The 60,948-nt window shown below is 42.8% G+C and overlaps 2 protein-coding genes across 2 annotated transcripts; one reads left to right on the top strand and one right to left on the bottom strand.

Moving 5' to 3' along the window:
• The first annotated feature begins 616 nt into the window (after nt 1-616).
• Nucleotides 617-20,046, top strand: guf1 (GTP binding elongation factor GUF1). Its single transcript, XM_014199345.2, has 17 exons — nt 617-1,101; nt 1,457-1,565; nt 4,829-4,977; nt 6,558-6,638; nt 6,755-6,832; nt 6,908-6,991; nt 7,077-7,141; nt 7,372-7,575; nt 7,822-7,961; nt 8,139-8,262; nt 8,538-8,670; nt 15,821-15,964; nt 16,118-16,251; nt 16,632-16,733; nt 17,021-17,140; nt 17,244-17,280; nt 19,674-20,046. Exons 1-17 carry the CDS (start codon nt 898-900, stop codon nt 19,806-19,808), a joined length of 2,043 nt encoding a protein of 680 aa, XP_014054820.1. The 5' UTR covers nt 617-897; the 3' UTR covers nt 19,809-20,046.
• A 1,014-nt stretch (nt 20,047-21,060) lies between these two features.
• On the bottom strand, nt 21,061-41,227 carry LOC106604573 (protocadherin-12). Its single transcript, XM_014199343.2, has 4 exons — nt 37,718-41,227; nt 35,252-35,343; nt 32,830-32,978; nt 21,061-23,084 (listed from the first exon to the last, which is right to left on the bottom strand). Exons 1-4 carry the CDS (start codon nt 40,631-40,633, stop codon nt 22,678-22,680), a joined length of 3,564 nt encoding a protein of 1,187 aa, XP_014054818.2. The 5' UTR covers nt 40,634-41,227; the 3' UTR covers nt 21,061-22,677.
• Nucleotides 41,228-60,948: the final 19,721 nt, after the last annotated feature.

Raw genomic sequence — 60,948 nt, 5'->3', positions numbered from 1 at the left:
CAACAAATACCCCAAAACATATTTTCAGCCTCACTTTTTATGGGTTGCATTTTGATTCCTAACGTTCTTCTAAGGCTTTGATTAGGTGTCAAACTCATCCCAAAGGAGAATTGGAACTGTCGGATGTGTGGGCCCAACACAAGAAAGGTACACTGTCAGTATTCACAAGATGTGTCAGTCGCCTATCTGGCTTTATGACCATGTTTGAAATGTTCCTGCTGCAATTTAGGCAGAGAGCTTTATCCAGGTCAGTGGAGACAACGAGGTTAGGAACTGCCACAAGGTATTCTTGCTCTTCAACCAGGATGCAGCTATCTTCCTGGAATGGTGGCACCTCTTATTCTGGCCCAAGCCCAGTTGGTTAATGAGTGGAACAGTATTTGTAGTTCATTTTTAGATGGCTCATCTGTTATAGTCAACGGATTCCTAAATTATTAGTTTGTATGATATTCCTGTAATATCCCTACTCACTCAACCTGAATCCATTCTTTGTAATTTCCCCCTAATATAAGCAAAAATCGGGTTTTTCGTAATTTTGAAAATCGACCTGTGGAACCAACAGAGGTGGCTTTTTAGAGCGCACGACGCCAAACTACATTTCCCAGGATGCATTGTTAGTAACCTTGCAACCCAACATGGCTGCGCCCTACCAAGCATGTTTTTTTATTTGATGAACTCTAGTTCTCCTTTAGACACAGGGATATTTATCTGCTTTGGGTTTTTCATCACACCTCTAAGAATTCATACATTGCGATTGAAATGTAAAGAAATGTAGCGTATGTTGACACGATTTAACAGGGTCTGCGGCGTTAAATTGGCTAGCTATCAGGGCTAATGTGAATGCCCTGTACAGAAGCTTTAGCTAGCTAACGAAATGATTAACTAACGAACGTTAACATGCAGCTGTCTTTAATAAAACATCAAGGGTGTGCAACACCTTTTTTAAGGCATCTTTTGGACTTCAGAGTTTATCAAACAAGACAAAGGAGCCAGTGCTGTAACATAGCTTGCACGGTCATTAGACACCGATGGATGAAGAGGGCACCGGTTTTCTGCACACACAATACAATCAACAAGATGATCAGTACACAGGCTGACAAAGTAATGAACTCTACATTGCAAACAGACAGCGTGCCGTGCAGTATTCATTATCTTACAAGTCATGGCCTTTATTGTAGCTAACTGCACTAACTTTGTTGCATAGTTACTTTACCCCTAACGTTACCTACATGTACAAATTACCTCGACTAACCTGTACCCCCTGTATATAGCCTCGTTATTGTTATTTTATTGTGTGACTTACATTTGACTTTAGTTTATTTAGTAAATATTTTCTTGAAACTGCATTGCTGGTTAAGACCTTGTAAGTAAACATTTCACGGTAAGGTCTACCTACACATGTTGTATTCGGCGCATGTGACGAAATTTGATTTGATTTTGTTATTTCTTGATGGAGAGCATAGATATGTCAAAGTTCCCAGTGGAGAGGATCAGAAACTTCAGCATCATTGCTCACATTGACCATGGGAAAAGCACCTTGGCTGACAGGCTTCTGGAACTAACAGGTAGCTATCACCTACATTACCATATTCTTCTTCATTGGTATCATGGTGTTCGTAACTTTTTGTGCAAGCTGGCACCAACTGCAGGAGTGTGTGATCGATCACATTACATTTTGTGATATAAAAGGGAAGGGAAGAAATGGCACCACCAACTAACCCTGCAGTTGAAGTCGGAAGTTTACATACACTTAGGTTGGAGTCATTAAAACTCGTTTTTCAACCACTCCACACATTTCTTGATAACAAACTATAGTTTTGGCAAGTCGGTTAGGACATCTACTTTATGCATGACACAAGTCATTTTTCCAACAATTGTTTACAGACAGATTATTTCACTTGTAATTCACTGTAGGTGACCCACAATTCCAGTGGGTCAGAAGTTTACATACACTAAGTTGACTGTGCCTTTAAGCAGCTTGGAAAATTCCAGAAAATGATGTCATGGCTTTCGAAGCTTCTGATAGGCTAATTGACATATTTAGAGTCAATTGGAGGGGTACCTGTGGATGTATTTCAAGGCCTACCTTCAAACTCAGTGCCTCTTTGATATCATGGGAAAATCCAAAGAAATCAGCCTCAGAAAAAAGTTGTAGACCTCCACAAGTCTGGTACATCCTTGTGAGCAATTTCCAAATGCCTGAAGGTACCACGTTCATCTGTACAAACAATAGTATGCAAGTATAAACACGGTGGGACCACACAGCCGTCATACCATTCAGGAAGGCGACGCGTTCTGTCTCCTAGAGGTGAATGTATTTTGGTGCGAAAAGTGCAAATCAACAGCAAAAGACCTTGTGAAGTTGCTGGAGGAAACAGTTACAAAAGTATCTATATCCACAGTAAAACGAGTCCTATATTGACGTAACCCGAAAGTCCGCTCAGCATGGAAGAAGCCACTGCTCCAAAACCGCCATAAAAAAGCCAGACTACGGTTTCCAACTGCACATGGGGACAAAGATTGTACTTTTTGGAGAAATGTCCTCTGGTCTGATGAAACAAAAATAGAACTGTTTGGCCATAATGACCATCGTTATGTTTGGAGGAAAAAGGGGGATGCTTGCAAGTCGAAGAACACCATCCCAACAGTGAAGCACGGGGGTGGCGGCATCATGTTGTGGGGGTGCTTTGCTGCAGGAGGGACTGGTGCACTTCACAAAATAGATGGCTTCATGAGGATGGAAAATTTGGTGGATATATTGAAGCAACTTCCTGACATCAGTCAGGAAGTTAAAGCTTGGTTGCAAATGGGTCTTCCAAATGAACAATGACCCCAAACATACTTCCAAAGTTGTGGCAAAATGGCTTAAGGACAACAAAGTCAAGGTATTGGAGTGGCCATCAAAGCCCTGACCTCAATCCTATAGAAAACTTGTGGGCAGAACTGAAAAAGCGTGTGCGAGCAAACCTGACTCAGTTACACCAGCTCTGTCAGGAGGAATGGGCCAAAATTCACCCAACTTATTGTGGGAAGCTTGATGAAGGTTACCTGAAACGTTTAACCCATGTTAAACAATTTAAAGGCAATGCTACCAAATACTAATTGAGTCTATGTAAACTTCTGACCCATTGGGAATGTGATGAAAGAAATTAAAGCTGAAATAAATCATTCTCTACTATTATTCTGACATTTCATATCCTTAAAATAAAGTGGTGATCCTAACTGACCTAAGACAGGGCATTTTTACTAGGATTAAGTGTCAGGAATTGTGAAAAACTGAGTTTAAATGTATTTGGTTAAGGTGTATGTAAACGTCCAAGTTCAACTGTATATACCACTATTTCATAAAAATAAAAGCTCAAATATATATATATTTTTTAAGTCCACTACTTTGACCCTAACTGATCCTACACCTGGAAGACAGGACTCTTTCATTCAACACACCGTCTAGATATTCTGCAGTAAAACCTCGTACACCCAAGTACTTCCCTGCAGTTTCCACAACAGCATTCATTTTCAGTGATTTAATGTCAATTTTTGTGGTACAGTTGATAACCATGGCAATGAATTCTAAGAAGCCAACCTTACTAAAACACATTTGTATTGGCCTAGTCTACTACTCACCCTTGACCCATGGTCCTATACTCCCCTCAAGCTCTGGATCTCGAAGCCAGTTCCACTACTTATTTTCATTGTTCCCCTCTAATCAGGGCCGATTTAGTCCTGGCACTCCAGGTGGGTGCAATTATCAGGTAGAACAGAAAACCAGCAGGCTCTGGATCTCGTAGTTTGAATACCCCTGTTCTACTCTCTTCACTGCCTCAGCATAAGACACTTTTTTTTCTACTCTGACCCTGGCAACCTCAACCTGTCTCTCTCGCACCGGGCACTTCTGATTCCCAACAACATGGGCACCCCCACAATTGACAGTTTTTTCCACCGATACTATGCATTACTTTGTCCCATGCCCTCCTGCACACTTCTCACATCTCAGAATCTCCCTCCTACACACTGCTGCAACATGACCATAAGCTTGGCATCTAAAACACCTTAGTGGGTTTGGCACAAAAGCTCTCATGGGATAGCTGACATATCCTAACATGACTTTGTCAAGTAAAGACTCTTCAAAACTCAAAAGGACAGCCCGTGTCTTCTCAGTTTCACCATGCTCGCCACTATATCGCGCCAAACGGCAGGCATCACAGAAAAGAGTAAAGGTCCACTTTGAAATCCATTTAACAGTACCCAAATTATTATCTACCTAGCCTGAGACTACATATGGGTCAGCCAAAAGGCAGGGATCCACTTTCTCCAAAAATGTCACTTCCGCTGGGCCAGAATGATCCTTTTCATGACCATCTGGGTGAGGCTCAGACTCAATTCTTCACCACACCTGCCACCGCAGGTAATTCATCACTCTCGTCAGGTTCAATTTCTGAGCCATCAGAGACAGCAGACTACGTTTTGTACTTGGTGCCATTCTTCCTCAACACACACCTTCCCTCTGCACATGGCTCTTCTCCTTCTTCCTGGCTGTCCATAATCACATCTATCCGTTCACCACACTCATGCCACGCCTTCATCCACCGTATTGTTTGCAGAACACGCACTAATGGCCTTTCTCCAATACCCAACTTCGGTTCCATAGCCCAATTTATTATTCCGGCTATCTCTGGCCTCTCCATTCTCGCAAAATGTGGGCTACTCTGCATCTTTGTCTAGGGTTCCATGCTGGTTCATTACCATATTCATACACATGGATCACACAAGTACTCATGCATTTCGTTTCTTGTATGATATGGCTCAGCTCATTGCTTGGTTTTCACAGGTGCCATAACCACGACAGATAAGAACAAACAGGTGTTGGACAAGCTGCAGGTGGAGCGAGAGCGAGGGATAACTGTGAAGGCCCAGACAGCCTCCTTGTTCTACAAGTACCAGGGACAGACCTACCTGCTCAACCTCATTGATACACCAGTAAGTACACTGAACATTTTTTTTAACATTGCAACAATTTCAAAGATTTTACTGAGTTACAGTTCATATAAGGAAATCAGTCCATTCAAATAAATTCATTCGGCCCCAATCTATTGATTTCACATGATTGGTAATACAGATATGCATCCGTTGGTCACAGATACCTTTAAAAAAAAAGGGGGGGGCATGGATCAGAAAACCAGTCAGTATCTGGTGTGACCACCATTTGCCTCATGCAGCGCAACAAATCTCCTCCGCATAGAGTTGATCAGGCTGTTGATTGTGGCCTGTGGAATGTTGTCCCACTCCTCTTCAATGGCCGTGAGAAGTTGCTGGATATTGGCGGGAACTGGAATTCACTGCCGTACATGTCGATCCAGAGCATCCCATACGTGCTCAATGGGTGACATGTCTGGTGAATATGCAGGCCATGGAAGAACTGGGACATTTTCAGCTTCCAGGAATTGTGTACAGATCCTTGCGACATGGGGCCGTGTATTATCATGCTGAAACATGAGGTGATGGCGGCGGATGAATGGCACGACAATGGGCCTCAGGATCTCGTCACGGTATCTCTGTGCATTCAAATTGACATCGATGAAATTGAATTGTGTTCGTTGTCCGTAGCTTATGCCTGCACATACCATAACCCCACCATGGGGCACTCTGTGCACAACGTTGACACCAGCAAATCGCTCGCCCACACAACGCCATACGCACTGTCTGCCATCTGCCCGGTACAGTTGAAGCCGGGATTCATCCGTGCAGAGCACACTTCTCCAGCGTGCCAGTGGCCATCAAATGTGAGAATTTGCCCACAAGTCTTTTACGACGCCGAACTGCAGTCAGGTCAAGACCCTGGTGAGGATGATGAGCTTTCTTGAGAATGTTTCTGACAGTTTGTGCAGAAATTCTTCGATTGTGCAAACCCACAGTCTCATCAGCTGTCCGGGTGGCTGGTCTGACGATCCGACTGGCGAAGAAGCTAGATGTGGAGGTCCTGGGCTGACGTGGTTACACGTGGTCTGTGGTTGTGAGGCCGGTTGGACATACTGCCAAATTCTCTAAAATGGCTTTGGAAGCGGCTTATAGTAGAGTAATTAACATTACATTCTCTAGCAACAGCTCTGGTGGACATTCCTGCAGTCAGCATGTCAATGGCACACTCCCTCAAAACTTGCGACATTAGTGGCATTGTGTTGTGTGACAAAACTGCACATTTTAGAGTAGCCTTTTATAGTCTCCAGCACAAGGTGCACCTGTGTAATGATCATGTTGTTTAGTCAGCTTTTTGATATGCCACACCTGTCAGATGGATGGACTATCTTGGCAAAGGAGAAATGTTCACTAACAGGGATGTAAACAAATTTGTGCACACAATTCGAGCGAAATAAGCTTTCTGTGCGAATTGAAACATTTCTGGAATCTTTTATTTCGGCTCATGAAACATGGGACCAACACTTTACATGTTGCGTTTTATATTTTTGTTCAGTGTAGATGGGACTAGATACCGTCAGTGACACAAGGGATTTGTTTGTATTAGTCTTAATTACAGCACTCCTAGTCTTCTCTGTTTTCAGGGTCATGTTGACTTCAGTTATGAAGTGTCTAGATCCATCTCAGCGTGCCAAGGTGTACTGTTGATCGTTGATGCCAATCAGGTAGGTTTTTCAGCAAGGTAAAACTTTATTTTCGGCATAATGTGCAGTTGACAGACACATTACCTGGAAAATGTATCCAAGGTAGAGTGTCATTGATGTGTTCTTGTGTGGATCAGGGGATTCAAGCACAGACTGTGGCTAACTTCTACTTGGCATTCGAAGCTCAGCTGACCATCATTCCTGTCATAAACAAGGTACATTTCCCGATTAATCTATGTTAGATAAGTGATTGACAAATATCATCATGTTCTAATGTGTTTCTTTTTCAGATTGATTTGAAAAATGCTGATCCAGAGAGGGTAGAAAAACAGATTGAGAAGGTGTTTGATATTCCAACTGAAGAATGTATTAGGGTGAGTTTATTGACTGAGATGTTGATAATTGCCAATATCTTAGTTTGGACAATTGTCTAAATATGATGATTCCACCTCTCTTTAGATTTCTGCCAAACTGGGCACCAATGTAGAACAAGTCCTTCAAGAGGTGGTGAAACGGTTACCACCGTAAGTTTTATTTGACTCCTTACTTCCTGTTGGAAAAACAGAAGAAAATGTCTTCCAATGTAATGCACTTCCTCATTGAATCAATGGGTGCCTCCCAAATGGCACCCTATTTCCTATAGTGCTCTACTTTTGACCAGGGCCTGTAGAGATCTGGTCAAAAGTATTGCCCTATATAGTGCACTAGAGTGCCGTTTTGAATGCACTCAACATAGTGATTTTTTTGTTCTCAGACCAACCTTTAAAAAAGAGGACCCATTCAAAGCCCTGGTGTTTGACTCCAACTTCGATCACTACAGAGGGGTGGTGGCGAACATTGCTCTGTTCGGAGGCTGTTTGTCTAAAGGAGACAGGATCATATCTGCGTATCTGGGGAAAAGCTACGAAGTCAACGAGCTAGGCCTCCTCAGGCCAGATGAGCATCCCACAGACAGATTGTGAGTGTCTTATCCTGCATAATATTCATCTTGTCTGATTCCACATCATTGGTGGTGACTGTTGTATTAAATGCACACTCCCTTCCTCGTGGTAGTAAGATACAATTATTAGCATCTTGTATCTGTTCTTCTTGTTTGGTACACTACTATATTGCTATATAGGCATATCATATTGGTCACATGGCTGTAAATGAACAATCACTCTTCTTTTCATTCCTGACACTGTGGCTGTGGTGTGATGTGCAGGTACGCTGGCCAGGTGGGCTATGTGATAGCAGGTATGAAGGAAGTGAAAGAGGCCCAGATCGGTGACACCCTCTACCATCAGAAACATCCGGTAGAAGCTCTGCCGGGGTTCAAGCCAGCCAAGGCCATGGTGTTTGCCGGTAAGCATTCCAAACTGGTCATGTGCTAGACAGACATATAAGTGAAAACACAATACAACTGGTCCCATAATGTTGCGTTTACACAGTGTCAATAGGAAATAGTTTATAACCAAACATTAGTAGTAGCAAATGTCACTGATTTCCATCCTGAGTGTGCATGTTGGCATCTCTCTCCAGGGATGTACCCTATGGACCAGTCAGACTACAGCGCCCTCCGCAGTGCCGTGGAGAAACTGACGCTCAACGACTCCAGTGTGACAGTCCAGAGAGACAGCAGTTTGGCACTGGGAGCAGGCTGGAGGTCAGATCATAACATGACCAACTAAACTACAATCATCTACTACTTAAAGCTGTACAAATGGGGATGACCTTGACAGGATACATAGCTTTGGGTCAATGCATTATAACCACCCTGGTCTGTGACTGCACTGCTATGCTTTATATTCTTAATTTGCTTTGAGGGATACCATTTTCAGCCGTGATCATGACCCCTGTGTGACCCTGACTCCTAAATTGTTCTGTCCCTCTCACTGACTGTTATTCTTTTCCTTTGTCTTTCTTTCCTTCATTTTGTAGACTAGGCTTCCTGGGCCTGCTCCACATGGAGGTGTTTAACCAGCGCTTGGAGCAGGAGTACAACGCCTCTGTCATAGTGACAGCCCCCACCGTGCCCTACAAGGCTATCCTGTCCTCCGCCAAGCTCATTAAGGTAATAGACAGCACCACCTCTAGGGGCTTCAACTCACATGTACAGTTGAAGTGGGAAGTTTACATACACTTAGGTTGGAGTCATTAAAACTCGTTTTTCAACCATTCCACAAATTTCTTTTTAACAAACTATAGTTTTGGCAAGTCGGTTGGGACATCTACTTTGTGCATGACACAAGTCATTTTTCCAACAATTGTTTACAGACAGATTATTTCACTTATAATTCACTATCACAATTCCAGTGGGTCAGAAGTTTACATACACTAAGTTGACTGTGACTTTGAACAGCTTGGAAAATTCCAGAAAATGTCATGGCTTTAGAAGCTTCTGATAGGCTAATTGACATAATTTGAGTAAATTGGAGGTGTACCTGTGGATGTATTTCAAGGCCTACCTTCAAACTCCGTGCCTCTTTGCTTGACATCCTGGGAAAATCAAAAGAAATCAGCCAAAACCTCTGGTTCATCCTTGGGAGGAAAGGAGGAAGGAGACGCGTTATGTCTCCTAGAGATGAACGTACTTTGGTGCGAAAAGTGCAAATCAATCCCAGAACAACAATAAAGGACCTTGTGAAAATGCTGGAGGAAACAGGTACAAAAGTATCTATATCCGTAGTAAAACGAGTCCTATGTCAACATAACCTGAAAGGCCGCTCAGCAAGGAAGAAGCCACTGCTCCAAAACTGCCATAAAAAAGCCAGACTACGGTTTGCAACTGCATATGGGGACAAAGATGGTACTTTTTGGAGAAATGTCCTCTGGTCTGATGAAACAAAAATATAACTGCTTGGCCGTAATGACCATTGTTATGTTTGGAGGAAAAAGAGGGAGGCTTGCAAGCCGAAGAACACCATCCCAACCGGGGTGGCAGCATCATGTTGTGGGGGTGCGTTGCTGCTGGATGGACTGGTGCACTTCACAAAACAGATGGCATCATGAGGAAGGAACACTACGTGGATATATTGAAGCAACATCTCAAGACATCAGGAAGTTAAAGCTTGGTCGCAAACCCACAGTCTCATCAGCTGTCCGGGTGGCTGGTCTGACGATCCGACTGGCGAAGAAGCTAGATGTGGAGGTCCTGGGCTGACGTGGTTACACGTGGTCTGTGGTTGTGAGGCCGGTTGGACATACTGCCAAATTCTCTAAAATGGCTTTGGAAGCGGCTTATAGTAGAGTAATTAACATTACATTCTCTAGCAACAGCTCTGGTGGACATTCCTGCAGTCAGCATGTCAATGGCACACTCCCTCAAAACTTGCGACATTAGTGGCATTGTGTTGTGTGACAAAACTGCACATTTTAGAGTAGCCTTTTATAGTCTCCAGCACAAGGTGCACCTGTGTAATGATCATGTTGTTTAGTCAGCTTTTTGATATGCCACACCTGTCAGATGGATGGACTATCTTGGCAAAGGAGAAATGTTCACTAACAGGGATGTAAACAAATTTGTGCACACAATTCGAGCGAAATAAGCTTTCTGTGCGAATTGAAACATTTCTGGAATCTTTTATTTCGGCGTTGCTGCTGGATGGACTGGTGCACTTCACAAAATAGATGGCATCATGAGGAAGGAACACTACGTGGATATATTGAAGCAACATCTCAAGACATCAGGAAGTTAAAGCTTGGTCGCGAATCGGTCTTCTAAATGGACAATGACCCCAAGCATACTTCCAAAGTTGTGGAAAAATGGCTGAAGGACAAGATAGTCAAGGTATTGGAGTGGCCATCACAAAGCCCTGACCTCAATCCCATGGAAAATTTGTGGGCAGAACTGAAAAAGCGTGTGCGAGCAAGGAGGCTCAGTTAGACCAGCTCTGTCAGGAGGAATGGGCCAAAATTCACCCAACTTATTGTGGGAAGCTTGATGAAGGCTACCTGAAACGTTTGACCCAAGTTAAATAATTTAAAGGCATTGCTACCAAATACTAAAAATAATAATTGAGTGCATGTAAACTTCTGACCCACTGGGAATGTGATGAAAGAAATGAAAGCTGAAATAAATATTTCTCTCTACTATTATTCTGACATTTCATATTCTTAAAATAAAGTGGCGATCCTAACTGACCTAAAACAGGGATTCTTTAATAGTATTAGATGTCAGGAATTGTGAAAAACTGAGTTTAAATATATTTTGCTAAGGTGTATGTAAACTTCTGACTTCAACTGTACATATTTTGCTGTCGAAAGTTGACATGATATCATAGCAAAATAAATGCACACGAGTACATATATTTGCAAATGTACTGTACCAGTCAAAAGTTTGGATACACCTACTTTTTCTTTCTTCACCATTTTCTACGTAGTAGCATAATAGTGAAGACATCAAAACAATGAAATAACACATACAATCATGTTGTAACCAAAAAAGTGTTAAACAAACCAAAATAGATTTTAGATTCTTCAAAGTAGCCACCCTTTTCCATGATGACAGCTTTACACACTCTTGTCATTCTCTCAACCAGCTTCACCTGGGATGCTTTTCCAACAGTCTTGAAGGAGTTCCCACATATGCTGAGTACTTGTTGGCTGCTTTTCCTTCACTCTGAGGTCCAACCCATCCCAAACCATCTCAGTTGGGTTGAGGTCGAGTGATTGTGGAGGCCAGGTCATCTGCTGCTACACACCATCACTATCCTTCTTGGTCAAATAGCCCTTACACAGCCAAGAGGTGTGTTTTGGGCCATTGTCCTGTTGGAAAAACAAATGATAGTCCCACTAAGCGCAAACCAGATGGGATGGCATATCGCTGCAGAATGCTGGGGTAGCCATGCTGGTTAAGTGTGCCTTGAATTCTTAATCACAGTGTCACCAGCAAAGCACCATCACACCACCTCCATGCATCACGGTGGGAACCACACACGCGGAGATCATCCGTTCACCTATTCTGCGTCTCAGAAAGCCATGGTGGTTGGAATTATAAAATGTAAAATTTGGACTCATCAGACCAAAGGACAGATTTCTACCGATCTAATTTCCATTGCTCGTGTTTCTTGGCTCAAATCAAATCACATTTTATTCGTCACATGCACATGGTTAGCAGATGTTAATGCGAGTGTAGCGAAATGCTTGTGCTTCTAGTTCCGACCATGCAGTAATATCTAACAAGTAATCTAACCTAACAATTTCACAACAACTACCTTATACACACAAGTGTAAAGGAATGAATAAGAATATGTACATAAAAATATGAATGAGTGATGGCTCAACGGCATAGGCAAGATGCAGTAGATATGAGATGAGTAATGTAGGGTATGTAAACATTATATAAAGTGGCATTGTTTAAAGTGGCTAGTGATACATTTATTACATCAATTTTTCCATTATTAAGTGGCTAGAGTTGAGTCAGTATGTTGGCAGCAGCCACTCAATGTTACTGATGGCTGTTTAACAGTCTGATGGCCTTGAGATAGAAGCTGTTTTTCAGTCTCTCGGTCCCCGCTTTGATGCACCTGTACTGACCTCGCCTTCTGGATGATAGCAGGGTGAACAGGCAGTGGCTCGGGTGGTTGTTGTCCTTGATGATCTTTTTGGCCTTCCTGTGACATCGGGTGGTGTAGGTGTCCTGGAGGGCAGGTAGTTTGCCCCCGGTGATCCGTTGTGCAGACCGCACTACCCTCTGGAGAGCCTTATGGTTGTGGGCGGAGCAGTTGCCATACCAGGCGGTGGGTGATACAGCCCGACAGGATGCTCTCGATTGTGCATCTGTAAAAGTTTGAGTGTTTTTGGTGACAAGCCAAATTTCTTCAGCCTCCTGAGGTTGAAGAGGTGCTGCTGTGCCTTCTCCACCACACTGGTCTGTGTGGGTGGACCATTTCAGGTTGTCTGTGATGTGTACGCCGAGGAACTTTAAACTTTCCACCCTCTCCACTACTGTCCCGTCGATGTGGATAGGGGGCTGCTCCCTCTGCTGTTTCCTGAAGTCCACGATCATCTCCTTTGTTTTGTTGACATTGAGTGTGAGGTTATTTTCCTGACACCACACTCCAAGGGCCCTCACCTCCTCCCTGTAGGCAGTCTCGTGGTTGTTCGTTATCAAGCCTACCACTGTAGTGTCGTCTGCAAACTTGATGATTGAGTTGGCGGCGTGCATGGCCATGCAGTCATGGGTGAACAGGGAGTACAGGAGAGGGCTGAGTGTTGAGGATCAGCGGGGTGGAGATGTTGTTACCTACCCTCACCACCTGAGGGCGGCCCGTCAGGAAGTCCAGGACCCAGTTGCACAGGGCGGGGTCGAGACCCAGGGTCTCGAGCTTAATGACGAGTTTGGAGGGTACTATGGGGTTAAATGCTGAGCTGTAGTCGATGAACAGCATTCTTACATAGGTATTCCTCTTGTCCAGATGGGTTAGGGTAGTGTGATTGCGATTGCGTCGTCTGTGGACCTATTGGGGCGGCAAGCAAATTGGAGTGGGTCTAGGGTGTCAGGTAGGGTGGAGGTGATATGGTCCTTGACTAGTCTCAAAGCACTTCATGATGACGGAAGTGAGTGCTACGGGGCGGTAGTCATTTAGCTCAGTTACCTTAGCTTTCTTGGGAAAAGGAACAATGGTGGCCCTCTTGAAGCATGTGGGAACAGCCGACTGGGATAAGGATTGATTGAATATGTCCGTAAACACACCAGCCAGCTGGTCTGCGCATGCTCTGAGGACGCGGCTGGGGATGCCGTCTGGGCCTGCAGCCTTGCGAGGGTTAACACGTTTAAATGTTTTAGGTTTTGGTAGCGGGCCGTGTCAGTGGCACTGTATTGTCCTCAAAGCGAGCAAAGTAGTTGTTTACTTTGTCTGGGAGCAAGACATCGTGGTCCTCGACGGGGCTGGTTTTTCTTTTGTAGTCTGTGATTGACTGTAGACCCTGCCGCATACCTCTCGTGTCAGAGCTGTTGAATTGCGACTCTACTTTGTCTCTATACTGACGCTTAGCTTGTTTGATTGCCTTGCAGAGGGAATAGCTACACTGTTGGTATTCGGTCATGTTTCCGGTCACCTTGCCCTGATTAAAAGTAGATGTTCATTACCATTCGTCCATCAGATTTGCCACCAATGCTCCTTATAGGACACATCACTGCACTCTATACAGTGGCTTGTGAAAGTATTCACCCCCCCCCCCCCTTGGCATTTTTCCATAATTCCTGTCATTTGAGTTACACAACCCCCCCTTCCCAAAGTCAATAGAGCAATTACAGCTGGAAGTCTCTTTGGGTATGTCTCTATAAGCTTGGCACATATAGGCACTGGGATTTTTGCCCATTCCTCAAGGCAAAACTGCTCCAGCTCCTTCAACTTGGATGGGTTCTGCTGGTGTACAGCAATCTTTAAGTCATACCACAGATTCTCAATTGGATTGAGGTCTGGGCTTTGACTAGGCCATTCCAAGACATTTAAATGTTTCCCCTTAATCCACTCGAGTGTTGCTTTAGCGTTATGCTTAGGGTCATTGTCCTGCTGGAAGGTGAACCTCCGTCCTAGTCTCAAATCTCTGGAAGACTGAAACAGGTTTCCTTCAAGAATTTCCCTGTATTTAGCACCATCCATCATTCCTTCAATTCTGACCAGTTTCCCAGTACCTGCCTCTGAAAAACATCCCCACAGCATGATGCTGCCACCACCATGCTTCACTGTGGGGATGGTGTTCTTGGGGTGATGAGAGGTGTTGGGTTTGCGCCAGACATAGCGTTTTCCTTGATGGCCAAAAAGCTAAATTTTTGTCTCATCTGACCAAAGTACCTTCTTCCATATGTTTGGGGAGTCTCCCACATGCCTTTTGGCGAGCACCAAACTTGTTTGCTTATTTTTTTCTTTAAGCAATGGCTTTTTTCTGGCCACTCTTCCCTAAAGCCCAGCTCTGTGGAGTGTACGGCTTGAAGTGGTCCTATGGACAGATACTACAATCTCCGCTGTGGAGCTTTGCAGCTCCTTCAGGGTTATCTTTGGTCTTTGTTGCCTCTCTGATTAATGCCCTCCTTGCCTGGTCCATGATTTTTGGTGGGCGCCCCTCTCTTGGCAGGTTTGTTGTGGTGCCATATTCTTAAAACATTTTAATAATGGATTTAATGGTGCTCCGTGGGATGTTCAAAGTTTCGAATATTATTTTATAACCGAATCCTGATCTGTACTTCTCCACAACTTTGTCCCTGACCTGTTTGGAGAGCTCCTTGGTTTTCATGGTGCTGCTTGCTTGGTGGTGCCCTTTGCTTAGTGGTGTTGCAGACTCTGGGGCTTTTCAGAACAAGTGTGTGTGTTTTGCCCTATATTTTTAATCCCAGCCCCCGTCCCCGCAGGAGGCCTTTTTGGTAGGCCGTCATTGTAAATAAGAATTTGTTCTTAACTGACTTCCCTAGTTATATAAAGGTTAAATAAATAAAAACAGTTGATGTTGAGATGTCTGTTACTTGAACTCTGCGAGGTGCAGTTAATTGCTGATTTCTGAGGCTGGTATCTCTAATCAACTTATCCTCTGCAGCGGAGGTAACTCTGGGTCTTCCTTTCCTGTGGCGGTCCTCATGAGAGCCAGTTTCATCATAGCGCTTGATGGTTTTTGCGACTGCACATGAAGAAACTTTCAAAGTTCTTGAAATGTTCCGGATTGACTGACCTTCATTTCTCTTTGCTTATTTGAATTGTTCTTGCCATAATATGGACTTGGTCTTTTACCAAATAGAGTTATCTTCTGTATATTCCCCCTACCTTGTTACAACACAACTGATTGGCTCAAACGCATTAAGAAGGAATTAACTTTAGACAAGGCACATCTGTTAATTGAAATGCATTCCAGGTAACTACCTCATGAAGCTGTTTGAGAGTGCCAAGAGTGGGCAAAGCTGTCATCAAGGCAAAGGGTGGCTACTTTGAAGAATCTCAAATATAAAATGCATTTTGATTTATTTAAAACTTTTTTGGGAGGGTTACTACATGATTCCATATGTGTTATTTCATAGTTTTGATGTCTTCACTATTATTCTACAGTAAAAACAAAGAAAACCTGTTGAATGAGTAGGTGTGTCCAAACTTTTAACTGGTACTGTACGTCAACTATTATTGTCAAACAGTGAAAAAAAAAATGTAGAACCCGTTTCATACACTGTCATGTGAAAAAAATATATATATGGTAGCCGTTGTTTGGTAAAGGTTCTAACTGTTGTGTTGTAGGAGCATGGGAAGGAGGAGATCACCATAGTGAACCCAGCCCAGTTCCCAGACAGGTCTGTAGTGAAAGAGTACCTGGAGCCCATGGTTATGGGGACCATCATCACCCCTGATGACTACATTGGGAAAATCATGAGTATCTGTTTGGTAAGCCAGCCTGGCTTTCAGGTGTTGCTTATTATTGGTTTTTAGGATCTCTGTGTAACAGAGACATTTAAGAAAATGTGTTTTGATTACTTTCACTTTGCAAAACAAAAATCATCTTTTTTTTTACATTTCCTAATTGGACCGTTCGTGTAGAATCGCCGAGCTGTCCAGAAGAACATGGTGTACATTGACGACCACCGAGTGATGATGAAATATCTCTTCCCTCTGAATGAAATTGTCGTGGACTTCTATGACCTCCTCAAATCCATGTCTTCAGGATATGCCAGGTAATTCTATGTTGCATAGGGAACCTTCTCAGTGGGGCCGGGACGATACCAGTATCGCAATATTTTTTCCATGGCAAAAATGAAAACACAAAGCAGACCAAACTCTTTGGTCCTTTAAAAACCTGCTGGATATAAAATATTGTGTGCTGTAGTTCTTGGAAAAGAAATACATGTGACTCTGGATGACAACATAATGTTTGTTTCCAACATTATGCCTGTTTTCCTGAAGAAATGAAATCCGCTTTGTGTTTTGTTTCCTTGCCAGCATACGAACGAGTATCGCGATACTGGTATTGTTCCGGCCCAACTTTTCAGATTGATTTGGAAACCTGAATGATTAGAACAACATGAGACATTGTATGTTGTAATATGTTCATCAGTTTTGACTATGAGGATGCAGGGTACCAGGCTGCCCATGTGATCAAGATGGATATTCTGCTGAACGGGAAACCTGTGGAGGAACTCACCACTATTGTTCACAAGTAAGTCTTTGATACTTAGTGCTTAGACCTATATCAGCTAATCTTTGGGCTCAGACCCCTACGGTTGAAAAACAAATGTTGACTGAATCCTAACTCAAACTTTTGTGAATCTCTCCCGTTGATATTACTGTGTGATTCAACTCTTGAGTAAAAAAGCAGTATCTTCTTCACAAATTATTATTTGGCTCAATGTATCGATCTTTCAAGGGCTACTAATACTATGATGTATTTGAGTACCGTAATGATGTGAGCCTTGGGTGTCTTCTGTTCTGTTCTCCTATGTACAGAGATCGGGCATACAGTGCAGGCAAAGCCATGTGTGAGCGCCTGCAAGATGCCATACCCAGACAGATGTTTGAGATCGCAGTACAAGCAGCCATCGGCAGCAAAGTCATCGCCAGGGAGACGTAAGTGTAGTGGCCAAACATGGAAGAATACACACAAGACCAAGTCATTTGGAAAGTTGGTAGCTTTTCAGATTGCATGACACCCACTCTCTCTCTCTTGCAGAATAAAGGCTTACAAGAAAAATGTGCTCGCAAAATGTGTAAGTAAATGTGTTCTTTTAATTAAAATGTTGGTTTGTACCAATGATTTAGATATACACTATGCCTCAATCTTGGCACTCCCCCACCATTGTAAAAACTAGAAATGCATTTATTAATGTTTACATTAATTTTTTGCCACATTTATTATATTACAGACACCTTAATGCATACTTTTCAATTATATTATGTGAGCTAAACATCAAATAAAAAATTACAAAATATATTTAAAAAAACATTTGCCTTTAAAGTATAATATAAGATTAATAATATTACTGTCCCCACTACAACAACAAAAATACTTAAATGCATGTAATTTTGTCCTTGAAAGATTTAATTGAAATAATGTAGAATTCCTATGAAGGACTGCTCCCACTGGGGAATGCCAATATGGCCGACCGGTGTCTTCAAGGCCTCTCAATGGACAATACATACCGTCAGCAATCCAGTACCAGTCAAACGTTTGGACACACCTGCTCATTCTGGGATTTTTCTTTATTTGTACTATTTTCCACATTGTAGAATAATAGTGAAGACATCAGAACTATGATATAACACATATGGAATCATGTAGTAACCAAATAAGTGTTAAACAAATCAAAATATATTTTATGTTGGAGATTCTTCAAAGTAGCCACCCTTTGCCTTGATGACAGCTTTGCAAACTCTTGGCATTCTCTCAGCCAGGTTCATGAGGTAGTCACCTGGAATTCATTACAATTAACAGGTGTGCCTTGCTAAAAGTGAATTTGTGGCTTTTCTTTCCTTCTTAATGCGTTTGAGCCAATCAGTTGTGTTGTGACAAGGTAGGGGTGATATACAGAAGATAGCCCTATTTGGTAAAAGACCAAGTCCATATTATGGCAAGAACAGCTCAAATAAGCAGAGAGAAATGACAGTCCATCATTACTTTAAGACATGAAGGTCAGTCAATCCGGAACATTTCAACAACTTTAAAAGTTTCTTCAAGTGCTGTCGCAAAAACCATCAAGCTCTATGATGAAACTGGATCTCATGAGGACCTTCACAGGAAAGGAAGACCCAGAGTTACCTCTGCTGCAGAGGATAAGTTCATTAGAGTTACCAGCCTCAGAAATCGGCAATTAACTATACCTCAGATTGCACCTCACAGAGTTCAAGTAACAGACACATCTCAACATCAGCTGTTCAGAGGAGACTGTGTGAATCAGGTCTTCATGGTCGAATTGCTGCAAAGAAGCCACTACTAAAGGACACCAATAATAAGAAGAGACTTGCTTGGGCCAAGAAACACGAGCAATGGACATTAGACCGGTGGAAATCTGTCCTTTTGGTCTGAGTCCAAATTTGAGATTTTTGGTTCCAGCCGCCGTGTCTCTGCATGTGTGTTTCCCAACGTGAAGCTAGGAGGTGGTGTGGGGGTGCTTTGCTGGTGACACTGTCAGTGATTTATTTTGAATTCAAGGCACACTTAACCAGCATGGCTACCACAGATTTCTGCAGTAATATGCCATCCCATCAGGTTTGTGCTTAGTGGGACTATCATTTGTTTTTCAACAGGACAATGGCCCAAAAAACACCTCCAGGCTGTGTAAGGGCTATTTGACCAAGAAGGAGAGTGATGGAGTGCTGCATCAGATGACCCGGCCTCCACTCATCAACCCAATTGAGATGGTTTGGGATGAGTTAGACCGCAAAGTGAAGGAAAAGCAGCCAACAAGTGCTCAGCATATGTGGGAACTCCTTCAAGACTGTTGGAAAAGCATTCCAGGTGGCTACCTCCATGAAGCAGGTTGAGAGAATGCCAAGCTGTCATAAAGGGTGGCTACTTTGAAGAATCTATAATTGAACAATTGTTTTGGTTGCTATGTGTTATTTCATAGTTTTGATGCCTTCACTATTGTTCCACATTGTATTGTTTTAGTATGTTAGCTGATCCTTGAGTCTCTATAGCCCCATTTTATAACTGGTGCTAACATGGGTCCTTTGTCCTGATCTTGTTTACATTCTGATTGTGCCCATATTTACAGATGTCTACACATGGTATTAAAATATGTCTGTTATCCGTCCACTGTGTTTACATTGTGACTAGATTTCCTGGTCCCTCAATTTATGCAAATTATTTGACAGACAATCTTTCAAAATACTATTTCTTTTTTACAAGACACATATTTATGCCATGTGTCAATGGTTTTAGGTGGATAATAGTAAGTTAAATGGTTTCACTGTCCAGATCCGGCTACACTTCTAAGATATCCAGACACAATATGTGTCTGACTACCTCTGGAGGTGGGCAGGAAGTCCTGATCACAATGTGTCTTTTTGTTTATCTACACCTGTCTGGAAATGTGGGCACAATCTGAATGTGGACAGGATCAGGACAACCAGGTGTAAACAGGGCTTTTCTCTCTTTTAGTACGGAGGTGATATAACAAGAAAGATGAAGCTCCTGAAGAAACAAGCGGAAGGTAAAAAGAAGATGCGGTATGTTGGAACCGTGCAAGTCCCCAAGGATGCCTTCATCAATGTTCTGAAGAGGAAAGACAAATAGAATATCAGTATCCTTAGTCATTGTAGGTATTTTTTGTTCAACAAATTAACAAACAATATTGTTAACATCAAAATAACTTCATGTCCCATACATAAAGATGTCACATTTTAACATTGTTTATTCTTATAATGTAGATCCCGTTGCCTATGAAAACATGTAACGATTACTCAGTGAAATACTGTAAGTGCAAGGTGCAAATACATCAATGATGTAAATAATAAAACAAGATCAAATGTTATGTAATTTCTCTTTGCCATGGATCCAGTGTGCTGGGGTTGTAACATTTTGGCTTAATCTTAATTGTACTTGTATTTCCTTGATTCCTCGCATCCTCTCTACTTGCCTCCTAAAAAACACATTGAGGGAGAAGATCTGGGGGGGTCTAATTAGTTATACCGTTTAAGTTGGAAAAGAAAGACAGTGGTTTGATTCGAACCAGGGAACCATTTGAACCGCATACCTCCCTGATGGTGTTTGTTGTATTTTACTCTCACCTGTCACTGCAATCTCTGCCCATTTAGGTTTCAATCAACCATTCACATTTTGTCCCGCCCTCAAAACACAGCTGGGTCCTGTTCGACTGATTAGACCATTTGGACAGAGCTTTCAAAGGCTGCCCAATTATTATTTTATTTTTGCCATTAATTGGTCTTTTGACTAATCACATCAGATATTTTCAAATCGGCTCTTTTTCAGAGCTGATCTGATTGGTCAAATCCCAGACTATTAATGACTGGACAGACGAGAAGCATCTGGTACTGGCACACTTGCGTTCACCTGTCCAGTCATGTCTAGTCTGAGGGCTCTATTCAATCCGTATTGCGCAAATGTAAAGAGTGTTCCCGCGTTGGTGGAGACAGTACCCACTGCTTATGTCGGCTCAATCTGAAATTACTTTTACATTTCAATCGCGCTGTAACGCAGAACTTCCGCAATACGGATTGAATCGAGCCCATTATTTGTTCAAGGAAGGGAGGAATGAAGGATGCACTTTGAAAGAATTCCAATAAGGCCTAGGTATCTGAAGAATGAATAAGGACAACTCCAGCTACTGGCTCATCACGAGTCAATATACAAAAATGACATGGTAAAAGCACCAGAGGTCGTTGTCTTACAAAGATTTTTCCTAGAGATGTTCCTTTGCAGTGAGTCTCCATGTTCTCACCCAAAGAAAATCTAATTTCGCAAACATTCAAAATAAAAGTCAAAATCCTCAACGTTGTGGAATTTGTAGGATGAAATGAGCATGATGCTGTTTTCAAATAATTTTATTTAAATGTTTTAGAAAATATTATGTACAAAGTGCTGCTGGTTTGATTTATGGCACAAAAAAATCCATATTTTCCCGAGCAAAGTTACAAATTACACCTTTAGTCAAAAAAGTTCATTTATAACACTTTTTACAGCCATTCAAATATCTGAAGCCAAATCCTGTGTATGTTTTCTTACACAGACCTCAATAAACAACATTTTTACCTCTGTAAATATGACATTTTTCAGTAGCTAAGGAATTTACTTGAGTAAATACAAAAAGTAATCAACAATGGAGACATTTCTCAAAATGGTGTTGAAGGAAATGGCGGCAGACATCCTCAGGAACAGGACTTAGTTTTGCTAGTGTTTTCTCTTAAGAAAAGACAAAGAGCCGTTTCCTTCTTGGACTCTGCTTGGGTTGCCAAACTCAGCCATTCATACCATGAACAACGCTAACAAAGAATAGCACCGTGTTGTTGCTCCCACTGATAAACACTTCTGACCAGAGAGAGAGAGAGAGTTAATCAGAGTGATACAGAGGAGAATGTGCCACATGAGGAAAACGGTTTACTTGTGTAACATTTATCTCAAGCTAAATGTACACTGTGCTATGTAGGGAGTACTGTATAGTACGTTGACCGTGTTCCAGCACTGAACAAAGGCCTTAGGTTAACTCCTCTCCCTTTTCTGGCCTTGGCCTGTTCCAGACAGGGAAGCAGTCTGACTGGGGGCTTATAGTGTAATTGACGTCTCCTAATGGGGATATGTTAGGAGAAGAGGTTGCTGTTGTAAGCTTGAGCAGTTCAGTCATTTCTGCAACCACAGCAAAAAGGAAAACACAGTCACCAGTTTGGGGGGATTGTAAGAACATACTGGAAATTCTAAATAGCCCAAACACACAGGAACCAATCAAATGAAGTTGAGGCAATTTTTCTCAGACCAGGAGTTTGGCCTAAAATAGCCTCCACGAATCCAAGAGTGGACGACTCTCTCGTCTCTAACATGTAGGCTCACTTTTTGTGAACAGTCACGTCACAAGTCAGACTGTTGAATAAACTTCATTTTAATGTAATTTACCTGTTGTCTGCTGATTTTGTCCTGATGTAGGAGGTAATCTGAGACAAAATATCCACAGAGTAGTGTTATTAACCCAACTTTCAGTACGTTGGTCTGTGTGTTGGTTTTTATTTCAATGCTGACGAAATCCGCACGCGACATGCACAATATGTCAAAAATGCCACAGACCAAATGTCCCACGTAATCAGCTGGCAAATTTCACAAGCACTTCAAGCTGCTTTTGAAGTGATGCGCATTGGTCAACAACATTCAGTTACATTCGGCTAATGTTTACATATTGTGCATCACATGAAATGCATCAGGAGATGGAAAATACAAGTGACAGAAACTACCGGCGAGGCAAAAAGTTGTGTAAACAACACTTTCCTGTGGATACCTATCTACACTTCCTACCGCCAAAGGACCAACAGCACAGACCACCGGCAAAGTACGTTTGAATATCATTGTATTCAACATTCTGGCTAGTAGAGACTATTGTCTTTTTTACAGCAACTTCTTTCAGACTGATTTCCATGACAAAACCACGTTAAGACAAGGCCTACGGGAATTGCGCCGAGCACTGAGCCAGAGGGGACGTCTTTTCGGGGTTCCCAGAGATCCGTGGCGCATTGGCAGCTCCATCCAGCCCCAGCGAGCGCCGGTAGGCGGCAGACAATCTGTAGAGCACATCTGGCGAGGGGCGGGACTGGGAGTCGCCCTTCTGGGTGAGGAGCATGTTAAACAAGGTGTTGACCTCAGAGAGCAAGGCCCCATCCAGCGGGCCATCCTTCTCCGGCGTCTTGCCGAAGGTGGAGAAGGAGGAGGAGTCAAGGGTGTCTGGGGAGCAATGGGTGTCGGAGGACGGTGGCCCGTTGGGGACAAACATGTTCTTGTGGTAGTCTGCAGTGAGGGGGAGGGAGAGGCGGGCCATCCATGCAGGGTCCTCTATGTCAGCAAAGACGTCATCTGATAAGAGACAAGGAAAGAGATGAGAACATAAAGTATAAAACTGGCAAAACAGTTTAACAACATGTATATAAGACAAAGCAACAGCTCTACAGCAATACACCGCTGGATGTGACACAAAGCACCACATGGGTGTCCTTTGTTATAGTATTTGTTGTTGTTGGCCAGTGTTGTTGTTTGCTCCTGAGAAAATGCATTTCCTCCTGTGAAAACAACAAATGAAATCTGAAGATGGGAGAATGATTATCTGGTATGTTAAAGACAACAAAGAGAAAAATAAGTTAATAAAAATAAGCTTATGGAGGTAAAAGTCCAATCTTGCTGAAAAACAATTTCCTTGGGGGGGCAGGATGGAGGAAATCACAGGAGGAGTATATTTATCTGGCATTTCCTGTCATCTCCTGGCTATATCCTGAGTTATACTCAAGTAAAGTGGCCAAGTGGTTTTACACATAATGAGCATGTACACACTCAGAACGGGGGAAAATCCACTTAAAGCTTAGCCATTCTCCAGAGTTAAGCATTCCAGGCATTTTTGTATCATTTTTATTATGGGGATGTCCATGCCTGATTATCTTGAACAACATATCTATTTTCTAATTCTTTTTTTTTGGGGGGGGGGGTTAGTTGTAGTATAACTGACATTAACTGTATGGTATGACAAAAATGGAGCACATCATTTACATTTAAATTGGATGTTGAAAAAAAACACATTTCAACAAAATGGATAGAGACTATCGAGAGACATTTTTAAATGGAAAAACACAAGCAACATGCTAAAGGCTACAACCCCAGGAATAATTTTTTTTTTAAAAACACCAGTTTGACTGAAAATACACAGCAGAATTCAAAGGTTCATATTGATTAGTGAAACACCGCAATCATAGGCCAGCTGTGCACAATGCCATGAACCAGAGGGCTAGAGAGCTGCTGAATGACTCCTCTTGTTTTGGCCTCCCCAACTCTTTATCTTGAATCTCCTCACTTCAATCTGATTACGCTCGTGGCCTATAAAAAGTGCCTGCTGTGGATCACTCACCCTGTGGTCCTCATTAAATCACAACCAGACCTGGTGCACACACACTCAGCAACACACACACACTTGCAGAGAAGTCACTGAACGACCCCAGCAGCTAGCATCTCTCCCCACACACATACATACAGTACACACACCCTAAATCCCTCTCTCAAACACACACACACACACACACACACACACACACACACACACACACACACACACACACACACACACACACACACACACACACACACACACACACACACACACACACACACACACACACACACACACACACACACACACACACACACACACACACACTCTCCCCCCACTGTGACACTGACAGCCCTTGACTTAAATCTCAATCCATAAACTAAACAATCCTTATCCCTCTGTGTTTACCCTACACATCACTAAAGAGTAACCTACACAAATCCCACATGACGTTCAGACGCTTCATGTTTCGCCCCAAATCCCTGTAAGATAGTTATCCTCTGCGGTATTTGTTTGGAATGTTCAAAGACTGAGCTCCATGTATGTGGGGGTTTTTGAATGAAAGAGAGTAAGCATTTTTTTTAAACTCTTGAGTTGTTGAACCAAACACACGGATAATCAAACGAAGTGGCTCTGAATCAGTCAACCACCATTACTTCTAAGGCCATCTTTCATGTCTGTTGTCTCCCGGAGACCTCAGAAGAGAGCGTTGCTAACAGGGCTAGCATGCATATAAACTGTCAGTAACTAATGGGGCAGGCTGGCCCTTGTACTAATTCAGGGGTGGGTTACTAGGCCCGCGGATCAATTTCCAAAAAACAAATGGAACTAATTTGGGTCTGAGAGTTAGAATAGTAGAATACACAGGGTAATTTGGGTCTGAGAGTTAGAATAGTAGAATACACAGGGTCATTTGGGTCTGAGAGTTAGAATAGTAGAATACACAGGGTCATTTGGGTCTGAGAGTTAGAATAGTAGAATACACAGGGTCATTTGGGTCTGAGAGTTAGAATAGTAGAATACACAGGGTCATTTGGCTCTGAGAGTTAGAATAGTAGAATACACAGGGTCATTTGGCTCTGAGAGTTAGAATAGTAGAATACACAGGGTCATTTGGAAATGTGGTTGTGCATCAGCAGTTTTTCTCTTGCTATGTCAGTCACTGGCAGTCACTCAATTAGCCATGTCAGCTATCTAAACTTGTAGTAGTCATGGTTTAATTACTGACGTGGGGCCCCGATTGATTTTGTTAGTCGCTCAAATATCATATTAAAAACGACAAACATTTCTCTCCAACCTATGACAAAATGTGTATAATTGCAGCAAACTTGCTTTAAAACTGCAACATTTTCTCTACGCCCCATGGCAAAATGTGTATAAAGCAATAAAATGTATTCAGAAAATGAATTTTTTTTTTCCAGAATTTATTTCCTGCAATTCTACACATTTTGCCATGGGGCGTAGAGAAAATGTTGCAGTTCTAAAGCAAGTTTGCTGCAATTATACACATTTTGCCATGGGAAGGAGAGAAGATTTTTGCTCTCTATACCCCCCACTCCATATCTCATCCCCCTCTCTCTACACCCGCCACTCTATAACTCATCCCCCTCTCTCTACACCCCCCACTCTATATCTCATTTCCCTCTCCCACTCCCTTCTTGTCTCTATCTTCCGCGATCCATTGCTCGCCCCCTTGCAAACTTAATTAGACTGGACCCACCAGCAGGGAACCCCTAAATCCTCAGAAAACAATTACCCTCTTATTGGAACCAGAGGAACCCCCACACACCACATCACACAAACAGGTTTGATGTGGAGAACATCCCTTCTGTGGTAGATCGACTATAACCACAACCAAACACCCGTAAATATGGAAGCAGTTTAAAGCATACCGCCAAGCGTTAGATCTACAAACCTATTTAAAGTCAGAGCTCAGCTTTAATAATGGTCATAATCATCGGTTTAAGCAATTGGTGATATGTGATTCATCTTCTATCGCCTCTAAGACTTTGATTCAACTTAGATTTTCAAGGGAACTGTCCCTTTAATGGGTGATATGGCTACCAAACAAAAGAATGAAGATTTGAAAGAAAATAGCAGAGCTCAAGGAGAGATAGAGATTGTGAGGCCACATTCTGAACAAGGGGTGCTGAAAACACACTGATCTACACACCAGTGGTGCGCGGTTCAGTTTTTTGTTCACCCGCACGCAATTGCTAATAACCATCCACAACCTGTCAAATCCCATCCACAACCGGTCATAACCCATCCACAACCGGTCATAACCCATCCACAACCAGTCATAACCCATCCACAACCGGTCATAACCCATCCACAACCGGTCATAACCCATCCACAACCTGTCATAACACATCCACAACCTGTCATAACCCATCCACAACCGGTCATAACCCATCCAAAACCAGTCATAACCCATCCACAACCGGTCATAACCCATCCACAACCGGTCATAACCCATCCACAACCTGTCATAACCCATCCACAACCTGTCATAACCCATCCACAACCGGTCATAACCCATCCACAACCGGTCATAACCCATCCACAACCGGTCATAACCCATCCACAACCGGTCATAACCCATCCACAACCGGTCATAGCCTATCCACAACCGGTCATAACCCATCCACAACCTGTCAAAACCCATCCACAACCTGTCAAAACCCATCCACAACCGGTCATAACCCATCCACAACCGGTCATAACCCATCCCCAATTGGTCATAACCCATCCACAACCGCCTGACTAGACTATATGTGATAAAGGATAAAGTGAAAATCTGAAGCCTGCACCCAACCCTAACCCCCTAATTTAGAAAATGCAGTCAGAAACTGTGGAAAGTTTTTTCATTGTTGCCTTATTTAGATATGTTTCTGCTTATAATTTCCGACATTTTGGTAGGCTATTTGTTAGTCCAGGGTTTGATGATGAGTTGTTTATTTGAATCAGCTGTGTAGTGTTAGGGCAAAAACCAAAACATGCACCCAAGGGGGGACCCAGGACTGAGTTTGGGAAACCCTGTGTTAGTCAACTTGTCTATAGTTAGAAACATGCAGCTTCTCTTTTGTCATTATATGTTGCCCTAGAAGACTAACTAAACCCTTGCTCACCAGCATAATGTCATGTAGCTGAAATACGATCAGCTTTTATGATGCTGATAAAGATAGCACCTCTACAGACGGTATCTAACTGCGCATTCACATTCAAGATGCTGAAAGAAAGAAATGATGTTTCTCCACTCCTGTTCCCGAGTCAAAATGTTGCCTACATTTAGTGCCTTATTTTACTGCAAGAAATGCGTAGTTCTGCAGGAGTCAATGTTAAATGTCAAACTCAGTCTATGGAGGGCCTAGCAACCGTGGGTTTTCCCTTTAAATTAAGACCTAGATAACCAGGTGAGGGGAGTCCTTTACTAATAAGCGATCTTAATTCATCAATTAAGATCCAGGGTGGAACGAAAACCCGCAGACACTCTGCCTTCCGTGGAATAAGTTTGACACGTGTTACAGACCTACAGTCAGTCTCCAGATTTCAGTTTCCATTTAACCCAGGGGTTTAAAACTCATTCCATAGACAGCCAGGCGAGGGGAATTCCTTACTAATTAATGACCATCAATTAAGTACATGGGAGGAGAAAACCCGCAGACACTCGGCTGAGTTTTTAAGGAACTCAGTCTGGCTTTAAATGTACTCTTGAAAGTTGTAATAGTAGAATGCACGAGGTGCAATTTCGAAATTGGGTAGTGCATCATCAGTTTTCCTCTTGTCATGTCAGTCATTGCATACATTAGAGAGCTATTTATAACTTGTCAGAAATGTCCAGAACAACTAGCCCATCTCAGCTAATGTTTTTTTATTTAGGTTTTTTAGCCCATAGATATAGTTGTAATTTTTTTGTCACTCAAATATCACATGAATACACATTAGATATAGCAAAATGTATAGACTTGCAAGAAAATATGCTTTAAAACTGCTAAATGTTCTTTGCGCCCCATGACAAAATGTGTAGAATTGCAGGAAATAAGCTTTAAAAAAAAAGCTAAATTCTCTCCACCAAGAAGAGGGGTGTGAACAGATTGACAGATTGTGACATGAACAGTGCTTGTGCCCATAGAAATCTTCCAAGAAGAATGGCGCCAGAGGAAATGGCTGCCGTTTTACGGACTCCTAACCAATTGTGCTATTGTGTTTTTTCGCCTTATTTGTAAACTTCTTTTGTACATAATGTTTCTCCCAGCGTCTCTTATGACCTAAAAGCACTTTTGGATATCAGGACAACGATTACTCACCTTGTACTGGACAAAGATTTTTTCTTTAACGAGTCAGACACGAAGGATTTACTTCAGACACCCGACAAGGCTAAATCCCAGTCATTCGCATGAAGAAGAGACGGAGATATCGGGGACGTAGGTCGGGGTGTCTTGTAAAGATCCGATGGCGGGTGGGCAATCTGCCTTTACCATCAGTCCTATTAGCCAACGTACAATCATTGGATAACAAAATAGACTAGCTACGATCACAAATATCCTACCGACGGGACATTGACACGGATAACATAATAAAATAAAATGAAACCATCTAGTGTTCAGCGAAATAACAACACAATGTCAAATACAGGTAGCCTAGTCGCATAATTAACATTCAATCACATTAACCATTACTCTCTAGCAGGAATTTCATTAATGGTCCGTATGTAGCCAAACATAGCTGCTGCTCATTCCGTTTGCTCTAAAATGGCTAAATGGTTAAAAAAAAGTGAGGCCCGCGTCCATAGAGACACATACCAGCTCTACTCGTAGTACTGCTACTACCAGCAGTACTACACCTGCACCTGTTGACGACACAAGTTGTTCTGCTTCCATGAGCACATCCAACGCTAGCATCAGTAATTCTACATTTGTTGTTAGCTCAGCTAGCATGGACACTGACAGTTGTGAATCTCATGCAGCTGAAGAGCTACTGCCCCCTTTCCCAGGAAAGCACCGAACAACAGACAGGGACGAATATGATGAGAACTACATTGATTTGGGGTTCACTTATATTGGGAGTAGTGCCTTTCCTCAGCCACAGTGTGTTATATGTGCAAAAGTACTATCTCACAACTCGATGAAACCTTCACTCTTGCGCAGACATTTAGAAACAAAACAAGCCTATTTGAACATGCCTATTTTTTTTGCGAGAATTAAGACAACATTCGAGTAGTAAGACATGTATAAAAGCAACAGATACCATTAATAAGAAGCGGCTAGAAGCGTCTTATATGGTGAGCTACCGAGTGGCTAGGACAGGCAAGCCCCATACTATTGTGGAGGACTTAATTATTCCTGCTGCCGTGGATATGGCTGGGACAATGCTGGGGGAAAAAGCCCCAAAAAACTATACAGACAGTGACTTCATCAAACAACACTGTTTCACGATGCATCAATGACATGGCAGGAGATTTTGAAACAATTACTGCTTCGCATACAAGCCAGTGAAATCTATGCGTTACAGCTGGATGAGTCAACAGACGTGGCGGGCCTGGCACAGCTCCTGGTATATGTCTGTTACGTTTATGGGTGGTCAATTAAGGAAGACATTCTCTTCTGGAAACCAGGACAACAGGAGAGGATATTTTTTAAAGTATTGGACAGCTTTATGACATCAAATGGACTTTGGTGGTCAAGATGGGTTGGTAACTTTAGTGATGGTGCAAAAGCCATGACATGCAAGCAGTTGCTCCTGACGCCACTTGGGTACACTGCAGCATCCACTGAGAGGCTTTTTCTGCCAAGGGAATGCCTGACAGCTTGAAAGACATTTTGGACACTACAGTGAACATGATTAATTTTGTTAAAGCAAGGCACCTGAACTCTCGTGTATTTTCTGCACTATGCAATGATAAAGGCAGTGACCATGTAACGCTTTTACAACATACAGAAGTGCGCTGGTTATCAAGGGGCAAAGTATTGAATTGAGAGACGAGCTTAAAGTTTTCTTTACTGACCATGATTTTCACTTGTCTTGCATGATAATTACTTTCTCACAGGACTGGCCTATCTGGGTGATGTTTTTCTCGCCTGAATGATCTGAATCTAGGATTACAGGAACTCTCCACAACTATATTCAATGTGCGGGACAAAATTGAGGCTATGATTAAGAAGTTGGAGCTGGCACTAAGATGCTGGCACTAAGACCGCACTCAATGAGCTGTATACGGCCATAAACAAACAGGAAAATGCTCATCCAGAGGCGGCGCTCCTAGTGGCCGGTGAATTTAATGCAGGAAAACTGAAATCAGTCTTACCTCATTTCTACCAGAATGTCACCTATACAACTAGAGGTGAAAAAAACTCTAGATCACCTTTATTCCACTCACACAGATGCATACAAAGCACTCACTCGCCCTCCATTTGGCAAATCTGTACTCCTGTACTCGCTGTTCCCCCCACGACTGCATGGATGCGCACGACTCCAACATCCTTTTAAAGTTTTCTGAAGACACAACGGGCCTGATCACCAACGACAATGAGATAGCCTACAGGGAGGAGGTCAGAGACCTGGCAGTGTGGTGCCAGAAAAACAACCTCTCCCTCAATGTCAGCAAGACAAAGGAGTTGATCGAAAGAAAAAAAATTGTTGACTACAGGAAGCGGAGGGCCGAGCACGCCTCCATTCACATTAACGTGGCTGTAGTGGAGCGGGCCGAATGTTTCAAGTTCCTCTGTATCGACATCACTAAGGATCTGTCATGGCCCAAACTCACCAACATAGTTGTGAAGAGGCACGACAATGACTCTTTTCCCTCAGGAGGCTGAAAAGATTTGGCATAGGCCCTCAGATTCTCAGAAAGTTCTACAGCTGCACCATTGAGAGCCTCTTGACTAGCTGCATCACTGCTTGGTATGGAAACTGCTTGGCAGCCGACCACAAGGTGCTACAGAAGGTAGTTTGGAGGGCTCAGTACATCACTGGGGCCGAGCTCCCTGCCATCCAGGACCTCTATACCAGGTGGTGTCAGAGGAAGACCATAAAAATTGCCAAAGACTCCAGCCATACAATTCACAGACTGTTCTCTGTTACTGCCCTGCAAGCGGTACCGATGAACAAAGTTTGGAACTAACAGGACCCTGAACAGCTTCTACCCGCATGCCATAAGACTGCTAAATAGTTAGTTAAATAGTTAACCAAATAGCTACCCGGACTATCTGTATTGACCATTTTGTTTTGCACTACATTTTTTTGACTTATCACATACGCTTCTGCTACTGTTTATTATCTGTCACTCTATTCATATGTATATCAAATGAAATTGTATTTGTCACATGCACCAAATACAACAGGTGTAGACCTTACCGTGAAATGCTTACTTACAAGTCCTTAACCAGCAATGCAGTTCAAGAAATAGAGTTAAGAAAATATTGACTAAATAAACTAAAGTAAAAAAATGTAATCAATAAAATCTAAAAGTAACAGAAAATTACATAACAAGAATATATACAGGGGGTACCAGTACCGAGTCAATGTGCTGGGGTACAGGTTAGTCAAGGTAATTTGTACATGAAGGTAGCAGTCGACCTAAATTCCCTCGTACCCCTGCACATCGACTCGGTACTGGTAACCCATGTATATAGCCAAGTTATCGTTACTTATTGTGTGTCTATTTTTACTTATATTATTATGTGTTTTACTTTTCTTTATTTCTCAATTTTCTTTCTCTCTGCATCGTTGGGAAGGGCCCCGTAAGTAAGCATTTCACTACACCTGTTGTTTACGAAGCATGTGGCAAATAAATTTGATTTGAAACATGATGTCAGGGTTGAGACTATCTGTTCACTGCCTCAGGGCAGAGTGGGTGGTGGTGACGGTGTGTGTGTGTGTGTGTGTGTGTCTGTCTGGTTGTTCTATACAACTTAAAATATGGGACTACCATAGCAATATACAAGAAAGAAAGACTCTCCAGGTGAGAACACAAAACATCTGAGAAACAGGTGGCTTAAACATAGTCAGGAATCCTCAAAGAGCCTGAGCTTCTCACCATTCGCGTGTCTCACAAATATTGTGTGACAACGCTAATGGAGGACCCGTTTGCCTTTGTGCACGAGTGACTCAAGGATTACACACAGACACACACGCAGGTCTTTGTAACACCCCTGTGTGAGATCACTGTACCAGCATAGACTTTAAAATGCTCTCACTGAAGATCAACAGAAAGATAGAAATCCCTGTATTTGCCCAGAGGTCTTAAGTGAGAAAAACTATGGGGTGTGTCTTTAATTTGAAAAGGAATAAAGACAGGGCCCCTAGTCAGAACGAGACAATGACCTGAACAATACCTGGAAGGAACTCCACACATATATTTACCGTGTATGTTGAACATATTAGTCTGTTCGACCATACGGAGCGCTGTGCTCACTACTGTATCACATATAGTATATCACAATGTGACTCTTTACGGCTGAGTGAAAACACCCATTGTTAGTCATTTTAAGTCAGCTATGAATTGTCAGAACAGAATGAAGCCCCACAGAGAGCTAGGAATGCAACTAAAAGTATTTTCTCTTTGTTAGTGTTGACCATTATTTGTTTTAGGTTTTCTTCAAAGTTATTGTTGTTTGTTGACTATAAAATAGTATAAGTTCTCTTTAGTGGTGAAAGGGTATTCTGATGTCTATGGGACAACCTAGTAAAATAAAGGTTTAATAAAAAAATAAGAAAGGTTCTTACCAGGGTTGTTGAGCAGGGTGTTAAGGTCCTCCTCCAGTAGCAGGTCGACAGGGGAGTCTCGGCCCGTGTCCCAGTCCATGTCTCCGGCTTCACTCTCGCCATGGCCACTGTCCTTGGTGCTCTGACAATCAGTGTCCTGAACGCCGGTCCTTCGGGGAAGCAGAGGAAACAGACAGGGGAGTGTCAGGGACAGTGAGGGAAGACATTTTAGAACCAACGACAGCCATCTTGTGGAACCATCATTATGACTGTCCTGTTCAATTTTCCAAAAATGTGATGGAAGAAAGTTGATTCCATTCTGGAAATATGCTGACCTGAGCTCAATATAATAGTTTAAAGGACCAGTGCAGTCAAAACCTTGATTTTCCTGTGTTTTATATATATTGCCACAACAAGAGGTTGGAACAATACTCTGAAAATTATGATAATGCCCTTTTAGTGTAAGCCCTGTTAATAAAGACTGCCCAAAATTTCAGCCTGTTTTGGTGGGATGGAGTTTTGGCCTGCCTTGTGACATCACCAGGGGGGTAAATGAGTTAATAGACCAATAAGAAAGGTAGTTCCTAACCTCTCTCCTCCCAGACAGTCCTAGCAAAACTATTGCTTGAGAAATTGCTCTTTGCTAAGAAGCATTTTTTTTTTACAATTTAATAAGGCTGCAGCACTCCACCATTCAGGCCTTTATGGTAGAGTGGCCAGATGGAAGCCACTCCTCAGTAAAAGGCACATGGAGTTTGCCAAAAGGCTCCTAAAGACTCTCAGACCATGAGAAACAAGATTCTCTGGTCTGATGAAACCAAGATTGAACTCTAGCCTGAATGCCAAGCGTCACATCTGGAGGAAACCTGGCAACATCCCTACAGTGAAGCATCGTGATGGCAGCATCATGCTGTGGGGATGTTTTTCAGCGGCAAGGACTGGGAGACTAGTCAGGATCAAGGGAAAGATGAACGGAGCAAAGTACAGACAGATCCTTAATGAAAACCTGCTCCAGAGTGCTCAGGACTGGGGCGACTCGGGCGACTCTAAGCACACAGCCAAGACAACGCAGGAGTGGCTTTGGGACAAGTCTCTGAATGTCCTTGAGTGGCCCAGCCAGAGCCCAGACTTGAACCCGATCGAACATCTCTGGAGAGACCTGAAAATATCTGTGCAGTGAGGCTACCCATCCAACCTGACAGAGCTTGAGAGGATCTGCAGAGAAGAATGGGAGAAACTCCCCAAATGCAGGTGTGCCCAGCTTATAGCGTCATACCCAAGAAGACTCAAGGCTGTAATCACTGCCAAAGGTGCTTCAACAAAGTACTGCGTAAAGGGCTGAATTATTTTGTAAATGTGATATTTCAGTTTTTTATCTTTAATAAATTTGGAGACATTTAAAAAAAAAAAAAATGTTTTTGGTTTGTCATTATGGGGTATTGTGTGTAGATTGATGAGGGGAAAAAACGATTTAATCCATTTTAGAATAAGGCTGTAACGTAACAAAATGTGGAAAAAGTCAAGGGGTCTGAATACCCTCCCGAATGCACTGTACTTCTAGGTGTTTTAGTGTTTAATGATAAAATACCAGAGACTTGAGGTATAGACTGATAACAGAACATGCTCAGAGACGTTATCTGAGCTAGTCAGAGCCAGACAGACCTGGACCCAAGGGAGATAGCTTGGCCAATTAGGCCAGAGACAGGAAGTCTCATCCAGTCAGGTAGACAAATGTCACCTCTCAGTGGGGGGGGGGTCACAACATCCCACATAGTTGGTCATGATGACACATAAAAACAGATACCCGAGTAGAGGAGAAAAGTCTGCATTGTGCCTGTGTCTGGTTTTAAGATATCAATTAAAGAAAACACTATGACAGACTTCATTCCTCGTGTTAGCAAAGAAGCCGAACCAGATATAAACTCTTCACGCCATACTATAGATGATAATAACATTGTGGTCATTGGATGGGCTGGTTCCTTCCCTAGAGGCATGAGTCAGGGCAGTGAGTCATGCTCTAACATGCCCCCTGACACATTGACTGACTGGCAGACCACCTAGGTTATGAGACACTCTTCCTGTTACTGGCAGACTGAAGGCAGAGGAGGTCTTCCGGTTTATCAGACACAAACCTGAGCTCTATTGCCTATTCATTGGAGCATTTGAAACTATAATTATTTATAGGGTGCCTTCGAGCAGAAAAAAAAATCTCAATAGGATCACTTGTACATATAAAGGATACATATAAATAAAAAACATAACGTTGTAAATATACGTTTTTGAGATAAGTGAACATTTTGTGAAGAAATACATAATGAAAATCTCAAATAAATTATGCATGTAGTGGTAAAAGTGATCAACAGCCAAATGGCTCTGAAACAAAGGAGGGATACTTAAAAGAAAAAGGGAAGAAAATAAAAAAAGAAAGAGGAAATGTACTCACCTGCCAGCGCGATGGGAGTACTTGTTGCCTCGGAAGTTGGGTCTCGGCTGCAGCTGGCCCTGGTGGAGCAGGGAGAGGAGCTGGGAGATCTGCTGTAAATTGGCAGGAGGAGAGAGGGGTTAGGAGACAGTAACCATGATTTAAATTTGCAGGAGGAGAGAGGGGTTAGGAGACAGTAACCATGATTTAAATTTGCAGGAGAGAGGGGTTAGGAGACAGTAACCATGTTTCCAGTCCCCCTTTTTATGTTAAGTCATGCCTTATAAAAAAAAAATGTAAACGACAGGTGTGATGGAAAGACTAAGTGTCGATACAATTTCATAAATGTCGATAGATTTTTTGTTTCGTTGGACATGGTGCGATATTTTTGTGTCTGTAAAACTAATTATGCAACAATTGTAATGGAAAAGTTTTTAAGCGCAAATATTAATAGAATAACCATCATGTCGAAGTAAACTTGCAGTCACAAAATACTATGTTTTGTGGTCCTCCCACGACGACTTCGAAAACCATGCAGTTTATTAGGCTACAGATGAAATAAATACTGCTGGTGAAATGATAATCGGTGCTTGGCTGCTAATTTACAAATAAAAATGATCTCGCTCTTATCCATAACCGCATCATGTACCGTCTGCACTGTAGCCAATCTGCAAGCTGTTGGTGCCAAGACCAGAGTGGGCACATTTGCTCTTTATCAAATACCTTTTGTGCCAAAATCATCGACAAAGATAACAATTGAATGGAAACACATAGAACTTTTTATTCGGTACATGGAAACTTAAGCCCAAAAGTGTTTTTTATGTCCACTTCATCATCACACACAGCATTTTATTCGCAAAAAGTCCATTTGATGGAAGCGCTCCTCTAGTGGGGAAATTCTCAGATTTGAGAATATTCGCATGAAAATATGTCACTAATTGGATGGAAACCAGCTACTGATATTATAAAACAGAAGTCAGAGTAAAAACTAGGGCTTGGGGAATGTGGTGTATGCTGTTTGGACAGTTTTATACCAACTGTATGGGATATCGTTTTACTCCCTGACAAAGGCAAGGCCGACAAACATCAGTTTTTAATATACTAAATTGAACAGCATGTAAATACCATGAAGTGCTGTGGTTCTCATTGTTTATCTTTGTTCATGGTATATGTTGGTTTAACTGTTGCAACATGTGAAAGAAAGGTGACTTGTGGGAAAGGGAATGGGTGTCATTCAATTAGACAATTGGAACGATTTGTGCTGGCATCTTTTTTATAGGACCGGATGTGCTGCTAACTGTGGCCCCAAGCTCAGAGAGGAAACAGCCTCTGTGATGTGAAGAGAGGGAGGTGTGTGTGTGTGTGTGTGTGTGTGTGTGTGTGTGTGTGTGTGTGTGTGTGTGTGTGTGTGTGTGTGTGTGTGTGTGTGTGTGTGTGTGTGTGTGTGTGTGTGTGTGTGTGTGTGTGTGCGTGCGTAGGCACATGTATGTGTTGCACTCAGAGGGCCGAGGGTGGACAGGAAAGTGTTTTAACATAAAGGACTATTCTTCTCTGACCAGTTTCCTTCCAGGATGAACCTCCGAAATATGAACGTGTGGAGGAGGAGGACGGGGGGACTCTAAAGCCAAAGTGCCAAGTGGGGCGAGCGAGCGGGGGTGCAGGAAAGGTGGGTCAAGAATCAGGCCTCTTCCTGCTGTTAAAATGGAATTCACGTGAGGCCTTTAGACCTTGCCAGACTCTATGTTCTAAGCCCATTGGGTGTTGGCATTGTCGACTGCGTGAATTCTCCCTCAATGAGGATGCATCGTTTGACTAGCACAGCACTTCTGGAGTATTTGGAAACCAGACCTTTACAGTTGCTGTTTTTCTTGCTTAAAGTGAGCTCAGCAATAGCAATTTGGGCCATTTGTAACTGACGACTCGAGGTCCTTACATGTCAAAGCAGTATTACCTTACACTACAGACATATCAGAGCTTACATTGGCTGGGTTTCCCCCTTAGAGAATAAGAGTGGTCTACTGATTCTTCCTGGCATTTTTCCTCCCGTGTATGAATCTGTTATGTGATATTGAGTAAAAGGAGAGATTGCTCGGGGGGCACAGAAGTAGACAGGATTACAGTGGCTGACACATAAGCACCTGAATGAACTCAATGCTTTGGCTCCAGCATCATCTGTCAGCTGTCCCCTCAGGCTTCCTACATGTAAGCTATACACCAGGCCAAAATAGCAGAGAGGAACAGAGGGGGGAAAAATATTTTCTCTCAGGACATTCAATTTATATTCCTGTAGGTTACACTTAATTACGTACAGTAATTCTTTAAGTGAAAAAAAATAAGGCCTATTTCTAAAGCAAAAGTCTGTTATTAGTTAGATGTATATACGGTATCATCTAACATGAGAATGATGGAAATCAAGGTAATGCATTGCATGATATATACCAAATGTGCATTCATGTTTGTAGTATTTATAACTAAAATGTTTATTACCTGTACTTCTGGAGAGGCAGCAGACAGCTCGATGGAGTTGTCTCCGAAGGCAGCCATGGAGAGACGGACTAAGTTCCTCAGCATCCGTCTGTGGTCTTCAGCATCATGTCCACCTCTGGTGTCTGTGTTCTTGGACCTTCTAAGTGTTGCTACCTGGGACACTGGGGAGGATGGTTCTGGCTCTTCAACGTCAGGCCTAGCCTGGATCTCAGAGTTCCCGTGTCGCCTCAGGGTGCCGGTCTGAGAGAGTGAGGAGGACAACGAAGGGTTTCTTGCCTTGCCTCGGTAAGGAGTGGTGGGGGTTCGAGGGAGAGTGCCGTCCAGCTCGATGCTCCCAGGTTTCCTGAGTGTTCTGGTATGGGAGACTGGCAGTGTTGCGCCCCCATCAGGGTAGGCCTGGGAGTGGACTGTTGGATGCATGGAGGTGGCTATGCTGTATTGCCTTTCGGTGTGCTGCTCTTCAACCACCAGGGGCATAGGGGAGAAGGGCTGGGCTTCATCCTCATCTTCCGGAGGGTCCTCCCTTCGTCCCCTCAGGACTGGCACCAGCTGGATGTCCGTCTTCCTGATGTTCTTCTGTGGACGGCGAGGGTGACGCGTGTAGGTGGACTCAGCCGTCCTGCAGTTGTAGGCATGGTTGTCTCGTTTCGTGGGGCGACAGAAGGTGGTCACCAGGGCAACAGCCAGGAGAAGCAGGAGGCAGCTGGCCCCAAGGCAGATGGCCATCATCATGGTGAAACTCAGATGGCCACGGTTACCAGGGGCTGAGTTCTTCAGATGGTCCTGCAAGTTGACAAAAGTCACCTTCAAAGTGACCTTTGTCACTAGCCTTGGAGAGCCCATGTCCGATACAGCGATATCTACTTTGAAAGTCTTCCCAATGAGCTCTGTAGCATTGGTCGTGTTAACATACAGTTGTCCGGTAGTGTCGTCGAGTCTGAACAGTCCTGTGGGGTTTCCATCTGTGATCATGTAGCTTAGTCTTCCATTGAGGCCCGAGTCTAGATCGTTGGCCTTGATGGTAGTGGCCAGGAATCCATAAAGTCCATTTTGTGCAGAGCGATCGATCGGAGGATAGGTGGAGCCTTCTTCAGCACCATCCCCTAGCTCTGTCACCATCTCCCCCTTCTCTGCGTTGACCGGGACGCTCACAAAGGCTATGCCTTTCTTTGGCATTGGCTCCTTGATGACGGGGTAGTTGTCATTGACATCCTGGATCTCGATGAGTACCGTGGCAGTGCTGGTGAGGGGTGGATGCCCATGGTCTATGGCCTCCACGATGAAGGAGTAGGTGGGAGACTCCTCATAGTCCAATGACTCCTGGGTGCTGACTACACCACTGATGGGGTGGATGGCAAAAGACGCTGTGGGAGTTCCCAGTTCATTGGACTCTCGGATGGAGTAGGACACCCTTCCGCTGAGCTCAATGTCCACATCATTAGCTTCTACCTTGAGGACCTGTAGGCCTACGGCATTGTTCTCCTTGAAGGAAGCCCTGTAGTGGGACTTGGAGAACACAGGGGCATTGTCATTCTCATCCAACACATGGACAACTAGGTATCTAACACATGACAGTGGAGGGTCACCGTAATCCTGGGCAAGTAACGTGAGATTATACTCCATGACCTTTTCGCGATCCAGTGTGCCATTGGTTACGATCATGTAGTTGTCGCCATGGATTTTCTTGAGGCGGAAGTGGCCTGATCCGTGTTGGATGTGGGCATGCACATTCCCATTGTCCCCGGAATCTGCATCAGAGACCATCACCAGTGCAAGGAATGTGTCCTCCGGTGCACCCTCTAAAACAGTTGCCACTGGGGAATCAGGAGGTGTCCAAGTCACGTGGATCCTTGGTGCATTATCATTGACGTCCCTCAGCTTGACGTGTAGTTTACAGTGAGAGGGGATGGCGTTGGGCCCAAGATCGCGAGCCTGGATGTCCACCTCATAAGAGTGTTTGTCCTCATAGTCCAGTTGGCCTTTTAAGGTCACTGCCCCACTCTGGGGGTGGACACTGAAAAGCTTCTGCACCTCAGGTGGAGCATGTTTGCTTAGAGAGTACTCAACCTCCCCATTGGCCCCTTGATCAGGGTCCATGGCCTTGAGGTTGATGACGATAGTCCCACGGGCTGTGTCCTCGGTTAGTTCCACGGTGGGGGTGCTATCCTCAAACATGGGGCTGTTATCGTTAGAGTCCAAGACTTTGACTCTGACCAGAGTACTGCCCGACCTGGGAGGGTTCCCCTTGTCCCAAGCCACCAGAGTCAGCTCGAAGGAGGACTGCACCTCCCTGTCCAGCTCCTTGATCACCACCAGCTCTGCTTGCTTTGGCCCATCCGCAGTGCTCCTTACATCCAGGGCAAAGTGCTGGTTAACAGACAGTGAGTAGGTCTGCAGTCCATTGGGGCCAGCATCCGGGTCCACGGCTCGGTCCAGGGGGATCCGCATCCTCAATGTGGCCGTCTCAGAGATCTCCAATTCCTGCTTGCCGCTGGGGAAGGTGGGGCTGTGGTCATTCAGGTCCATCACCTCCACCCGCACCCTCAGAAAGTGGATAGCACCACCTTTCCTGTAGAGGACACTGAAGGCCAGCTCACACAGGTCCGAGCCTCGACACAGCTCCTCCCGGTCCAGCTGTCCCAGAGTGGAGATAGTTCCGTCTCTCGCTCCGATGGAGAAAGGCAGGGCTTGACCGTGCTCCACGACCTGGAAATCCTCCAATACCTCTGTCTCGCCTCTCTGACGCAGGTCATCGACCAGATGGCCGACCCTGGTGCCCACAGGCTGCTCCTCCCAGACTCTGTACATAACAGTTAATGGGGCCGGGTCTAAAGACTGGGCCCCAGAAGCAAGACACAGAACCAGCAGTAGAGCCAGCAGCATGACTGTGTGAGATATTACTGTCCTGTTCAGCATTTAAAAGGGCATGTCTAACACCCACTATAAACTACTGCGATAAGGTAGTGTATTTGTTTTCCCCTACTCTAAAATTATCTTCTTCAATTTAAATACTGATGACTGATGAAAAAAGTTTTACCTTTTGATAGAAAATATGTCTTTGAAAATAGCCTACTACAGTAAAATATTGATAGTTCAATATCTGAGTTATAAATCAACAAAACATAGAATTATGTTTTTATCAGTATAAACCATGAATCAAACAGCTCATCCACCCATATTCTTACACCTTTACAGAGCTCTGAATATCAGCACAAAATATACCAACAATTACAGCTAAATCTATCAATGAAACAATCAAATGTATTTCCGAACAAAACAGAATTAAAATGAAATTAAAGATAACCCTACATCCTTTTTATACCAACAACCTTACAACCCTTAAGTTGAGTCAGAGAACCAAATTACAGAACCCTATAACTATAACTCTTGCCTCCCTCTCTTACACATACATACACTCATAGCTCACTGCATTATTCACTCACACAGCTGCTGGCTCCCAGCCTCTCGGTTCATCAGCCTGTAGCTACAAAGTAAAGTTAGGAGAACACTGAGGAAGTTTGGATCTGTGATGATACAAGCAGGGGAGGACCCAGCCAATCAGAACAGGAGGCATGGAGCATATGCAAATCTGGACTCCGCAACCTAAAACAGAAAAAAAATGGTCTCAGGAAATGAAGCAGGAGTTGAAACAACATTTGAGTGCTTTAAAGAAATGTGTTCCTCCCTCTCTGCCCCCAGACCACATTTTGCCTTGTTAATTTTTTCCTGCAATTTTCAAAAAAACATCAGAACCTTGCATTGTGGATCTTTAACTCAGTAGTGGGCTTGAAGCGCCGCCCCTATGGGACTTTTAGCTGTAACCAGGCCTGCTCTCCACTCAGAGCTGCATGATCTACGGTCTGGGCTCACGACAGAAATCCTAAACACTAGATAGCACTTGCTGATAAATGTGTGGGCAACTTCAAACTTGTCAGTAGAAAACGTCTTTTAGATTGTCAAATGCCCATTTCTGGATTACTTTGTCTTCTTTCATGTTTTATTGTAATATCATATGGTTTTTGTTGGGTTTCTCAGCAGTAAGCTGCAATTGTTGAGCATTTTTTTTTTTATCACACATAGCACAGTCAAGAACATAACATTTTTTCTGTTGTAAAAAGTAGAAGCTATCCATACTGAAGGGCTAGCAACAATGTAGTGTATAATGCAAAACTGCAGTTTCAGATAATATAGATGCTAACAAACAGGGCAAACAATCCTGATAAACAACAGACATCTTGCCAATTATATGGATCTCCACAATAGGAAAATGATAAAGGAGCGTGAAATGGCCTAATCTTAGCTCTGCATGTATATATAAAAGTTGAATGTGTGACAGGAAATGATCTAATAGCCTACATAGACAAAGTTTGTTATACTCTTTACGGTTAACACAACATGTAAAACCTGACCAATCAACCTGATCAATCAATGTTTACTTTAACATAAATATCCTGTTTGTATTATCACAATGCTTATCAGTTATTTGATGAGCTGGACCGAAGGAACCGTAGGCCTATAACCTATACCAGAAACAATAGCATGGGAAGTTTCCCTTTCAGCTCGGACATCAACAAACCTATCACTGTGCAGGCCAATAAAAGCTTTTCACAGAGTGATAACACCGGACAGGGTGATAACTCTGGGAAAGATGATGCTAAAGATACCAGTCCCTCTCCACTGTATGTTTTCAGAGACATAGTTAAGGGTCCCCAGACCTCGTAAAAAGCCAAAAGGGGAGGCTGACTCCCCTCAGAGCGACCGTCTCTGTGCGGCCAGAGAGAGCAGAGGTCGGCCAATGCGATTAGGTTCTATCTCCTAAACAAACAGGGGATCCGTTTCACACATAAAGCTGTTCCCATTTGGAGAGCTGGTGGGAGTCCTTAACAGTTCTGTCTCTCTATCAGAGTATAAACACACATGCACATTCACACACACACGGGCAAACACATCACTACTCCCTCTCCTATATACATAACGTGTATGAAGCTGTGTTGTAACTTTCAACAGTCTCAACCTCCACATCAGCGGGAGGGCGTGTGGTTAGTGTGTGGTAATGATTAGCCCTATTTTTTTTTTCTTCTACAAAGCAAACTTTTTGAAATGGTTTATACAACAAAAAAAACGCTGTTACCTGAAAGATTTCAGAATAAGAATACGCCACCACTGGGCACAGACGTCATTTTAACGTCTAGTTTTGGTTTACACTTGGTTGAGTTATCAACTAATGTGAATTCAACGCGAAATCATAAAGTGTCACCTTGTCATTGGATTTCTGTTAACAGTTGGGTAAAAAAAAAACGACCAAATTGCCTTAAGTTGATTACTTTTTTCAAATCCAATCAGTTTTCCACGTTATTCAACGTCATCACATGTAGTTTTTTTTGTTGAAATTACGTGGAAACAACATTGATTCAACCAGTTTTTGCCCGGTGGGAGGGCTCTGATTGGAATTGCTGTCATACTGTCAGACATAAGCGTCTTGATATTTTGCAGGCTCTATGAGAAGTCGAGCAGTCAAGAAAACCTAGAAGTGGACATAAAGCTGGACTCTTAGGACCAATTGAGAATTCATAGAGTGGAGGACATCAAGGAGAGAAAAATGTAGCAAGGTAGTGGTGTGTGTGTGTGTCTACCATCCCTGTTTAGAGTTTGTTTGCATTCCAATAACATGCACCACTGAAGCATTTCGTTCCCTACAAACAATCCTGAGCCACTTGTCATCCTCACCACTGGAGTAGAACAGGAAAAGCAAAGGAAAGCCTCCTACATACAGATACACGTACAAACACACACACATGGCATCACACACCTTGCCGAGTGACCACCGGTGACCATTTGGGAAACACTGCTCTTAGGTTATAGTCTGATCCTTAACTTTAGTATGCATTACAAGCACACTAGTGGAGGCTTCTGAGGGGAGGACGGCTCATAATAATGTCTGGAATGGAGAGAATGGAATGGTAAAAACCACATGGAAACCATGTTTGACACCATTCCATTCACTCCATCCCGGCCATTATTATGAGCCGTCCTCCCCTCAGCAGCCTCCACTGCAGCACACATACACATTCCAGAGCAGCTACTGCTACACTGCTTTAGAATAATGCTCAATCCCCTTTTTGGCACTCAGATAATTCATCTGTCGCTCGTCAATACAGACAAATACACAGCAGCTAAGGAGAAGGAGGAAAACATTCAGCCAAAAGCACAGACAGCCTCAGGGAGTGTAACACAGTAGGACCAGAGGGAGATGGTAACATTTGGCTCTGGCTTGAGTTGTGCTCTTCTGTTCCAAAATGCAGATAAGCAGAGCATGTGGAAACAACAGATCAGAGAGCATCTAACGAACTATTATCTCCCCCCTCCTTTTCCTTCCTCAACCCCCTTAAAATTGTTCTGCCAATGTAGACTGGCATCTGACAAGACTTTTCATGTGGGGGAGACTTCCTGCTGGTAGTAGTCTGGTTGCCACATTTGTGGTGAGTGTGTGTACATCCCGTCAAGATGCAAGTTTTCTTGTGTGTGTAGAGCATTTCCCCCTCACTTAAACATATACATCCATCCCTCTCGCTCCCACGTCTCACGTTGGAGACCCCCAACAGAGAGCCTCCTACACACCTTCCTTTTCATTCTCATTTTAGTTCGGACCGGGGTTGCATATCTAATCTAAACATCATTGTGAAGTGAAAACAATAGCTGGTGATACTTGGAAAAACAGGAAAGTGAGTCGACAAAGCCACATAGGGACACTGGAAGAAACCAGCTATTTGAGTTGTTTTCCAGACAGATAAAGGATATGGACGCTGGTAAACAAGACAGCAAGGCCAAGTGCAATTTCCCTGCCTCTGTCTAGTAGCTGCTGGAGTCTCTACGGGAGAGGCTCTGTCTGACCATAGTGATTACACACCAACACACACATAAATGCATAACCACTCACAGACACACACATGCTTTTCTAAAGACAGAATTACTGACTTACTGAACCGACACCTAAAGAAAACATTTGGATTCGAGCAGAGATTTTTTCACCTTACAATGTATGGCAAACAAAAAACATTGATTTCAAAGTTTAACAAACCATAGAACTCTATGCACAATGACTACTTTGAATAATTTCCACTGAACATTTTACAAAGACACATTTACAGAAAAAACTGTGCACATACTGTGTCAATTGTTCAAGGTAGTCATTGGGCATAGAGTTGTATGGTTTGTTAAACCAGTGTTTAGTTTGGCATACATTTTAAAGTGAAACATCTGAGTCTCAGCATAATTCCGTTACCATGGAATTGCCCTAAAGTAGAAAGTGCAAAATAGAGAGCTTCAAAAGCTAGCAGACTGAGGCAATGAACTGGGGCAATGAAGGAAGAGAAAAGATAGCTGTAACATGTGAGCTGAGTGTCAGGAAGCAGGTTCAGGGAGTGAATATATTATAAATATATATGAATAAACGAACCACGAACAACACACAGACATGAACTGAACCAATGATGCTTGGGGAAGGAACCAAAGGGAGTGACATATATAGGGCAGGTAATCAAGGAGCTAATGGAGTCCAGGTGAGAGTCATTATGCACAGATGCGCGTAACAATGGTGACAGGTGTCCGCCATAACGAGCAGCCTGATGACCTAGAGGCCAGAGAGGGAGCACAAGTGACAAAAGCAGTTTGGGGAAATGAAGAAAGAGAAAAGATAGCAGGTTAGGGAAATTAAGAAAGCCAGCAGAGGGAAATTCAGTGCCTTCAGAAAGTATTCACACCCCTTGACTTTTTCATCATTCTGTTGTGTTACAGCCTGAATTTATTTTGCCACTGGCCTGCACACAATACCCCATAATGTCAAAGTGGAATTATTTGTACAAATTAATTTAAAATGAAAAGCTGAAATGTCTTTGTTCAAAAATTATTCAAATACTTTGTTATGGCAAGCCTAAATAAGTTCAGGAGTAAAAATGTGCTTAATGAGTCAGATAATAACGGTAGATAGGTAAACATACAAATAAAAATCCAGACATTGAATATCCCTTTGAGCATGGTGAAGTTTTTAATTACACTTTGGATGGTGTATCAATACACCCAGTCACTACAAAGATACAGGCATCCTTCCTAACTCAGTTGTCGGAGAGGAATGAAACCGTTCAGGGATTTCACCATGAGGCCAATGGTGACTTTAAAAGAGTTACAGAGTTTAATGGCTGTGATAGGAGAAATCTGAGGATGGATTAAAAAAAACATTACTCCACAATATTAACCTAATTGACAGAATGAAAAGAAGGAAGCCTGTACAGAATAAACATATTCCAAAACATACATCCTGTTTGCAACAAGGCACTAAAGTAATACTGCAAAAAACGTGGCAAAGCAATTCACTTTTTGTCCTGAATACAAAGTGTTATTTGGTATTTTATTAGGATCCCCATTAGCTGTTACAAAAGCAGCAGCTACTCTTCTTGGGGGTCCACACAAAACATAAAAATTACATAATACAGAACATTAATAGACAAGAACAGCTCAAGGACAGAACTATATCAATTTTAAAAAAGCACACATAGCCTTCATATCAGTACATACACACAACCTATCTAGATCAAATAGGGGAGAGGCGTTGTGGTGTGAAGTGTTGCTTTATCTGTTTTTTGAAACCAGATTTGCTGTTCATTTGAGCAATATGAGATGAGCGTTCCATGCAATAATGGCTCCATATAATACTGTAAGCTTTCTTGAATTTGTTCTGGATTTAGGGACTGTGAATAGACCTCTGGTGGGGTAAGTGTGTGTGTCAGAGCTGTGTGTAAGTTGACTATGCAAACAATTTTGAAATTTCAACACATGAATGTTTCTTATAAAAATAAGAAGTGATGCAGTCAGTCTCTCATACAGGCACGTAGAGGCCACACACACTACTGAGCCTCATTTTGACTTGTTTTAAGGACATTACATCAAAGTTGGATCAGCCTGTAGTGTGGTTTTCCACTTTCCACTTTTTTTTGAGTGTGACTCCAAATCCAGACCTCCATGGGTTGATAAATTGGATTTCCATTGATTATTTTTGTGTGATTTTGTTGTCAGCACATTCAACTTTGTAAAGAAAAAAGTATTTAATAAGATTATGTCATTCATTCAGATCTAGGATGTGTTAATTTAGTGTTCCCTTTATTTTTTTGAGCAGTGTATATGTTTTGACCATGACAGTTAACAATCTAAGGTAACACCAAGTAATTGAGTCTCCTCAACTTGTTCAACAGCCACACCATTCATTTCCAGATTCAGCTGAGAGCTAGAACTTACGGAATGATTTGTACCAAATACAATGCTCTTAGTTTTAGAGATGTTCAGGACCAGTTAATTACTGGCCACCCATTCCAAAACAGACTGCAACTATTTGTTAAGGGTTTCAGTGACTTCATTACCTGTGGTTGCTGATGCGTATATGGTGGAATCATCAGCATACATGGACACACATGATTTGTATAATGCCAGTGGCAGGTCATTGGTGAAAATAGAGAGATAGCTCTGATTCCACGATACGGCAGAGTTTGAAATTACATAACACATATGTTTTCTCAACAACAGGTTATGGTCAATAATATCAAACGCTGCACTGAAATCTAACAGTACAGCTCCCACAATCTTCTTATTATAAATGTATTTCAACCAATCATCAGTCATTTGTGTGTTGAGTGACCCTCTATAAGCATGCTGAAAGTCTGTTGTTAATTAGTTTAGAGAAGTAGTATTGTATTTGGTCAAACACCGTTTTTTCAACAGTTTGCTAAGAGCTGGCAGAAAGCTGATAGGTCTGCTGTTAGAACCAGTGAAGGACGCTTTACCACTCTTGGGTAGCGGAATGACTTTGGCTTCCCTCCAGGACTGAGGACAAAGACTTTCCTCCAGGCTCAGATTAAAGATATGACAGATAGGAGTGGCTATAGAGTCAGCTACCATCCTCAGTAGCTTTCCATCTAAGTTGTAGGGATGATCTCTTGATAAGTGAATTGGACCATTTTCCTTTCCTGCTAAGGATTCAAAATGTAACGAGTACTTTTGGGTGTCAGGGAAAATGTATAAAAAAGTACATTATTTTCTTTAGGAATATAGTGAAGTAAAGGTAAAAGTTGTCAAAAATATGAATAGTAAAGTACAGATACCCCTCAAAACTACTTAAGTAGTACTTTAAAGTATTTTTACTTAAGTATGTTATACCACTGCATCTGATTCAATGAAAGATGGAGTTGAATGTGTCTTTCTGCCCATAATTGCATTTCAAGTATAACAAAGTATTTTTTACATAATTCCTTACAGTGGGTATAGAAAGTCACCACCCCCTTTCAAAATGTTTACGATTTGTTGCCTTACAGCCTGAAATAAAAACACAAAATCAGACTTTTTCTGGCTTTATTTACCTACAGTAACCCACAATATCCAAGTGAGAAGAAAAAAAATTACAGCCATGCTTGAATTACAGCCATGAGTGTCTTTGAATATGTCTCTATTAACTTTGCACACCTAGACTGTCCAATGTTTGCCCATTCTTCCTTGCAGAATTGTTCAAACTCAATCAAATTGCATAGTGACCACTCATGGACTGCGCTCTTCAAGTCATTCCGCAGATTCTCAATGGGATTAAGATCAAGGCTCTGACTAGGCCACTCACTTATCCAAATAGGGAATTTTATTGTTTTAATATTAATAAAGATGTTTTTTTTACTTGGAAATTGTGGGTTACTGTGTGTAAATAAAGTCCGAAAAAGTATAATTTTATGTGTTTTCAATTCTGGCTGTAAGGTAACAAAAGGTGAACATTTTGAAAGGGAGTGGTGACTTTCTATGCCCACTGTATATCATTTATCTTTGCTTCATAATACAATTTTTTCTTCTTTTTGGTGAGTTTAGTCACATCATTTGCTCAATATGCAGTAAGCCAGATGTGCAGCCAGACTTATTAGCCACTCCTTTTGCCTAATCTCTTTCAACCATACAGTTTTTAAATTCCTCATCAATCAATGGAGCCTTAACAGTTCTAACAGTGAGTTTCTTAACAGGTGCATGTTTATCAATAATTGGAAGAAGCAATTTCATAAATGAATCAAGTGCAGCGTCTGGATGCTCCTTATGAATCACATCAGACCAACATATATTTTTAATATTATCCAGATAAGAGTCACAGCAAAATCTTTTGTATACACTATTTTAGGCCCAGTACCCCCCCCCAGGGGCGCCACCCGGCGTCCCACCTGGGTGAGCCTGACGGGCCGGCCGAGGCATGGGCGCTGGACAAGCCGGCTGAGGCGTAGAAGCCCGACGAGCCGACTGAGGCGTGGGAGCCTGACGAGCCGGCTGAGGCATAAAGTGGGACGGGAGCCTGCCGAGCCAACCGAGGCAAGGAAACCTCTCGAGCCAGCTAAGGCGTGGAAGCCCGACGAGCCAGCTGAGGCACCCCCGGTTCCATCTGGAGCGGCACCCGGACCCGATGTCACCAACAAAAACAAAAAACAAAAGCTTCCTGATGCTCAAAATTGTGGTGTCAGCATTCTGTAAGGACCGATGCTGGGAGACGCGAAGCAAGTACAGGGAGTGAACATTTAATTAATAAACAGACATGAAACAGGTCAGGATAGACAGATATAGGGAAGGCATTCAGCAGTCCATTAATCAGTTGGGGTGTGTAAATGTGTGTGTGTGGCAAATCCAATACAACACATTACTGAGTACCACTCTACATATTTTCAAGCATATTGGTTGCTGCATCATGTTATGGGTATTGTTTTAATCGTTAAGGGCTGGGGAATTTTTCAGGATAAAAACTAAACAGAATGGAGCTAAGCACAGGCAAAATCCTAGAGAAAAACCTGGTTCAGTCTGCTTTCCACCAGATACTGGGAGATGAATTCCCCTTTCAGCAAGACAATAACCTAAAACACAAGGCCAAATATACACTGGAGTTGCTTACCAAGAAGACAGATATTCCTGAGTAGCTGAATAACAGTTTTTAGTTAAATCTACTTGAAGATCTATGGCAAAACCTGAAAATTGTTGTCTAGCAATGATCAACAACCAATTTCACAAGGAACAATTCCGGACTATAAGCCGCAACTTTTTTCCCAGGCTTTGAACCTCGCGGCTTAAACAATGACGCGGCTAATATATGGATTTTTCCCGCTTTCAATTAAAAAAAAAAAAACACATTCTGTGACGTGCTCAGTTTTTTGGCAGCATGAAGCTTTCATTAGACCAATGAAATTGTCGAACAGGTTAAGGTCAAACAACTTTTTTGTTTACTGTTTAGATTAAATCGAGCGCTCTCAAACTTCCCATCATTCTGATTACGGTAGTCATTTTGTCACCCTCATCATGGCAAAGACATGGAGAAATGCATATGATGCAGCTTTCAAGTTGAAGGCGATTGATCTGGCTGTTGGAAAAGGAAATAGAGCTGCTGCACGGGAGCTTGGTCTTAATGAGTCGATGATAAGATGTTGGAAACAGTAGCGTGAGGAATTGACTCAGTGCAAAAAGACAACTACCGGTAAAGCTTACTGCAAATGTTTTATTTTTGTACCAAGCCATGTTTCGTTAAACCCTATTTATTTTTGTTACAAGCCGTGTTTCGTTAAAGCCTATTTATTTTTGTTACAAGCCGTGTTTCGTTAAAGCCTGTGTAAAGTTAATTTGTTTCAATGTACCGGTAGGCACCTGCGGCTTATAGACATGTGCGGCTTATTTATGTTCAAAATAAATAAAAAAAATTAATTCAGTGGATGCGGCTTATATTCAGGTGCGCTTAATAGTCCGGAAATGACGGTACCCAGAAAGACTCACAGCTGTAATCTCTGACAAATGTGTTTCTACAAAGTACAGACTCAGGGGTGTGAATACTTATGTAAATGAGTTCATTCTGTATTTAATTTTCACTAAATGTGCTAATATTTATAAAAACTTGTTTTCACTTTGTCATTATGGGGTATTGTGTATAGATGGGTGAAAAAAATGTATAGGACAATAGGAAAGTCTTGGTTGGTGACTGCACTCACTTTGCACTCTGAATGGAAGTGGAGGGTCAAATGAAGAGCTTCTCTAACCAAGGCATTGACCTCTACATCCATTTGAACGTAGCCTGGAGGTGACCCCTTAACTGGACACAACATGTTAATATATTGAGGGCTGTGAGGGGTGACTGTTAATACTAACTTCTTTGGGGAATCATGTTTTATTTGTGAATTCATGCAACATACTGGACATAATGTCAGCATGATTGACAAAGTCGAGCAATTTCTCTCATCTCTAGTTAAAGATTTATATTGTGTATCCATTCAAATGTGTGATTCAAGGCTATTGTGTGTATGTGGGGGTGGTGGTTGGGGGGGGGGGTGTTGGAGAGGAGTTTGAAGAGTTTCAAAACATTTTCTCCCTCTCCGTTCCTACTGAATACCGCTGCTGGTTTGGAGTGTGGCTAGATTCTACCAATATGACTGGAAGTCAGAGAGATTCGGTTTTCCTTTTCTTTTTCTAAGTGCCACTTTCACACCCCTCGTGACCACCCACTAGTTTTCCCAGCTTTTTGTGGGATGTGGTGATTTTGTGACCTCGTTTCTGTATCAGAGTTGCTCCTCATTTTTCAGTGATGATACAGTGTGTACCAATACAGAAATAACACTTGTGATAAATGTTGTTTTGTATGAAACATGTTGAATTGGTAAGAGGAATTTAGTCTACCTCAAGACAGGGTGTTGGTATGTAAGTGTGTGCGTGTGAATGTGTGCGTGCATGTGTATTTTTGTAGTCCAGCTGTGTGTGTGTGTGGTCGTCACCCAGTGAAGGCAGGAACAACTCAGGACAGAGAGGCCTAGAGAGGTCTAATGCACTTAGAAAAAGAAAAGGAAAACCGAATCTCTCTGACTTCCAGTCATATTGGTAGAATCTAGCCACACTCCAAACCAGCAGCGGTATTCAGTAGGAACGGAGAGGGAGAAAATGTTTTGAAACTCTTCAAACTCCTCTCCAACACCCCCCCCCCCAACCACCACCCCCACATACACACAATAGCCTTGAATCACACATTTGAATGGATACACAATATAAATCTTTAACTAGAGATGAGAGAAATTGCTCGACTTTGTCAATCATGCTGACATTATGTCCAGTATGTTGCATGAATTCAGAAATAAAACACAATTCCCCAAAGAAGTTAGTATTAACAGTCACCCCTCACAGCCCTCAATATATTAACATGTTGTGTCCAGTTAAGGGGTCACCTCCAGGCTACATTTAGAGAAGCTCTTCCTTTGACCCTCCACTCCCATTCAGAGTGCAGAGTGAGTGCAGTCAGCACCCAATACTTTCCTATTGTCCTGCTAAGGCCCCATGATTACAAGACCAGGAACTCTTCTAAACATCCACACACACAATTAAGTAGTCTTACCTGGCTCAGTCTCTCTCAGTGCCTACTCAGACAAGTGAGGTTGTGTGTGCGTGTGTGTGTGTGTGTGTGTGTGTGTGTGTGTGTGTGTGTGTGTGTGTGTGTGTGTGTGTGTGTGTGTGTGTGTGTGTGTGTGTGTGTGTGTGTGTGTGTGTGTGTGTGTGTGTGTGTGTGTGTGTGTGTGTGTGTGTGTGTGTGTGTGTGTGTGTGTGTGTGTGTGGGTGCTTGTGTGCGCGTGTGCGCATGTGTGTGTGTGAGTGATTTGGCTATATGTAAAGACAGGATATATTGTAGCTGGACTACTGACCTACATATTGGAAGTGAGACAGTGATCATTGTGACAGGATAGAAGTTATATGACAGTGATCATTGTGATAGGATAGAGGTTATATGACAGTGATCATCGGGACAGGATGGAGGTTGTATGATAGGGATCATTGGGACAGGATAGAGGTTGTATGACAGTGATCACTGGGACAGGATAGAGGTTGTATTACAGTGATCATTGGGACAGGATAGAGGTTGTATTACAGTGATCATTGGGACAGGATAGAGGTTGTATGACACCACTCCCCAGGGAGGATGCAGGTGTGGAAAAGGTCATGCCACTCATCTGCTATATTAACATTTTTCTTAACCTAAATCTGAGTCTGTACGCTTACCAACACATGCACACAACTATACAACACACTCAAGCTATCTATTCCGTTTGTTCTGAAATTCATGCAAGGTAGTGGCAGTACACTTTTTCCACAACAGCCTGTTTAACCACTATCCCTAACACATTCTGCCCAACCCAACCACACATGACCAATCCCCAAGCTAAGCTCTGAGGATGCTAGCTCTGCTACCTTAGCTTCCTTAGTGATTCTTCTACCCTAAGCCTTAAGCCTATTGGATAGCTAGCCTATAGACAACACCAACAGGCAATGACACGGCCCGTTTACACCCAAACACTCAGCGATCTGAACCCACTAACCCTTCGACCATTGTCCCACTGCCTTTGTTAGAACCTGGAGCTGTTTGTTGACATAGCTCCAACCCTCGTTGAGTCCCACTCTATCCCTGTCCTCCCCCCAAACACCCTGTCCTCTCCCGTTCAACCTTTCTGCCCCCTCTCTCCTCACCATCACCTAGCATCCTTGAACCAGCTTCCTGCCACAGGAAGAAGCTAAATCCCATCTGGTGGTCAGTGCCAGAAACAGACTTCCTGGAGCCGGGATGGTGGTGTTGAAACACCAATGTCAATTACAGGAGAGAGAGAGAGAGGTGAGGAAAGGGGAGAGAATGTTGTGGCCGTGCACTAATAAGATGGCAGGGACATCCACAGGTTTTCTTTACTTGTCCTATTATCCCAACTGTTACACAGAGAAGATTGTTGCTGTTTTCATTCTCATGCTTGCTAGCAGTAGCCACAGCAGCCATTATGGAATGGCACCTCACGTTGAACAACAAAGGGGCTGATTGGCTGGCACTGCCATTCCAGCTGTAAGCAAGTGTAGGGTCTGAATCTATTCTGGCTAGAGAAGCACTCTGCTTTGTCTCAGATGTCAACCCATCAGCATTCTTCAAATTCATATCAGCTGTTAGTGCATTGGTCACAGACAAGGTGCAATGGTCACAGACAAGGTTCAGTGGTCACCGGCAGGGTGCAGTGGAGGGTGCAGTGGTCACCGACAGGGTGCAGTGGTCACCGGCAGGTTGAAGTGGTCACCGGCAGGGTGCAGTGGAGGGTGCAGTGGTCACCGGCAGGGTGAAGTGGTCACCGGCAGGGTGAAGTGGTCACCGGCAGGGTGAAGTGGTCACCGGCAGGTTGAAGTGGTCACCGGCAGGTTGAAGTGGTCACTGGCAGGGTGCAGTGGAGGGTGCAGTGGTCACCGGCAGGGTGAAGTGGTCACCGGCAGGGTGCAGTGGAGGGTGCAGTGGAGGGTGCAGTGAAGGGTGCAGTGCTCACCGGCAGGGTGCAGTGGTCAACGGCAGGGTGCAGTGGTCAATGGCAGGGTGAAGTGGTCAACGGCAGGGTGCAGTGGAGGGTGCAGTGCTCACCGGCAGGGTGCAGTGGAGGGTGCAGTGCTCACCGGCAGGGTGCAGTGGAGGGTGCAGTGGTCACCGGCAGGGTGAAGTGGTCACCGGCAGGTTGAAGTGGTCAACGGCAGGGTGCAGTGGAGGGTGCAGTGGAGGGTGCAGTGCTGGGTGCAGTGCTCACCAGCAGGGTGAAGTGGTCACCGGCAGGGTGAAGTGGTCACCGGCAGGTTGAAGTGCTCACCGGCAGGGTGCAGTGGTCAACGGCAGGGTGAAGTGGTCAACGGCAGGGTGAAGTGGTCAACGGCAGGGTGAAGTGGACAACGGCAGGGTGAAGTGGTCAACGGCAGGGTGAAGTGGTCAACAGCAGGGTGAAGGGCTCACCGGCAGGGTGAAGTGGTCAACGGCAGGGTGAAGTGGACAACGGCAGGGTGAAGTGGTCAACGGCAGGGTGAAGTGGTCAACGGCAGGTTGAAATGGTCAACGGCAGGGTGAAGTGGTCAACGGCAGGGTGCAGTGGTCAACGGCAGGGTGCAGTGGTCAACGGCAAGGTGAAGTGGTCACTTTCCTTTCCCAATGATCTAACAGCCTTGTGTTTTCCCCGGCCTCCTCCAAACCCATGGGGTTGACGACACTATATAACTCAGTGAGAACAAAGGCTACTAAATGTCTTCTTTCTTATGGTGGTTATGCAGCATGGCCACTCTTTGGCGTTTACACCAACTCTTGTCTATTAATTAACATGCCCTAGGCCTAGCATGCTAAATGCTAACAAAATGCTATAAACAGCCCCAGCTGTTAGCCCCTTAGCATTAGCACTAGGCATTACACAACCCAGACACAACACAGTGATAAACCTGCACTTTGACTTCCTGTGCGTGGCCGTGCCAAACATAACTTTATACCACACTGCCTGTGATATTGTAACACCAGCCCGAACAATCACCTACCACAGTCCTTGTTGCTTCATTCACCTTTATGGTTTATTGTTTTCCTTACTGACTATGACACTTTAACAGAAGTGTTTTTATTTATGTGATAATAGAGAATGCAGGGGTTGGGCTTATAGGAAGAGGAAGGAATAGGTGGGATACAAATGAGCTTGACTTTCATTTAACTTCATTTCCACCAGTAACTTGATTGTGAACACATTCCCACTCATAACAATGAATTGAATCATCAAAAATCACAAAAATCCCTCCACAATAAGGTCTTGTTAGCCTAATCCAGTGGTTCCCAACCAGGGGTACTAGGAATTCAGTTGTTGGTACAGCAACGGAAAAATGGCAAGACATCAACTAGTACAGAAACATGATAAAGACTTATGACAACAAGCAAAAACTACAACACACACTGCCACAAGGGTCCCATTTTAGTCTTCAAACTGTCTGTGTTTCCTTTCTGATGATAAGGAGGAGCTGATTAGGATTGGGTGGAATCTTAACACAGACTATCCACCCCCATCCTCTGCTACTGTGGAACCCTGTCATAGGGCCAAATTCTACACTGAAACACACTTGCGTTAAGTCATACATTGATGTTAACGGAGGACTCGCACCACAGTCTGAGTTGCGCGAGCAGTCTCAATTTAAAACTTGGCCATTGACAGTAAACACTTTTTCCATTGTCTTTTTACCTCTGGGTCAACACTTCCTTTCTGGCTTCCACTGTGGTGATTTAGACAGAAAGCATGCCTTAAAGACAGTAAACACTAGACACTGATCCAGTTGGCTTCTAGCCCCGATGCAACGATAGGGAAGGGAAGTTTCCCCTTACAGAGACTGACTGACTTCCGCTGACCTGGATACACCATCCGCCTATCATGCAGTATGGAGATGGTACATTCCAAACAGACCCATTTTGGTCTGACTAACATATAAGTGCAAATGTTCTAGAAACGAGAAACCAGAGACCTTCAGACTTTCTCTGACAATGTGTCTGGAAAATAATTAAGGGGAGGGTACGAGGAATCAAGGGAAGACAATATTGACAATGAGCCCATCACAACGTTGTGTGGATGTGTCATACATAGACCTACTGTAACTGTGCAGCAATGTCATTTCTACAAGTATCATTGCTGTAATTCCTTTATGGGATGTGATTGCATGTGTACAATGACATAGTGTCCTATTGACAGAAGGGAAAGTTGTTATAGTGGTTTTACCTTGGCGTGAGTGTCTGGTGAGGGGAGAAGGTCAGTTGGCCTGAGAATGACAGGAAGCTACAATTAACCCCAGGAGCAATGCTACTTCCACACACGACAGACACATATAGCCTAAACTTCCTTGGGTTTTTCAAGTTACAAGCTGCAAAAAATCACTGTCAATGAATGATGCACTCACACTTCATTGAAGTGTTTGGCACTGGCACATGGCATGTCCCAATATCTCAAAATGGCTTCCTCTCTCGCATGTCCTCTCCCTTAGTACGTAAGTCCTGTTCACAGTGATTACTTGAGTTAAATTCTAGGTTGAGCATTCCACTGGCAGCCTATTACTCCAGCATCGGGTTGATTCGATGACAATAGCGAAATCTAAGACCGTTCAAACAGATGCATTCTTCACATGCCTACACATTTTCCCTCAATGGAGGACTTACATTCTACTAAGGATGAGAGAATGGGTTCATGATGTTATCTCCCAACTGAAAGCAAATGTTTATAACCGATAAAATGAGCAAGAAGCTGCAGTGTAATTGGTGTCAGTGTTTCATGACACACACAAAAAAAAACATGTATAAACAGTGACTACGAATTAAGATACATGTCCAAGTCTCTAGAAGCAATTCTTTCTTTGTTGTCAGTCAACCTTGAGTTTTATCTGCATTTTATTAGCAATTCCTTCACGGAGCTGTTGAGAGCATATCAGGACCCGAGGCTCATCCCAAGTTTACTGTGAATGGCTCACAGGACTTCAGAGGAGAAGGAAGCTCCACAGATTTTCTCCATGCTGGCACACAATACAAACGTTTTTATCTCTTTTTCCTCTCTCCAACTTCGTCTTTCTTCATGTGTATCCCAGTTGTTTAAGGGGGGAAAAAAATATGTGTTTACCGGTCTCTTGTGGAGGCAATGGTTCAGACGACAGTTAGCATATTAAGTGTTTTTCGCAAGCTAAACTATTGACCTGCGAAGCTGCCTATTGGAATTTTGCTAAGCTATGAACAGGGAATCAATAGGGCCAGTGTGATGCGCAAACAGTATCAATGAGAAATGAATTCAGCTTCTAAACATGAGTAGAATACTTGTAACTTAGATCATGAGCTTTAGTGTATGTGTGTTTATGTAGGCCAGTGTGAGCTAGCCAGCTGTGGAACACTTGGTGTGGAAAAGCTTCAATTCAGACAGGAAGTCCATTGGCACAGACATCTTTTTACCCACAGTTCTAAGGGATAATAAGAGCTAATGTGGCATCAGTTATGGGGTAACCACCACAGCATCTGTGCACCACACTATGTTCCTGGACAAACCAGTACACAACGGTAGACTAAGGGTGCTTTAAAACCGATCAAAATGATGCATCGTAAACTCAGGAAAACCAATGGTGTTCAATGACAGCCAATGGTGTTCAATGACAGCCATGCGTTGTGGCAATGCAAAGGTGCACAGATTGGGATGCACTACATTTTCGTGGAAGGATTTCTATTTTTGACGCAGCATATCCTGGCTACGGAGCTGGCAACCAATTCAAAATTAATAGCATGAGGTTTCTCCCGCCTCATTTTCCATCACTCCACCACACCCCCGAAAGCACTCAGCAGACAACTATGCATCAGAAGTGGTTTGAAGCCGCCCCAACGCACACACACTTGGCTCTCGCACAGGCTGGAATAGTCAGTCAAATACCTGTCAATCTAAAACACCAAGTCCAGTAAAACAGAAAATGAGAGTTAGCCACAGTTTATTAATCCATCAGTAACCACTTCACCCAGTCAAACTAACCTCCACACACTACTGTCATCTTAATCGTCTGTTGGACTTTCTTTAGGTAGACCCACTCTGGAAGCCACCCACTGGCCCCCCTGGAAGATGAAACTGTGGCCCCCCCAGGGTGAGGGGGGTTTGCTCCGCCGAGTTTGCTCCTCCCCTGGTGAATAATTTAATACATTTGTCTGGGAATGTGTTTTCTAACATTAATGCAGGCATGATGCATTCCACAACATTTATTCCGTGCAGAAGAGAACATGAAACCATACTGTTTCCATAGTCCCTAAACATCTAGCACAGGGATACCCAACCCTCCGCTCGAGGGCTTTTGATCCAACCCTGTTCTAAACACACCTGACCATACTAAGCACCTGTTCATCAGGACTTGATTAGATTACATAGAAGCCTGCACATCTATTATCTCTTCAAGAGTAGGGTTGGCCACCACAGATCTGGGGTGACATTTAATAGATTTAAAAACCTCCAGAAGAACACAGGTGGAGATTAATTATGTATCATAGTCCAGTTGCATACAAATTTACCCACTCCTCCTGCCACTCCTCTCTGGTGCTTCTCATGCTGCTCTTTTATGGTATGGACTCTATACACGTTTCCATAGCAGCGGAATGAAACTGTTACTTTCATTCTTTTGAATTGTTAGATACTACTGCGCTGTTGGTGCTAGGAACACAAGTATTTCCCTGCACCCGCAATAACATCTGCTAAATATGTGTATGCAACCAATACAATTAGATTTGATCATGAATGATATTTGGAATCATTCCACAGTGTACAGTAGGACTCTGGGATAGTATTACCATTCTATTTATATAAGTCGTACTACTCTACTGTAAAGACTATCCAGATGGGGCAGAAACGTTTGAACCCCTCTTTCATCCTAAATTGAATCCCCCAACTCCAATTAAGTCTTTAAAGCAACCAGATGCTGTTCTGTCTGTGGTTATACTCCTTTCCCAAAACAGATTTTCCCCACATGACAAGCTGGTAAAGCTGAAGGCTTGGGGGAGCCCAAACACAGAAGTGTCCCATATGTGCATTGGTGTCAAATTAATGTTTACAATTTAAATACTGATTGTCAAGTCTACACAACTTCAATGCAAATAGAATCAACGTGTTTAATATTGTTAAAGGTGCTTTATTTATGCAGATAACATTTAAATACATATTTTTTTTATTCAAAAGTATTCCAGTATTTTAGTTGAGCTCAACTGAGCATCTCACCTGAATTCAAATTCACAGATGTGGAAAGGAGGTTGGGATTGGGGTGGGTGGAGATAGGGATTTTAGTTCTTCTTTGTGATAAAAAATAAATAAAACTAACAATGCTGCAATTGTACATTTAAATTCGTAATACGAATATATTGGGTAACACTTTACTTTAAGTGCACATTCATTAATATGTAACTAAATAGTAATACATCTATTTATAACATAGTTACATGTAATTACTAGTTACACTGTAATAGGGTTTTATCGATATGTTATTACACAAGTGGAACAAGGACATGTAATTACAAATCTACTTGGAGGTTATTCCACATGTGTAATTACGCATGATTGATGTATGTGTAATTACAAGAGGTCTTGTTCCAAATGTAACTAACATGTTAGTCTCCTGTGTAGCGCCATGTTAACAATGCAGCCTATTGTGTAACCCTGTTACATGTAACTACATAAGTCACTACCACCTAAATAAGCTAGGCTAGGACTCCGTCAGCTGTTGTAGCAAACCCTGTCATTAACTACAGCTTGTTGCCTTATTTCCATATTATTTGGCTTAAAGGATGTACTGAATTAAATGTAAGAGCAATGTATTTACAATGGATATGCATGTAGCTATAATGTACCTACCCAGGAGCAAGCAACCTAATATAAAGTGAAACACATAATGGTATAACCTTAGTAGATTTGTATTTATATGTAAGTAGGCAAGTCAGTTAAGAACAAATTCCTATTTACAATGAAAGCCTTGGAAGAGGTGTTAACTGCCTTGTTCAGGGGTAGAACCACCTTGTCAATTTTTACCTTGTCAGCTCGGGGACCTGTTCTAGCAACCTTTCGGTTACTGGCCCAACGCTCTAACCACTAGGCTAGCTGCTACATATGTGCTTTGAAAGGAATTTAAGAGTTTATTTCTCTGGCTTCAAAGGTGTTACGTAATTGAAACGTTGTTCAAAATAACATAATCTATAATGTTACAGTAGGTACTCATGAGGTACCAAGCAGCTTCAAGTAAAGTGAGACACAGTAGGGTCAACCTTTTTATTACAATCATTGGGAAAATACACTTCAATGTACAATAACTTGTTACAGCACCAATAAGTGTAATTACAATGTACTTTCAATGCCATTACATATTTCACAGGATATATCCAAATGTTATTTATTACAATGTTGTTATAAAGAAAAGTATTGTAACTAAAATGTTTCTACACAGGAACAAGCAACTTAACGTGAAGTGAAACACATTGTGCATTACTCATGTAATTACTATGTTACAATATAGGCAGACACCCAATAAAGCACTTGTATTTGTGATCAATGGGAATCCATCTCAACCTTTAAGTGTAATTACAATATACTTTCAATTAAATTACATATTTCACAGGCTACATCAACATTTCAGTTATTACAATGTTGTTATAAAGAAAAGTATTGTAAATAATGTTTTTATGCAGGAACAAGCAACTTAATGTAAAGTGAAACCCATTTTATTTAGTAATGTAATTCATATGTAGTTACTATGTTACGTGTTTTTGATTGTAGAAGTTGAAGTTTGGTAAGACACTTTAAGGGTTGGTGCATAACCTGTTGATACGACAGTGATATGTTTGGAAACAATGGAAT

The sequence above is a fragment of the Salmo salar genome, chromosome ssa05 (assembly GCF_905237065.1).
Source record: "Salmo salar chromosome ssa05, Ssal_v3.1, whole genome shotgun sequence".
Classification (NCBI taxonomy): Eukaryota; Metazoa; Chordata; class Actinopteri; order Salmoniformes; family Salmonidae; genus Salmo; species Salmo salar.
Note: the sequence above shows the minus strand (reverse complement) of the source record. Positions and strands in the feature narration are given on the sequence as shown.

What these genes read in the sequence shown, in the direction of transcription:
- guf1 (XM_014199345.2), top strand. Translation starts at nt 898, where the DNA reads ATGCAGCTGTCTTTAATAAAACATCAAGGGTGTGCAACACCTTTTTTA. An exon ending in CAGGCTTCTGGAACTAACAG is followed by an intron (nt 1,566 to 4,828) that starts GTAGCTATCACC and finishes TGGTTTTCACAG; the next exon opens with GTGCCATAACCACGACAGAT. An exon ending in GAGCATCCCACAGACAGATT is followed by an intron (nt 7,576 to 7,821) that starts GTGAGTGTCTTA and finishes TGTGATGTGCAG; the next exon opens with GTACGCTGGCCAGGTGGGCT.
- LOC106604573 (XM_014199343.2), bottom strand. Translation starts at nt 40,633, where the DNA reads ATGCTGAACAGGACAGTAATATCTCACACAGTCATGCTGCTGGCTCTA. An exon ending in CTGCCTCTCCAGAAGTACAG is followed by an intron (nt 35,344 to 37,717) that starts GTAATAAACATT and finishes GCCAATTTACAG; the next exon opens with CAGATCTCCCAGCTCCTCTC. An exon ending in TACTCCCATCGCGCTGGCAG is followed by an intron (nt 32,979 to 35,251) that starts GTGAGTACATTT and finishes GCTTCCCCGAAG; the next exon opens with GACCGGCGTTCAGGACACTG.